The sequence below is a fragment of the Phocoena sinus genome, chromosome 14 (assembly GCF_008692025.1).
Source record: "Phocoena sinus isolate mPhoSin1 chromosome 14, mPhoSin1.pri, whole genome shotgun sequence".
Taxonomy (NCBI): domain Eukaryota; kingdom Metazoa; phylum Chordata; class Mammalia; order Artiodactyla; family Phocoenidae; genus Phocoena; species Phocoena sinus.
In genome coordinates this window covers 33,696,866-33,768,954 of record NC_045776.1, presented here as the reverse complement: position 1 = coordinate 33,768,954, position 72,089 = coordinate 33,696,866, and positions in this window count along the sequence as shown.

Genomic DNA, 72,089 nt, shown 5'->3' with positions numbered 1-72,089 from the left:
AAGATTTTAAGTATTTTAGGAATCAGTTTTATACTGCTATTGTCCATCACTTTAGAAGAGTGTAGGTCTGAACTCAATTCAAATCAGATGCACAAAGTGAAGAAAAATCACAGACTACTGGTGCTGGGAGATTCCTCATATCCAGACCGTTAACCCCTTTGCAGACTGAGAACAGATCATATCATTGCATTGATTGTCAGCCACAGGTTTCTTAATCTCTCATTATCTGGCTTTTTCCCCCACTATTCAAATCATACACTACTTGTTTTGAACATTACAATACTCCTGTATGTATACATGTAAAATATATTTTTTCGCTTTTCTCTAATTCTCCATCATCCTCAATCTTTGTGTCCTTCAATACCTGTCAACTTATATATTTTCACTTCTTTCTCTGGCATTACACTTTCTTGTTTCTAGTTCTTTTTTTTTTCCTATGCTTTAATATGCATGTTTTCCAAAGATCTGCCCCCCTCCATTTTTGTCCTTCTTCACTAACTTTGAAAAATATAATCCACTCATAAATTTAAAATCACCTCTATGAGAAATGCTGCACACCTAAGCTCTCTCTTGAACTACATTTCTAATATTCTGCAAGAACTCTCATCTGGGGTATTCTGCAGACTTTTTCAACTCAGTGTGTTTAAATATGAATATATAATTTTGCTTACAAAACTTTTCTTGCTTGTGCATTCTCTTTCTATATAATGACACAACACTCCTCCCAGGATCTCAGGTTTAAGCTCTCACCCTTGCATCATTTTGATTTTTTTCCTTTTCCTTGCCCATAACACTGCCCTTGTTTCCAATTCAGTAGTTCCAACCCTCCTAAAATAGCTCCCATTCATTGTCTGCTTTCCATATTAACTGTCTGAGTAGCCTTTATCACCTGTTTTTTACATGTATCTTTTCAGTGGTTTCCTGGCTGGTATCCCTACTTCCAGTCACTGCCCAGTTCTATTCATCTTAAGCTTTGCTCCAATATTAGTCTTCCTGATGGGGAACTTTGTGTTCTTCCTTCTGGCTCAAAAATGTCATGGGCTCCTTTTACCTTTGCTCTTGCTTTACCCTTAGTGTATCCTTTGCTTTAACCAAACTAACCTCTTTTCTGTGCCCTGTAAGTTCTCCAGAGTTGTGGCCATCCTGTGCCTTTCACTTGGTGCTCTACCTGCTTAGAGTTTTCTATCCTCTTTGCTCTGCTTGCTCAATTCTTATTCTTTCTTCACAGTCCTGTTCAAGAGCCACCTCCCCTGAAAATTAACCTATCTACTCATTGAGAAATAATGACTCTTTCCTCTAAAAAGCCTGCTAGGTGGCCTAGGCTGTATTAACAGCCAGAGCAGCAAACTCCCTTTGTTTTCTTTCTGGATTTTTTTCTCCTATGAGTATGGAGTGCACAAACCTTTCTTCAAATGAAGTTGTACAATTTCAAATGCAGGTCTAGGTTTTGTTGACAGTGTGAAGTGTAGACTTTCAAGCTTGTTTAGCGCTGGGTTTTGAAATCTAGACCTAGCCAAAAAGGGGGTGTAATCTTGAGTAAACAATGGAGGCCAAATTCTCAGAGAGCAATGCGCATTTGTTTGGTTATACTTGTTCTCTCTGTGCATGTATCTTTCCAAGTGTTCTTGCCAAGAAAGGGTGATGGTGGTAGTAGTGTTGGTATGGAGGGGACAGGGAAGAAAAAAATAGGTGAGAGAAGTCAAGTTATTTGGTTCAAGGTAAACTTCATTTTTCTTCTTGGCTTTCTGCATTCACAGTATTATCCCCAGCACTGGCTCTGCTGTTTTTTTCACGATGACCTCAAGTGACAAGCATGCTGTAGTAGGAAAAGACATGACTGGTGTGAATTAAAATGCTCGGTAAATAATTGCCCAAAAAAATGAATAAACGTCCCTATTTATTTTTCCACTTAGGCTAGGGCAAAAACAAATAGAACCTGGAGGATGAAAGCATATTACTGTAAACTTAATCAGCTGGTTACTCCAACAATGTCTACTATTTTATATGAGGTCTCCTTTTTGGAATAGGTCAATGTAGATTGGTTTTAAACTATTAATTCTTTTAGTGCACTTTTTCTTGGTTTCTCATTGGTTCCTGACCACCAGAGACCCTTTGCCTCCTTCAGTTGGCATGAGTAGCTCTCTTGCCTCCAGGACTCTGCAAATCTTAAATTAGTTCTGCATTATAATCTGATCCTCCTTACCCTAGAGTAATACATCCTTCCACAGGACATCAAGATGCATAACTCCATAAAATATAGATAGATAGATAGATAGATAGATAGATATTCTCTTTATTTTGGAAAATGTATTGGCCTATTAAAATTTCACAAAATTTTGTGTCTGAAATACCTAAGGCAGTAGAAGTGGGTCAGTGGGTGGCTGGGCTGTTTCTTCTACCGCTATTAGAAGGACATAATACCACACAGGTGGCAGGATGAATTTTGAAGGCCACTGAACATTCAGTATTTGTTCAATTTATCACAATTACAAAAACACCTGGGTCCAATGATCATATGCTCACCCACAGAATCTGCTGGGGGAAAAATGCTTCTGTCATTTTTTGGAGGACTTGTCACTGAAATTACAAGATTTTATAGAACTTATATCAACTCCCTCGTTTTACAGATAAGGAAACAGAGGTCCTAATATGTAAATCGACTCTCCTAAAGTCACACAGCCAATTAATGGCAAATCAGGGATATAAAACTGGATATTATCTTGATATGCAGGTCTGTTCTCTTCTCAAGATCGTTTGATCAAATGGAGTAAATAAATAGGATTGACTATGGTCATATTTTTCTAGACACTAATATCACTGAACTCTTTCTAATCAGGAGAGATGACCTGGGTAATGGTCATGTACCTGTGCCTTTCTTTCATACACTGTTAATGACCCCTACCTTTCTTTACATCCCTTTTCTGCATGGTGAATTACATGTAATCCCTCTCCTCTCTGAAGGCTCCCTAGATTTCTAAGACAGAACCCATTGTTCATCCCTAGCAGTTTCATAGCCCTCTTGACACCTCTATTAAAATATTGTGTCAGTGTGATTTGTATCTGTATCTATTTTACTCATGGACTTTCAAATCTTTGAGATCAGAGGCCATGACCATCATATCTATTCATATCTGCAACTAAACTCTGGTTAGTACAGAAAAATTGCTCAAAGTATATTTGCTAATGAAGGCATCAAAATTTAAAATGAGAAGAATTAATAGAGATTTTTATTGTTTTATTATTCTGCCACATGGTTTGCCTTTCACACCCATGTACACACACTGTAAATCTCAACCAGTAATTGGAAGTTACTGATGGAGGGGGAAGGGAGAGAAATGGCCTTTTTTCCTTTCATTCTTTGTGGGTTTTTTTGGTGTATTTCTCATAAGTGGAGCAGAATAAATGTTAAGAGAATAGAGCGAGTCATCAAGAGATTTGGACCGTATCTTCATTAGCTTTGACAAAAAGTCCTTTACTCTTTCTGTGTCTCGGTTTCCTGTTGTCTCAAATGGGAATAATACTAAATGTCGCAAAGGTATCCAGTGAAAGAGAAATTAGATATTGTACATGTGGTTATTTGAAAATATATAAAAAGCAATGTTCATTAGGTTATTATTAAGAAGACAATGTCTGTAATGGTGATAATGGTGCTCCAGAAGATTAGGAAAAAGGCATGGGTCTGAATCTCTAATGGAAGCCTTTTAATTCATCATCAAATTATTATCAAGTTGTCTTATTGAATGTCATTGCCCCAAAACTTCTGTATTTCTTTAGTCATCAATAATCTCAACTACCATTCAATAGTTCATCCTCTTCAATCTTTGTCTTTTGAACATACAGAGGTTGTCATTTTCTATAGGAGGCACTTTGTAAAGAATCTGGGCTCTCAAGAGTACTGAAAATTCCACCTTTATCATTTGCTGGCTCTGTAATTGAATGTAGGCTTCAAAAAACTCATTAAACCTTAGATACTTTATCTGTCAAATGGGAATAATAATCAAAGATGCCTTGTAGGGTTCTTGTTATAATAAAATGAAATATTGATGATTTTATGTACTGCTTGGCCCCAGAGTAAGTAATTAAAAGAAATCAATAAAAAGTAAAATATATTATCAGTTATCTAAAATCTTACTAGTTATCTAAGATATTTTCTGTCATCTGTCATCATGACAGGTATTTTAATATTGTAACTTAACTTCTTTATAATTGAAATATTTGCATAGTGAGGAAAGCACAGTATTTGAAAACAGACCAACACAAATTCAAATATTGGCTCTGCCTCTTATTAACGTGTAAACTGGATGATAAGTGAAATACATACCACATGATATTTTTCAGATAAAATAAGCAACATATATAAACATTACACAGTACCTTTACAGTAAAAATCACACAATGATAATAACAATGCTGGAGCAAACAATAATAAAATATTACACCCATGTAGTGAGACTTTTAAGATTCTGGCTCTTAACACTGAATGATCTAAGCAATCAACATGTCAACTAATTCTCCGCAACAATCCATTTGACAGATAAGGGAACTGAAAGTCTGGGAGGTTTAGCGCAACAAAGTGGGAGATATACATTCAGACTCAGGCTCTCAGATCCCAGAGTCCAGGTAGACAGTGAACACTGTGCTATGTTATCCTGCCAATAAATGATAGCTGTCATTGGGTTAAATTTGCTGTAATACCCAAATATTCATAGGAAGGCTAGGACCAACATTTTCCTGCTCACATGGAGCATTCTGGGGAGTCTCTTAGCAATAAGAATAGTCTGCATCTGAAGTAAAAGGTTACTCCAAAGCTCCAAAGTTAGGAAGAGATGAATGAAGGTACAAGGATCCAAAAGTGAATTGTGAGTTGGGACTCATTTCTATCACTCTTTACAGCTATTTACCCCCACACACTGGAAAGTGAGAGCTTCACAGAATGGGACAAAATCATTCTCTGGTAGAACTGGTCTTAAGGAGCCAGGCACCAATCCCCGAGCAGCCTGGGTGGTCCATGGCCTTGACTGCACCCCTGAGATGTGGCCTTGGGTGCAGTGAGACCACACCGTGGCCTTGCCTTCTCCATTCACCCAGTCTCTGTGTGAACAGCCTGTGGAAGAGAAGTGGTGGGATGCAGGAATGAAAAGGCAAGGTTAAGATGAGGGCCACAGACCGTTTAGAATAGAACATTCTCTGTCGCAGAAATTATGGTTTTTATATTCCCCTTTTCCTGTAATAGATATATCGTTCCTACAATGAAGAGCCAAGAGCAGGGTGCTCTGCCAGCCCCCCCAGGCAGCAGACGGGAAAGCGTAAGCTTGGTCCTGTGTTGAGCCCGGGGCCCCTGCCTGGTGGAGGTGGTGGTGGCGGGTGGCGGTCCTTGGTCCTCCTGGTCAGTCCAGCATCTCCCTGTGTCCAGGAAGAAGCAGCAGCACGAGAATTAAGGTGACTGCGACAATAGGCTGCCCACGAATAAATGCAAACACCAGTCTCGATGACTAACATGGATTTTCAAAATACTCAGTTCTTGAAAGGAAATACATTATTAGTGGTAGGAGAGCCAGAGGAATAATAAACTACTTAATCTGATTTGCTTTTAGGTGTGCAGCGCCAGCACTAACGCCACATAATACTTATGTTTCTCGCTCAGGTTTTCACTTCTTTGGCAGTGACCTGCTATTCAGTTTATTAAATCTCCTTCCTAAATCCCCAAATTCATTCGAGGCCTCCGACACTTTCTCCCTTCCTCTCTTGCCTTCAAAGCTACCTTTTTAAAGCCTTTTTCCTTCCATTTGTTCTCTAAACAATACTCTGCAGCCCTTGCCACACTTCCTTTCCAGATGCTGCTAACAACAAATTATTCCCCATGGGTTTTAGCTAGGATTTCACCCTTGTTCCATTTGGCTCTCAGGACACATTTGTTGAACTCAAAAGCCTTTTAACTGCCTTTTTATTTTCCCCTCCTCGATAAAACTCATAAGAGCACAGTTCTCTCCCCAGAGCAACTGACAGGCCCCAGAAAAAATGAAACACAGAAAAAAAAAAAGAAATCTATCAAGCAAAACTTTGATAGTTGACCTATTTGGTCACTATCTTTAACCACAACTCCATATTTTTTCTTTTCTACTTTTTGTTCCATTTAAAGATCTGTATTTATATTCATTTGGTAAATAATAGGACACCATCAGATTAATTCTGAATATATAGTGACCCTGAATTTAAATTCAACTGAAGAGTTATACATGTTTTAGAATCTGAATAACCCTGTTTTTAATTTTTTAATTAAAATTTAAATAATATTTAAATTCAAAGACACAGACCTACTAGAGAATGGACTTGAGGATATGGGGAGGGGGAAGGGTAAGCTGGGACAAAGTGAGAGAGTGGCAAGGACATATATACACTACCAAATGTAAAATAGATAACTAGTGGGAAGCAGCCGCATAGCACAGGGAGATCAGCTCAGCACTTTGTGACCACCTGGATGGGTGGGATAGGGAGGGTGGGAGGCGCAAGAGGGAGGAAATATGGGAACATATGTATATGTATAACTGATTCACTTTGTTATAAAGCAGAAACTAACATACCATTGTAAAGCAATTTTACTCCAATAAAGATGTAAAAAAAATTAAAATAATTAAATTTAATTAATTAAAATTAAATTTAAAAATTAAATTAATTTTTTTCCAGCATTCTCACAGTATTGTAAATAGCTCCACAAAAAATGTGTTGCTGCTGTTGTTATGTTATGTATTCATTTTGTTTTGTTGTTCTGCATTTTAGGTACAGAGTAAAAGGGTGAAGCCACAATAAGGACAGAACTAGTTACTTGAATAAACAGTTACTGGTAATAGAGAAGGTGCTGTCTGTTTGTCATGGTTCTGTGCAGCTTCTATTACCGAGCATGCATTTTCGGATGGAAGTCATGAACATCCTCAGACTCAGAAATTTGGCATGCATGTTAATTTGCATACAATTTTGGGGAGGGTTAAAGCATGGAGCCCAGTTGTCAATATATGATATAATATGTATCTGTGGCCCTTGGTTTAAGGACTCTGATATGGCCAGGTATGATCCCCACTCAGTGACAAATTCAGTATGTGAGGTCAACATGGTCAGAAACTGGCTCTTTCTCTATACAGTTGGACATTCTAAATAAATAAAAAATATGCTTATAGTTTAAAGAATATTTAATTAAATATCCATAACCTAAGCCCCAGGGATTCCCGGAAGAGATATGTTGTTAACCTCAGTAGGATGCTCCAAGAAGTTCTTAGAAAGAAGACTGAGAATGATAAATTGAGTGTTGTGTTCTATGTTTTTCTTCCCTTTCTGTTTAATGAGAGCCCCTGGGGAAAAAGAAAAGAGTCATGACTGCCATGGCCGCTGTTGGGTAATGTTTCTACTGAGCCTAGAACAGAGTCCTGTCACAGCAGGCACTCTGTAAGTGTTGATTAACTGACACAAACTAGAAAAGTAAAATGTGTCACTGGCCAAGATCCAACAGGCAAGTTAATTACCCAGAAGTGGTGAGTTGGAGCTTCTAGTGATGCAACAGAGCAGGAACTTGCAAAAAGAGTCCTTGATTGCTTTACGGACTATCAGCACTTGCCCCTTACTTTGGGTCACAGAAGTAAATATAGGGTAGGGTCTCAGCCTGGAACAGTGGCACACTGACTCTGAAGTTTACCTCAACAACATTTTTCTAAAATGAGAGTTAGGATTTTCCTAAAAGATTTTGTGAATTGTTAACATGTTAATTATTATTTATTCTAATGACTTTTTAGCACCAGGAAGTGATTAAAAGACTGACTTTGGATCAACATAAAAACAACAAAAACAACTTTAGAAACATTAAAATGTCTTAAGACACAGTGTGGCCTCCCTCACTGGAAGCATTCAAATGGAGCCTGGGAGCCTTATCAATGATGAATAGAAACTGTGGTAGGATGTGGGATTAAGTCACCTGCAAAATCTCTTTAAATCTACAATCCCCTAATTCTATAAACCCCAACTAATCCAACATGAAACATGGATGTCTTGTGACATGATTCACCACTCCTTATAGTCCCATAGTATGTGGAATATATGTAATCTTCAAAAGACCTTTTTTAACCTCTTATTTCTATTTTGTTTACTTGGGGAAAAAGAAAATGGTTTACAATGGCTGAATCCTAAGGAAATTACATAGAGGACAAGAAAAGAGCAAGGAAAAAAAAAAAAAAAGAAAAGAGCAAGGTTTTATGAGGAAAGGAGAGAATAATGGAAAGGTCTGGATTATCAGCTCAAAATTTATTAGATAAGTGAATGATTTTACAAACTCTCTGAAACATAAAGTACATAAAAGGACAGTAGTTAGACAACAACAGATGCAAATGATATTAATATGATCAGAATCAGGAGCCTATAAAAATATACTTATTCAATCAATTATTAAATCAGATAACTACTGAGGACTTTATTACATAACAGGGAACCTGCTAGGTACTTAGGACATAAAGATGATTAGAATAGGGTCCATCATCAAGATATCCATAGTCTAGGGGAGAAGTAGCAATATGGAAAAAAAAAAAATCAATGGAGCATTACACACTCACTGTGGTATCCTGAGTGGTAGTAATAGTTGCTCAACAAATATTTGTTAAATGAATGAAGTGCTAAAATTGAGCACAAACATGGTCTTGTGGAAGCAGAGGTGCAAAACCTAATTGAGAGAGTGAAGTGTTCTTTAAAATGAAAGCAGTGTTTGAAATGAGTCCTAAAGATAAGCTGGAATTTGATAACAGAAGAGAAGAAAAATAAAATAAATAAATAAGTCTGAGTGAAGGGCACACCATATACAAGGGCATGGAAGTTTGAAAGTACATGTGAGTTAAAACAACATCAAAGATTTTATCAGAAATGGATGTTCATATACAGTAGAGGCAAAGGCTGTAGCTGAGGTTAAAGGAATAGAGTGGGGTTACCTGGTGAGAGGTCTTAAACAGAATAAAAATTGGATTTATAGGTGAAATGAAGTGTTGAGTGGTTTGCAAATGATTAGGAGGGGTTAAGTCTGTCTAATGCAGCAAGATGGTAGCCATTGCAACTATATTTGCTGTCATTTGAGTTTCCTCCAGGTCATCTGGTCTACTCTGAAATTCCAATCAGCATAAGGATCTCATTCATATACTAACAACAGGAAGTGTGCTCAGATTCATGTTACTGGATTTCGCCTCAGATCCTATTGCTGTTATTTTACGAAAGTGAAGGCTGGAATATGGCCATCTCTTGGTCAAAATGTAAATGGGTCTCTATAACTTGGTAAGTACACTGCAAACCTCTTCACACAGCTAATCCCAACCAAACCTTTCTGTCTCATTCTCACCTCTAACTCCCAGGTCTCTTAAATCTCTACATTGCTTCTTTCTTAAATGATGGAAAAACAAGTGGCAAGGGAAAATATATTTCTCAGGTAGAAATCCTTTTGTAAACCCCTCAAAACCCACAAAAATAAGTAAGCATTTTTTTTTTCTAACCCGGTTTATATAAACAGGTATTTCTATTACAATTATTCTATTAAGCAATCTAGAGGCCTTTTATTACAAACCCAGCCACACCAGTAAGGACAGATAAATATGCCCACTATTTCTTGGACAGTTATAAAACAAGGTATAAATAAAACAAGGTGAATATGGAGAGCCAGATTCAGACATAGGGGTGAGTCATTTTAAAGAAGCAAATTCTGCCCCTGCACAAGGCATAGACACCCAGAACTCCCCTGAGCCCTCAGTCTTCTCTTTTTTTAGGAGAAAAGTACTTTCCTAGTTTAATCTCTCTAATTAAATAGCAATACTTCCATAGCTCTGGAGGTGGTTACATCCGAAATCAATGAAACCCAGGATTCCTTCACTCAAAGAATCCCCCTAGTTATCTGTCTTCTAGGTCACATATCACAGGAGAGACCCTTAGGGCTGAATTTTTAAAAGGCAACTGGGCCTTTTCCTGTGAAGATGACAGGTGTGTTATGTATTACATTGGACAATGACATAAGAATTTCCAGCATGAAAGACTCCTCCTATCCTGTCCTACCCTCTTGAAATGATCAAAGGGTTAAAGAATATTCATGTCCAATTCCTTAATGGTGCAGAAGCTGAAATATATGTGGAGATACCCAGGAGATATTTTTAAAAGTGCTGTGGGTAAAGTTTTCACTGTCAAAAGCTTGGTAAAGCTTGCATCTTGGTGGTTCTCAAAATGAAGATGAAATTTCAAGATTGATTGGCTCAACTGCTAGGAAGTTGAAACTTTTCCCAACTAAGTTCTCAGGCATTGTTCACTGACTTTTCCTTCAGATCTCCCCAAAAACATTGCTTTTCAGAGTTTTTCCTGGCTTCTGAGAGCAGGCTAGTGTTCCCTTTTATATGCTCTTATATGCCTTAGTTTCCACGCAGAGTATTCAAATTAGAAACTTCATGAGGGCATAAACTATGTCTATCTTGTATATTAGCATCAAGAACTGGACATGACATATAATAAATAGTTAAATTTTCTTTGATAAGTGAATTATGAAATTAACAGTTTCTTCAATGATCTAGGTAGGTTTTTCAGTTAAATATAGCTGTTTCTAGCTTGCAGTAAGAGGGAAAATAAACATTTTTTTTTTTCCTAATAAGAATGCTGACATGACTTTTTGCTCCTTCTGTAACATGAACATAAAATTACATTACCACCAAGGATGTTGAGAGGACCTATGGACATAAGCTACATAGCAATTGAGATGTTTGCATTTCAGAATGACCACATGTTTACATAAAGCTTTACCAACATGTTTTATCTTCTCCACATCATTTTTTTTTTAAATGGTTTGTTCTAGCCAAGGATTTCTTATAATCTGTATACTATCTTCATCTTTGTATATATCCAACTGGGGATCAGACATAAATCATCACTGATCAGAACTCAGCTCTACTCCACACATACAGAATTCAAAGGGCTGGCTGTTGTACATGGAAGCCAGGCTGGAATTTTCCTTCTAGGATCTTGAGTAGTCCTAGCTTCCCTGTCTGCCTACAATTCTGCAGTTGCTTTGGGTTTTTTTTTTTTAAAATGCTTGAGAAGAAATACTCAATATTTGGAATTTCTCTATTCCTATATTTTAAGAAATTGTATGGATTTGCTTATCTAAGGATAAAGCCTCTGCTGAAATCTAGATACTTCTCTGCTCTCATTAATAACTACATTTTATGGCTACAGCAAGGTCTACTTACTGCTGTTTTATTGAGTCAAATGACAGAATTATTAATTGCTAGTATGTATTTAGAAGACAAAAACAAAAAACAGAAAGGTAAATTTTGTGGTATATTCTTGGATTATCTCCCAGATGAATCATTTGACCCTTTTGAATCTCTGTCAATAACCTTGATAATCAGAATTGTTGAGCTAGAAACAATTTAGAGAAAATGTATTTAAAAATCTGAGTTTAGAGAGGAGGAAACAGTAACAAGAATGTTATGTGGTTGATCAAAATTTAAAAAGTTGCTTTATAGGGCTTCCCTGGTGGTGCAGTGCTTGAGAGTCTGCCTGCTGATGGAGGTGACATGGGTTCATGCCCCGGTCCGGGAAGATCCCACATGCCGCGAAGCGGCTGGGCCCGTGAGCAATGGCCGCTGAGCCTGAACGTCCGGAGCCTGTGGTCCGCAACGGGAGAGACCATAACAGTGAGAGGCCCGCGTACTGCAAAAAAAAAAAAAAGAAGTTGCTTTATAACTGAGCTAGTATCGAGACCCAGGTAATGTCCCACAGTGTTCAATGATTATGAGACTGTGGAAAGTTCCATGAGTCTTTACCTTTGTTTAAAATTCTTACCCTTGCCCTGAGGCCAAGGTCTCCAAAGTGTCCTCCACAGGCCCTGCATCCTCAGGCCTCCACCTCTTCTCACGCCCCTTCCATTCCTGCTACCTTTAACTTGGCATTCCTGTCATGCTGGCTTTCCACAGTCCCTGAAGAAGCCCTAATCACTTGGCTTCCAGACCAGCAAACATGTTCTTCTTAGATTGCACCCTGAGCTGGTCAATGCTGAGTCATCACTTAGATTTTAGCATGATAATCAATCTGTCAGGGAAGTTTTCCTTCACTCTATAGTCTCCAAACTTTTTCACAGGATGGTATTCCCAGATAATGATAACAAACAAACAAAAACACTGAAGAAAAATGAGGAGTCTACTCGAAAGAGAAGCAATTGTCTCCGGGTCTCCATCCAGCCGGAGTTCTACCCAGTCACTCTGAGAGCAAAGTCTTGGCACCTGTAACCCATTTATACCCTCAGCCCAGATGTGGGAAATATTGCTAAGACTCACCTTTCTTCAGTAGGTCAAGACCAAAATATCCTGTCTTATGGCATCTTATACCTCTTAGCACTTTATAGAGTTAGGATTTTACTTTTAGCCTCATGGATGTACAGCCACTGTCCATTTTTGTTCACTGTGTTAGTTCTAGAAACTCTTAACTATTTCTCAAATAAACTCATAAAAGCTCAAAATACCTAGGGTTCCACAGTGAGGTAGGTATAAATCCAGTATGTCTAGATTTAGAGATGATATTCTTAAAACTATATTACATTTCCTCTCCAAAATATTTTATAAACATTAGTAAGGAAACTATTCAATACACAGTTTCAATATGAATTTTTAAAATCTGGTTACTCTTCAGTTACTTTGGAATTTTGGATAACCTGGAAATTCTGTCTGTGAATATGTCTAGCCCTCAATACACACTTGTGCAAGTTAGTTTTGCTTTCTCCTGTGTCCCAGGCAATGTGTCATGTCATGCAGGTACAAAAATGTGTGTCATGAATATCAGTAATTGAACTTTATTAATAGCAGTGATCACTAAGCAAGTGTGATTTATACCCTCCTCCCTTCCCCAACTCTGGAGACTGGCTTTACTGGGACTTACTCCCAGAGTTTTTCCTTAGCCCTGGTATGAATTATGGAAAGTGTACCCTTTTGGCCCCCCTCTCCCTTCCTGCTTTTCTTCACTATTTCTCTGTTTGAGGACAGGTCCTCTTGGAGACCTACCCACTTCCTCCCCGTTCATTCTATCAGTCCTCCCCCGCCTCAATCCTACTATGACTTCAGAGAAATCTTTAAGTTAAGGTATAGATGACTGATTAACATAAAATATACATTATTTTTAAAGGACACATGAAAAAGAGGATGCTTAATACAAATATGTAATCAGACTGAAATCCATTATAGATTTGTGCTTATTATGGAGACCAGTTTAGGGATTCATTTTGGGTCCCAGGGTTGCCTCCCTAATGCCTTCCAAATCAAACTGTACCAATGGCTGGCCACCAGGGGCCAAGTCGGTGCTGTGCGTGTCCTAGAGATGATTAAAAAAAAAATTTAAAAAGTATCTCACAGTGCATTCCCCAGACTCTTTGACAGAGCTCAGATCCATTGTATTTATTCTTTGTCTATTACTTAATTTCAAATTCCCTTTTACTCTTTAATTAAGCTCTTTTGGACTCTGAGGAGTTAAAGAGCTTTTCTGAAGAGCAATGACAGAAAGGAGGAGGAGAGGAAGAACTCCTTTTGAAGATAACTTTTTCTGTCTTTTTTAAATTGCATAGGAATCCCAGCTGTATCCATATTCTCTCTCTAAATATACACGTGTGGGAAAAGGGCAAAGATAGATGTTAGCGTGGGCAGAAAATGATGCTCCCTGGGACAGTGAGGTTACTTTAATAAAAGGCCATTATATTTGGGAATGAGCATATGTGTGTGTAAGAAAGAGAAATAGAGACAGAAGGATTGTGAAAAGGGAGATGAAAAAGATGAAGACAAAGAAAGAAAAGAGGGGAAAGAGGAAAGAGAAAGGAGGGAGGGAGGGAAGAAAGGATAGAGGAGAAGAGACAGAGAGCTAGGTTAGCACTAGGTCACCTGGGACGCCCCTAATGTCAAATTTATAATAAGGAGATGAGGCTGCTGAATGATTTACTGCTAATCCCATAGCAAGAGCAGGAGGAGGTGAAGGAACAAAGGTTTACAGTCCCTTTGGAGATTGGTTTCATCTGCACATCAGCCCACAATTAATGGCCATTTAGCTGCTGTTCTCCTGCTGGACACTGGTGGATTGATTCAGTAAATAAAAGTGACAGAGCCATGTCCCGTGGAGGCAGGCGGCAGAGTCTCTGCACCTGTTATTTGTGAATCTCCGCTTGCCAGGTCGTTGACCTTTAGAAGCTGGCGAAAATTAATAAGTGGAAGCACAAAGCTGCTTGCTTTTAAAAAGTGGGACCAGAGGACCCAGGCAGCAGTTAGGCTGCCTTTCTTAGGAACTGACCGGTAACCTCTGAAGAGTTATCACCTCTCAGCCTACAGACCAGCAGCATCCATGGAGGTGAGACTGCTGGCAAGCGCTTCTCAGCCAGTCTCACCATGTGTCCAAGAAGGCCAAGGAAGTGGAAAAGTTGAGATCATCTGGAAGTGAAAAACCACAATTCACCCTGCCAACTTGGGGTTCAGCCTGCCCCGTTCTTCCTGAGGCAGTTTGGGGGCCGTCGGGGGTGGGTGGTGAGTGGCCCAGCCAAACTGGGCTGGCGCATCTGAGCAGCTGTGCTTGGCATGGTGATCTGGTGAGCAAACAGCTGCAGTGGGTAACTGATCATTTGCAAATAGTTAATGACAGATTTGTCCTTTGTGTTTCCTGCCATAGGAGGGGAGGAAAATAAAAGGGAGGGAGAGTCAGGCCAGGGGATTTTATGGCTGCTACTACTGCGGCTGCTGTTGTTTTGTGTTTATTTGAAAGTGATAGGAAGGTCAACCAAAGTTAACGGAGTTTACTTCTTTCCTGGGCAAGCTGCCTCCTGACCACAGGCTGTGGGCAGATCATTGTGGTCAAGGAACGTGAGACCTGTTAGGGCCTAAATCAGGATGCACCAATCTGGTGGACTTTGATTTTCTTCTTTATTTTTCTCTACCCCCATTTTTTATTTGTTTGTTTGTTTTGTAACTTAGCTTTTTGTTATTTATTTCTCAGTGAATTGCAGTCATTTAGCAAGAGTAATTAGCCTTTGTCATGCAGATGAGGAAAATGCTGGATATGGTCAAGTGAGTTACTGAGCATTAAATAGTGCATTCAATCCAGCTATGGGTGATATTTGAGAGATTGTAAAAGACACCTGCCCTAAAATGCCCCTAAATAGTATTGCACCATTAACAATGTATTCATCTTGGTTAAAGCATTTCAGGTTTAAATAGTTTTCCTTTAAATGGCTAATTCCGCTGGGATGTAACTCACTTGTCTTGTTGTTGTGCATCTAATTTAACAGCAGGGTCTAGAAACCGTGTCACCAAAATGTGTGTTGGATCTGGCCACTTCCATTTCCACTGCTGTCAATCTAGCCAAGCCATCATTGTGTCTTGTCTGTTTTCTTGTATTATGTTCCTAACTGGTCTCATGTTTTCCTTAGTTGCCCCTTTGCCACCTTCCTCCACCAGTAATCTGACTGATCCTTTAAATCACATCATGCCACCTGCTGAAACTCTCCAGCAGTTTTTCCAAGTACATAGAATAACATCCAAACTACTTACCTTGACCTGCTGCATTGAACCTGAACTCTTACCTTCCCTCATCTCTACCCACTTGCCCACTTGCAGGCCTTTCCTTTAACATGAGAAGCTTGTTCCTGCCTCAACAGCTTTGACTTTGCTGTTTCCTCTCCCTGGAGTTCTGTTCCCAAAATCTCCATTTGGCTGACTCCTTCTCAACATTCAGGTCTCATCTCAAATGCCATCCTAAAGAAAGGACCTTTCCTGACCCCTGTGTAAAGTAGGCTTCTCCCTGAAATCACTCTACCAATGCCCTGATTCTCTGAGAATCCCAATCATCAGAAAATACTCTGCATGAAGTAGGGTTCAATGTGTCCTACTTGAATGAAGAAATTAATAAAATTAGGAAAATTATTAGAGTTTAACAAAATTGGTGCTGATGGATGGAGAAAAAGAACTAATCCTTCTGAAAGCAAGCAGGGGAGAAGGAAAAAGAAAAATCTAGGATATGGAATTTACCAGAAGGAGTTGGGTATGATTCAAGCCTGGCCGTGCACTACAGTGAGAAGAGGGAGACCTAGGAGTCCAGGGGCCTTCAGGACAAGTGATGTGCAAGAAGGAAAAAATATGAGAAGCAGAAAGAACAACACATGAGAGAGAACCAAGCATCATCTTCTTAACTTCATTTTTTGGGGCATAAAAGTAATTTAATGTATACTTAACATTAAGCGTTGAATGACTAGTCAGTCCTTACTAAGCCAGGATGAACAACCTCTAGGTTGTGTAAAATTATAAAAGTATCCAAGTTGTTTTCCAGACTTCTTCAATCCCTAATTTCCTACATTCTTTCATGCCATTAGCAACCAATGATCTAAGTGGGAACAGGTTCATAAAACCTGTCCCAAGCCAAGAAGAACGCAGCTATTTCATGGCCTACAAGTAGCTCAACCATATCACCTACCCCAAAGTGCCATTAGAGGTAGTCATGAGATTCTGGCTCCCTAGTTCAGTGATGCCAGATGGTTTATAGAACCCCAGAGAAAGTGAGAAGTATCTCTGAGCCTCAGAGCCTCATACCTCGTAATTATCAAGGTTAACTCGAGAATATGGATAGGTGGAAAAGTAATTTTTTAAGATCCAAATCAGTTGAAGGTTGAACTTATAAGAAAACAGAGTAGGCAATTGTTTATTCTACGTACTATACTCTGTGTGATAAATTCTTCAATTTTACCGTCACCATAGGCACACTGACATGCTAAGCACTCACACACCCAGACATATCCACATCCAATAACCTTTATTACCATAGCATGGCTCCCCTAGGAATCTCAAGGTTTTGTTTGGCTCGAGCAATGTTTAAAGTCTTTATCAACCACAGATCATCAGGGAGTTATTTTGAAAGTAGTTAAGGTGTAGGCATAATGAGCTGACACAGGAAGATGAGATTCAGTGTTTTTCCAGATGGAAAATGGGTTCCAAAATATGGTGGGAAATAAGGATTCAAAATGTTTCTGTTTTAATATATCTGGGGTGGAACCTGAGATTGGGCATTTCTAACAAGTTTCCAGATGCTTCTGCTGCTGTTGTCTTCTGGGTTCCAGACTTTAAGAATCTTTGGTCCTAATCCATTTTCTGTCAAAATAAATAACTAAAGCCTGGAAACATTCAGAGTTTCTGGAGTGATACTTTTATTTTCAGGATAAAAGTATATATCAACCACTCAGTGCCAAGGAAATGTTCTTCCCACTAACAGAATACAGCACAGTGACTGTCCAACATGTTGAGGAGGATATTATACTTTTTCAAATGCACTGTATGGACACTTTCAGAGGACTTCTGCACATCTTTCAGGTTAAGGAGGATGATCTGGCACCAAGTGACTGCCCTAGTGGTCTGCCCTCCCACCCATGATCCATCTGTCGGTGGACATGGCTGGGTCCTGTAACCTGTACATTCTCCTTTCTTGGAGGCCTCCACCTCAACGAGGGAATTTCATTGACAAAGGGAATTTATTTAACTTTCTCTTTGAAAATACAGTATTTTTTTTATTACAGAAAACTTAGTCAGAAATGTAGGTTAAGAGTAGAGAATGTGACCCAGATCCCCATATATGTGATCATTTCCCTCCATAGAAAACTGTGGGATGATTTGCCAAGCAGCCAGACAGCTTGGGGGCATGAGTTGGCCCCCAGTGAAGAGAACATTAAGGCAAGGTTTTGGTCAGAAGAGCTTATGCTCAACTGGGGAAATATCTTCCAAGAAGGCTTCACTGTGGGGTTTCATGTTAGGATGGTTCCAGACAACAGGTCAATTATTTCTCACTCATATACTGAAAATAGTGGAAGGAGGAGATCAAACGGTTACAGCAAGAGGTTAATGAGTGAAATAAGTTTAACAAATAAAGGGAAAACATTGTTCTCTGCACACAGCGTGGAGTCAACCCCTAAGAGTCACTTTAAGAATAGGTCACAGAGTCAAATACCACAAGGCTGTGCTGTAGAAGGGCTAGGCAGTTTTATAATGAATAATGATATTTATGTAATATGATGGGTTTGAGCTGAAAGTTGAGGGCTACTGAGATCAACAGTAAGTACTGACCCTACCACCCGTGAGTCTTAATGCTTTTAGACCATGGAAGCTCAGTGTCCATACATGCAGATCTCCAGATCTGCATTAATCTGCTCTCATTATCCAGGCTTCCTTTCTGATTAGCCAGAGGTCAAAGAATCTGGACATGTATATGCTGACTATCTGGCCTACTTGACATGGTGGCAGGGCAGGGCAGCCTTCAGACCTAAGTTAGAGAAAGTCCCTCTCAATGTCCTCATGAACTTTGACCTTAGTGACAAATTTCAGGGTTCAGATCTACTAATTGGAGTGAGGTGGGATTCTTTAAAAAAGTCTCCCAGAGGGCTTCCCTGGTGGCGCAGTGGTTGAGAGTCCGCCTGCCGATGCAGGGGACACGGGTTCGTGCTCCGGTCTGGGAGGATCCCACATGCCGCGGAGCGGCTGGGCCCGTGGGCCATGGCTGCTGAGCCTGCGCGTCCGGAGCCTGTGCTCCGCAACGGGAGAGGCCACCACAGTGAGAGGCCTGCATACCTCAAAAAAAAAAAAAAAAAAAAAAAAAAAAAAAAAAAAAAAGTCTCCCAGAGCAAATGAGTTTGCAGGAGAATCTGACACAACCACTCACATACAGAAAGACACAGAGAGATGGACTGGAGTGGAGTGTGTGTGTGTGTGTGTGTGTGTGTATGTGTGTGTTGGGATTGGAGGGATAGCCTGGTGAAAGATACTTTCTCAGAGAAAGAAACATTTGTACAAGCATCAGAGGGATGACAAAGATGATGCAGCTTTTGTTTCTGAAAGATAAATGAGTCCTATGCATCCATAGGAGTGTTGTTCTTAAAAAAAAAAATGTGAAACTGAGAGGATATAAACTTCTAAATATCTGACATTGTTCCAAACATAGTTTGAATGCTCTTTTGAATGTTTCATTCTGAGCTGATGATGTATTCTTTTCAAATAGTCCTTATTATAACCAAGTTACAAGTTTTTTTAAAAGGAAAAATTAGATGCAAAAGCCTATGCTTGTCCTGTTTCTGTCTCTTAAGATTGGGATGAATTTGAGCAAGTCACTTCCTTCTGTGTGCTTCAATTTCCCCATCTGTAAAGTTAGAATAAAATAGTATCAACCTCCTAGAGTCACTGGAAGAATTAAATAAATTAATATATTTAAAACTTTAAAGGCTTCAAACAGTGCTCATGATATAGTAAAATCAACAAACAAACCTCTGTAAAAAGTTAGCTAATATTAGAATTGAGATGGGGACTGCTGAAAAAATATGGGTAATTAAATTGAGCAGTACATTTTTTTGGTGCAAAACAATTAATGAGACATATGTCAGGAGTCACAGGCTGTTAGCATTTATGTGGCTGGGATTATCATCTACCACTTTCCCCACTATTTTCATCCAGAGCCTCTTCTCTTGCCAGACTTATAACATCATCTCAAGGGGTGAAAAAAGTTCTTGGGGGAAAGCACCTCCCAACTTTGTGAACTTACACTGAATACCCTTTTCAGAGTCATTCAGGAAACAGCGTTATGAGGTGTCCAGACATTTTTCCATTCTCCATAGATAATTAAATGATAACCTTAAAACTTAGCAGAAAACAAAATGTTTTTGTTTGTTTGTTTTTGTTTTTTTTTTTTTTTTGCTTTTCTTTAAAAGCTACTGCCAGTTAAATGACCCAATATTTTAAAGCCTATTTACTATGTAAAGAGGAGCCAAAGTCACAGTGCTCATTTTGTGTAGGGAAGGCAACAGAGTGTCTCTAAATTTAACAATGCTTTGCTAGGACAAGGACTAATTCACAGATTTTTGGCTATCCAGGCTACTAAACACTCTTAGCAAATAAGAGCAATTTAAAACCAATGTAAAATCTCATATGCAGTCAGCTATTTTGTATATATGTACATACATATTTTAAAGAGAGAAGTAAAAATAAACAACTTAGATGAAATTTGGCTGGCGTTATAGTATACTCTAACTCAATCTCCTGCAGTAACAACTTCAAATCCAACCTATTAGAATAACATAAACAACAGCATTTTAACCCAATCAACTCAACTTGTCAATGAATGAGCTTGAGTCTCTTCTAGAAAATTTTAAGTACTTTCTCTTGCCCACCTGTACACATTCCCATGATTTGCATTTATTTGATTTTAATGTTTTTGTTTTGTTTCACTTCACTTTATATTTTTACTTTCTAATAGAGAAAGATGAGAAGTATGGAATGGGAAATTGCTCCAAATATGGCCCAAATCTCACTCCTTTTGCATAGCTCTACTCATAGATATACACAGTGGGAGAAACAATTGTTGAGGTCTACAGAAATTGATTCATGTTTTTGCTAAACCTTCCTCTTCCCTTCTTAAAAACTAATATGCAAAAATTTGGCCAAACAGTCTCTCACAAAATTTTTTTAAAATGCAATTTGGGCTCAAAACTACTGGGATCCAGATCGCTAAATTTAATGGTCTGTAGTATCCTTCATGAGAAGCGAAGTCAGTATCCTAGAGCCAAGCAAGGAAACAAACTGTATAAATCAACACAGAAAGTAATTGCACTAATGACTTTTTCCAATTTAAAGGAATGTCAAAGGCAAACATATAAATGGGATGCAATCAATATGAATAATAATAAATAACTATCATGGGTACTGAACTTTTCATCAAGATTTTATTTTCATGTTCTGGCATATTCTAACATTTAAATAACTCTAAAACTTTTAAAATGTGTAAATATGGATGAATTAAAGTGCTTCTTTTTTGAAGGGGCAGGTGTTTAAAAGCTGAAAGAATCACACACACACAAAGCACTAATTTGTCATGGCAGTTGATAAATTTTCCAAAAATAATTTCTTTAACAGTACTTGAAGATTGCACTTGTTTAATAAAGATATTAACCCTTGGGAAACTGATTCATTGAATTCGTATCTAGCCTGTCACTGTTTGAAGGAAGATGATAAAAAAGAAAAAAAAAATCCAGTATGCTATTAAGATGATGTCTTTCCGAAGTTTTATTATATTAACAAATAATATTTACAGAGAGTTATCAAAGACCGAAGATGCCACCTAAACACAGCATTTACATATCTGATGTTTACATTTACCCTTGTAAAATTCTAGGAGTTTACTATTGTTTCTGTGAGTTAGTTTCTTATAGAGTAGCTCAACATGGAGAAAATAGGAAAATAAATAGAGAACAAAGAATAAAATACTCTATTGCCTCCATGTTTCTTTCTTCCCTATGAAAATAAAGCAATGGAATTCAGTGCAAAAGAAGTAAACATAAGGAGGCCTGAATCTAAGTCTTGACTCTGCATTAATTGGTTATATAATTCTGAATGAGTAATGTAGTTTCTCTGGGTCTTATTTTAATTCTGTTCAATATGTGGGTTTGGAACATAACAATTATCTTTTCACGTTTTAATTATGAAATATTGTAAGAATATAGAAAAGTGTACCAAATGATATTACAATCATATATCTACTACATATATTTAACAAATGCTAATATTTTGTCATATGATTTGTACATCATAAAATTGATTTTTACCTTTACAATGTAAAGATTTTTAATAAATTTACAGAGTTGTATAACCATCACCAAAATCTGAGTTTCAAGTTCAGAGCGTTAAATCACCCCCTGACCCAAAATCTCTTAAATGACTTTCACAGCCAATCCCCCTTCCGAGATGTGCCAATTCTGGACATCTCATATAAGGAATCATACAGTAAGCAGTCTTTTGCATCTGTTTTTTTCCCCTTAGCACAGAAATCAGAAAACTGCAGCCCACAGGACAATCCTGCCTAACCCCCTTTTTTTATAAATAAAGTTGTGTTGACTACAGCCTTACCCATTCATTTATATAATATCTATGGCTATTTTCCCACTACAAGGTCAGAGTTGAAGAGTTGTACCAGAAATTTTATGGACTCCAAAATTTAAAGACTTTATGATCTGTCCTTTTAGAGAAAAAGTCTATCCTAGGCTTAGCATGTCTTCAAGGTTCATCACTTTGTATCATATTTCAGTACTCCCTACCGTTTTGGTACTGAATAGCATTCCGTTGTATGCAAATAACACGTTTCCTTTATCCAGTCACCAGTTGATAGAATTGTTTCCAGTTCTTGGCTATTATAAATAATGCTGCTGTAAATATTTGAATATAAGGGGGTTTTTTTGGTGGATGTATGTTTTCACTTCCTTGAAAGATACCTAGGAGTGGAACTGATAGTCATATGATAAGTTTATATTTAACTTTTAGAGAAAAATCTCATACTGTCTTCCAAAGTAGGTAAACACTATTTTACTTCCTACCAGGGATATCTGAGGGTTACAATTTCTCCAGACCCTCACCAATACATGATGCTCCCTGTCTTTTTGATTTCAGCTATTCCAGTGAGTGTGAAGCGTTATATCATTGTAATTTTAATTTGTACTTCCTAATGACAAATAATGTGTAACATTTATTCATCAGCTTATTGACCTTTTGTCTATCTTCCTCTGTGAAGTATTTACTCAATTGCCTATTCAAATTCAAATTCTGGACACAGTCTTTTATTGGATTAATGATTTGTAAATACTTTTTCCAGGTCTGGCTTATCTTTTTAACTCCTTAATGATGTCTTTTGAAGTGCAATTTTGAATTTTCATAGAGTTTAATTAATCTTTTTTTTAACGGATTGTGTTTAGGTCTTGTAGTTAAGAAATTTTTGCCTAACCCAAGGTCATGAAGATATTTTTCCAATATATTCTTCTAAGGTATTCATAGTGCTAGCTCTTGCATTAATTCTATTATTCACTATAATTTATATTTTGTGTATTATGTATTATATGTGTGTATTTTAGCATGCAAATATATAATTTACTCAGCAAAACTTGTTGAAAAGACTATCCTTTCTCCATTGAATTGCCTTGGTATCTATGTCAAGTCAACTGTTAGTGTAAGAATTAATTTCTAGACTTTCTAGAATTCTAGACAAATAGAGGCTTTGTAGACATATAGAGAGGGATCTGCATATATATATATATATATATATATATATGTATATGCAGATGACACACTATCATGATTACTGTACCTTTATAGTAAGTTTTGAAATTGAGAAGTATAAGTCCTTCAAATCTGTTCTGTATGGTTTTAGCTACTTGGGGTCCTTTGTATTTACATGTAAATTTTAGGATCAACTTATCTATATATAAAGATAGCTAGATTAATTTTGGAAGACTCCTTATCTTGATAATAAGTCTTCAAATACATGAATATATTTGAAATCCATTCAAATCCATGAATGTGTTTCCATCCATTTAGACTTTAATTTCAATCAGCAAAGATTTATAGTTTTCAGAGTACAAGTCATACACTTCTTTCATTAAATTTATTCCTAAAGTTTTTAGTCTGATGTAATTGAAAATGGAATAACTTACTTTTGTTTTCTGATTGTTAATTGATTGAATATAGAAATACAATGTTGTATCATGTATTATGCATCCTTGCTAAACTTGGTTACTAGTTCTAATAGTTTTTTTTTTTTTTTTTTTGGCAGGGGGGGTGATTGTTTCTGTGGATTGTCTAGGATTCTCAACATACTGAATAATGTCATCTGCATATAAAGACAGTTTTACTCCTTTCTGATCTAAATGCTCTTTATTTCTTTTTGTCTCCTGACTTTACAGCTAGAATTCTAGTACTGTGTTGAATAGAAGTGTCAAAAGTGAACATCTTTGCCTTGTTCCTATGTCACATGGAAAACATTCAGTCTTTCATTATTAACTGTGATGTTAGGTCTCCTATAGATGTCCTTTACCATGTTGAGAAAGTTCACTTCTATTTCTAATTCGTTGAGTTTTTTTATGACATTGTCAAATACTTTTCCTCTATCTATTGAGGTGATCATGTTATTTTTTTTTCTTTTTCTGTTAATATAATTCATTACATTAAATGATTTCCAGATGTTAAAAAAAAAAAACCTTTGTATTTGAATAAATTCTTCTTGGCCATGGTATATAATCTTTTAGTATGTTGCTGCACTCAGTTTTCTATTATCATGTTGAAGATTTTCATGCCTGTATTGATGAGAGATATAGATCTGAGGTTCTTTTTTTAATACTTTGCCTGACTTTAGTATCAGTGTAATACTGACCTCATAGAATGAGATGTGAAGTGTTTTCTCATATTCTATTTCTGGAAGAGTTTGAGAAAGGTTGTTATTATTTCATTTAAAAATATTTGGCAGAACTCATTACTGAAGCCAGCTGGGCCTGAGCTTTTATTTCTGAGAACATTTTAAATTATTATTTTATTTTATTTAATTACTTCAGACCATTCAGATTTTCTAATTCTTTTTCAGTTTTTGTTAATCTGTTTCTTTCTAGGAATTTGTTCATTTCATCTAAACTGTCTACTGTGTTGACATAAAACTGTCCATAGTATTCCTTTATAACCCTTTTAGTTTCTGTAGGGTTTGTAGCGATGTCCTCTTTTCATTCCTAATTTGGCAGTTTATTTTTTTTCCTTGTTCTGTCTGCTTAAATGTTATCACAATTTGTTTGATCTTCTCAAAAAACCAATATACAAAGTGTCCATTTTCCTACAGCCTTGTAAATAAGGATTGTTTCCCAATCTTTTAGATTTTGATATTTTAGATAATGTGAAAGTATTATCAATATGATTCAATATGCTTTTTTCTTACTATACATGAGGTTGAATATTTCACATGATTAAGACATTTTCTTTCTTGTTCAGTGAACGGATTATATTGATATGTTTTCTCCACTTTATATTAGATTGTTGGCCACATTTTCCTTAATGTGTAGAAGTTTTGACATATAAAGATATAAGGCCTTTATTTGTAATAAACGTTGCAAATATTTTCTGCTTGTTTGTCCTTTTTCTTTGGACTTTGCATGTAGTGTTTTTCCATACAAAAGTTTTCCATTTAAAATATAAACAAATCTCTCTTTTTTATCTTCCTGTTTGACTCCTGTTTTCCTCTGTCTCAGATAATGATGTAATTCTCTCATTTTTTTTTCTAAAACTCCTATATTTTCATTTTTACATTTAAACTTCCAATTTATTTGAAATTTACATTGGTATATGGTGTGATATTTGACCATGATTTTACATATTATTCTAGGTAAGTATTCAATTTCCTTTTTTTATTTTTTTGGCTTTTTATTAGAGTATAATGACAGAATATTATATGTTTCAGATATACAACATAGTGATTTGATATTACTATGCATTACAAAATGATCACTATGATAACTTTAGTTACATCTGTCACCATACAAGGTTGATACATTATTATTGACTATATTCCCTATGCTGGACATTATATTCCCATGACTTATTTTATAACTGGAAGTTTGTACCTCTTAATCTCTCTCACCTATCATACTAAACTCCCCCATCCCTCCCCACCCCCGGCAACCATCAGTTTGTCCTCTGTACCTATGAGTATGTGTATGCTTCTATTTTGTTAGGTTTGCTCATTTGTTTTGTTTATTGTTTCCACATATAAGTGAAATAATATGGTATTTGTCTTTCTCTGTCTGTCTTATATCATTTAGTGTAATAACCTCTAGTTTCATTCATGTTGTCACAAATGGCAAGATTTCATTTTTTATGGGTAATATTCCATTGTGTGTGTGTGTGTGTGTGTGTGTCTGTGTGTGTGTGTGTATCTCACATCTTTATTCACTTACCTAGTGATGGGCACTTAGGTTTCTTCCATATCTTAGCTATTATAAATAATGTACTATGAACATTGGGGTGCACATAACTTTTTGGATTCATGTTTCTGTTTTCTTCATAAAAATACTCCCCAGTGGAATTGCTGTATCACAAAGTAGTTTTATTTTTAATTTTCTGAGGAAATGTCATACTATTTTTCACAGTGACCATACCAATTTACATTCCCACTAACAGCACATGACTGTCTCCTTTCCCCCACATCCTTACTAACACATGTTATAGTTTTCTTTTTGGTAATAGCCACCCTGACAGGTGTGAGGTGATATAGCATTGTGATTTTGACTTGCATTTCTTTGATGATTAGCAATGTGGAATGTCTTTTCACATGTCTGTGGTCTCTGTGTGTCTTCTATGGAAAAATGTCTATTTAGGTCCTATGCCCACTTTTTTATCAGGTTGTATTTTTTTTAGATGTCAGTTTGTTGTATATTTTGGATATTAACCCCTTATGGGATAGATCATTGCAAACATTTTCTCCCTTTCAGTAGGCTGCTTCTGCATTTGTTAAGTTTCTTTTGCTATTCAAAGTTTTTACTTTGCTATGGTTCCATTTGTTTATTTTTGCTTGTTTTCCTTGCTTAAGGAGACAGATCCAAAAAAAAAACTGCTAAGATTTTTGTCAGACAGTGTACTGCATAAGATTTCTTCTAGTTTTATGATTTCACATTATACAGTTAAGTCTTTAATCCATTTTGAATTTATTTTTGTATATAGTGTGAGAAAATAGTCCAGATTGATTACTTTTCATGAAGATGTCTAGTTTTCCCAACGCCATTTATTGAAGAAGCTGTCTTTTACCCTTTGTATATTCTTGCCCTGTTTGTCATAGGTTAACTGGACATATAAGTGTGGGTTTATTTCTGAGATTACTATTTGGTTCCATTGATCTATGTGTCGGTATCATACTGCATTTATTACTATAGTTTCGTGGTTTATTTTGAAATCAGACCACATGATACCCCCAGCTTTTTTCTTATTTCTTGAGATAGTTTTAATTATTCAGTGTCTTTTGTGTTTCATACAAATTTTATGTTTATTTGTTCTAGGTCTCAAAAAAATTCCAGTAGTATTTTGATATAGATTGCCTTAGGTGGAATGGTCATTTTAACATTATTAATTTTTCCAGTCCATGAATATAGTATCTTTTCATCTGTGTCATCTTCTATTTTTTTTTATCAGTGTCTTACAGTTTCAGAGTCTTTTATTTAGTTAGGTTTATTTCTAGGTATTTTATTCTTTTTGCTGTGATTGTAACTGGGATTGTTTCCTTAATTTCTCTTTCTGATAGCTTGTTGTTAATGTATAGAAGTGCAGATTTCTGTGTATTAATTTTGAACCCTGCATTGATGAGTTCTAATAGTTTTTTAGTTACGTCTTTAAGATACACTCTTATCATGTCATCTGCAAATAGAGACAGATTTATTTCTTCCTTTCCAATATGGGTTTCTCTTACTGTTTTTCTTGTCTATTTGCTGTGACTAGGGCTTCCAATACTGTGTTGAATAAAAATGATGAAAGTGGGCATCTTTGTCTTGTTCCTGATCTTAAAAGAATTGCTTTCAACTTTTTACTGTTGAGTATACTGTTGGCTCTGGGTTTGTCATATATGGCCTATATTATATTGAAGGATATTCCCTCTATACCCACTTTATTGAAAATTTGTTATAAACGGATGTTGCATTTTGTTGAAGAATTTTTTTCTGCATCTGTTAAGATGAGCATATGATTTTTATTCTTCAATTTGTTAATGTGGGGTATCACACTGATTGACCTGTGGATATTAAATGATCCTTGCATCCCTGAAACAAATCCCACTTTGATAATGGTGTATGATGCCTTCAATATATTGTTGAATTCAGTTTGCTAATATTATGTTGAAGATTTTTGTATATTTTATCATCAGTGATATTGACCTGTAATTTTTGTGTGTGTGATATCTTTGTCTGATGGTTTCACAGAATGAATTTGGAAGAGTTTCTTTCTTTTCATTTTATTTAAATTGTTTGAGAAGTATAGGAGTTAAATCTTCTTTAAATATTTTGTATAATTCACCAGCAAAGACACATGATCTTGGACGTTTATTGTTTTTTTGTTTTTATTACTGATTTTGTTTTTTTTTCTTTTTTTTTGCGGTATGCAGGCCTCTCACTGTTGTGGCCTCTCCTGTTGCAGAGCACAGGCTCTGGACGCGCAGGCCCTGCGGCCATGGCTCACGGGCCCAGCTGCTCCGCGGCATGTGGGATCTTCCCGGACCGGGGCATGAACCCATGTCCCCTGCATCGGCAGGTGGACTCTCAACAACTGTGCCACCAGGGAAGCCCTTATTACCGATTATTTTAAAAATTTTCCTGAGGTAGGCTTGTATTGCTATAAAGTTTCCTTTTAGAACTGCTTTTGCTGCATCCCATAGAGTTTGGATAGATGTGTTTTCATTTTAATTTGTCTCCAGGGTTTTTTTTTTTTAATTTCCTCTTTGATTTCTTTGGTAACTAGTTGGTTGTTTGGTACTATTTTGTTTAGCTTTCACATAATTGTGTTTTTTGTACATTTTTCCTTGAAGTTGACTTCTCAGCATTGTGGTCAGAAACAATGGTTGATATGACATTAATTTTCTTAAATTTATTGAGACTTGTTTTGTGACCTAACATGTGACCTATTCCTGAAGAATGTGTATGGTGCTTCTTTTGGATGGAATGTTCCATATACGTAATCCATTAAGTTCATCCTAATGTGTGAAATATGTCCTTTAAGCCCAGTATTTCCTTGTTGATTTTCTGTCTAAATGATTTGTCCGTTAATGTAAATGGGATGTTAAAATCTTCTAGTATGATTGTATTACTATTGAGTTGATAATTTCTCCCTTTCTGTTTGTTAATATTTGTTTTATGTATCTAGATCTCCTATGTTTGGTGCATATGTATTTACAATTGTTATATCTTCTTGTTGGAGTGATCCTTTGATCCTTATGTAATTTTTTTTGGAGGTTTTTGTCATTTGCTATAGTCTTTGTTTTAAAGTCTATCTTGTCTAAGTATTTCTACCCCAGCTCTCTTTTCATTTGCATCTGCATGGAATACCAATTTCCATTCCTTTAATTTCAGTCTGTGTGTGTATTTAGATTTGAAATGAGTCTCTTGTAGGCAGCATTAATATGGGTCTTTTTTTTTTTTTAATCCATTTAGCCACTCTCTGTTTTTTGATTGTAGCATTCAGTCCATTTACATTTAAATTAGTTATTGACAGGGATGTACTTACTGACATTTTGTTAATTTTTCTGGGTTTGTTTTTGTATTTCTTTTTTGTTTCTTTCTTTTTCTTTTGCTATCTTCCCTTATGACTTGATGACTATCTTTAATATGATAATTGGATTTCCTTCTCTTTTTACATAAGTATCTATTATAGATTTTCGGTTTGTGGTTAACATGAAGTTCATATAGAACAACCTATATACTTATGTGATTGTTTTAATTTGATTATCTCTTAAGTTCAAACATATTCTAACAACCCTGCATATTTACTCTCCCTGCCCACATTTATTTTTTTTTGATATCATATTTTATAATGTTTTGTTTATAACCTAGCTACTTATTGTGGATATAGATGATTTTGCTACTTAAAAAAATCTTCCTACTAGTATTATAAGTAGTTGATCTACATTTAAAGTATATTTGCATTTACCAATGAGATATATTCTTATATTTCTAGTTGTGGCCTTTTCTTTTCTACTTTGAGAAGTCCCCTCATCATTTCTTGCAAAGCCAGTTTAGCAGTGCTGAAAACTTTTATCTTTTGCTTCTCTGTAGGACTCTTCATCTCTCCTTTAAATCTGAATGATAACCTTGCTGGGTAGAATATTCTTGGTTGTAGATGTTTTTCTTTTATCACTTTGAATATATCCTGCCACCCTGTCTGGCTTGCATAGTTTCTGCTGAAAAATCAGCTGATAGTTTAATGGGAGTTCCCTTGGTTGTAAGCAGTTGCTTTTCTCTTGCTGTTTCTAAGATTCTCTCTTTATAATTAACTTTTGCCAGTTTAATTATAATCTGTCTTGGTGTGGGTTCATCTTGTTTGAGACTCTCTGTGCTTCCTGAAACTAGATGTCTGTTTCCTTCCCAGGCTAATGAAGTTTTAAGCTATTTTTTTTCAAATAAACCATCTACCTCTTTCTCTCTCTCTCTCTCTTTTCTCCTTGTGGGACCCCTCTAATATCAATGTTCATATTCTTGATGTTGTCCCAGATGTCTCTTAAATTGTTCTCATTTTTAATTTTTTTTTTCTTTTTTTCTCTTCAGCCTGGGTGATTTCTACTACTCTGTCTTCCAGTTCGCTCATGCATTCTTCTGTACCATCTAATCTACTGTTGATTCATTCTAGTGTTTTTATTTTTTATTTTTATTTTTTTGCGGTACGCGGGCCTCTCACTGTTGTGTCCTCTCCCGTTGTGGAGCACAGGCTCCGGATGCTCAGGCTCAGCAGCCATAGCTCATGGGCCCAGCTGCTCTGCAGCATGTGGGATCTTCCCAGACCAGGGCACGAACCTGTGTTCCCTGCATCGACAAGTGGACTTTCAACCACTGCGCCACCAGGGAAGCCCATTCTAGTATTTTTTTTAAATTTAATTTATTGTATTCTTCAGCCCTGTTTGGTTCTTCTTTATATTTTCTCTTTGTTAAAAATTTCACTGTGGGCTTCCCTGGTGGCTCAGTGGTTGGGAGTCTGCCTGCCGATGCAAGGGACACAGGTTCGTGCCCCGGTCCGGGAGGATCCCACGTGCCACGGAGTGGCTCGGCCCATGAGCCATGGCCGCAGGGCCTGCGCATCCAGAGCCTGTGCTCTGCAACAGGAGTGCGGCAGTGAGAGGCCCATGTACTGCAAAAAAAAAAAAAAAAAAAAAATTCACTGTGTTAATCTATTCTTCTGTATCTTCATTGAACATCTTTATAATCACTACCTTGAATTCTTTATTGGGTAGATTGCTTATCTCCATGTTGCTTAGTTTTTCTTCTGGGTTTTGTCTTATTTCTTTATTTGGAACATATTCCTCTGTGTCCTAATTTTGCCTAATTTTCTGTGTTTATTTCTGTGTACTAGGTATGTTGGTTACATGTCCTGACTGTGAGGAAGCCGCCTCATGTAGGACATGTCCTGTTGAGCCCAGTTGCACACACTCCACCATGGTCACCAGAGCTCTATATTCCCCCTATGTGTGGACCCTCTGTTGAGGCAGCACCAATCCTATGGGGAAGCTGGTAGGTGGGGCTAACCCCCTGCTTAGTTGAAACTTCATCACATACAAAATTATTAAATTCACTCAAGTCTATTTCTATACATGGACTTTTTCTACTTCGCTGGCCTGGCTAATGATAGATGCATAATATTGCATCTTTGTGTATAATAGGGGCTCTATAATATATTTTAATTTCTAGCTGAACATATTGCTTTTTTAAGGAATTTTCTGACTATTCTGAGATTTATATCTATGAAGATAAATACAAATTTATATATGACCTTTATAATCAAGTTCTCTAATTGCAAAATAAATATTGGTGTTTTTGTAGAGCTCAATCAAGGTTAACTCAAAAAGTAATTCAAAAAGAATTGACTTTTTGTGGTACTGTTGAGTCACAATATACAAAAACAAGCTTTTTTTCCATTTTTCTTAAATATAGTTTTGTTCGTTTCAACAGTGGTTTAAATTTTCCTTATATAAATTATGCACATTTTTTGTTAACTTTTTTTCCTAAATATTTTACTAAAATACTTTGGTGCTAAAATCTATAAGTGTATTGAACTTTGTCAAGTACTTTGTAAGAATTTATGGTAATCATTGATACTTTTTCTTCATAGATCTATTAATATGACACATTGTATTTTGGGGTTTCATAATATTTTAAAAATCTTAATATTTTTAATATTTAAAATATATTAATTTTTATTTTAATATATTAATATTAAATTAATATTTTAATATTTAAAATTAATATTTAAAAATCTTAATATTAAAAATCATAATATTTAAAAATATTTTAAAAATCTCTATAATCAATATCAGTCTGTTAAAGTATATTATTTTTGTTGCATTATCTTTGCTTCTATTTTATTTAATATTTAAGAGAAAATATTGATATTTGAGATTTTTCATCAATTTTATTTTGTGTTCATTCTCAATGATATTTTTGTAACCATAGTATATTTGCTGTATATGAGAATTTTGAAGTTTTTATTATTTTTCTCCTCTTTGGATTATGTGACATTTATGGAATTGACAGAACTTCCCTGTAAAACTTTATATGCATCTTATTTATAGAAATACCATTCATAATATAGTTTCTCAAATCCTTTTCTGGTGTTTTTTTTCCATTTAGATTATCTCCACTGATGTTAATTTTGGTTAATTACATATTCCTAAAAAGTAATTCATTTCATACAGATTTTCAAATGTATAAGTTGAATTGTGCAAAAGAGCTACAGAATTTTTTTGTAAAGAGTTCCCCTTTTGTATTTTATTCAAAATTTCTCTACTTTAATTTCAGTATTTTCTTTTTTATAACTTAAAGTAAAATTTTGTATTTTGTTGATTTTTAGCAGTCAGCTTTTTATTTACTTATTAAATTTAAGTTTATATTTTTTTAGCTCATAATTTCTGCTTTTTTTTTTTTTTTTTGCGGTATGCGGGCCTCTCACTGTTGTGGCCTCTCCCGGTGCAGAGGAACAGGCTCTGGACGTGCAGGCTCAACAGCCATGGCTCATAGGTGCAGCCGCTCTGCAGCATGTGGGATCTTCCTGGACTGGGGCACAAACCCGTGTCCCCTGCATTGGCAGGTAGACTCTCAACCACTGCACCACCAGGGAAACCCTCTGCTTTTGTTTTGTTTTTTTTTTTTTTTTTTTGCCATACGCGGGCCTCTCACTGTTGTGGCCTCTCCCATTGCGGAGCACAGGCTCCGGACACACAGGCTCAGCGGCCATGGCTCACGGGCCCAGCCGCTCCGCGGCACGTGGGATCTTCCCGGACCGGGTCATGAACCCGTGTCCCCTGCATTGGCAGGCGGACTCTCAACCACTGCGCCACCAGGGAAGCCCTCTGCTTTTGTTTTTATTGGCATATTTTTATTCTGCTTCCTTTGGTTATTTTGTTTCTTTTTTCCAGATATTTGAATTGGATATTTAATTTTCTTTTATTCATTGATACAGATATTTAATGTGAGGAATTTTCTTCTAAGCATTTTTTTAAGCAATATCCTGTAGATTGTAACATGGCCATTTTATTATCATTAGTTTCTAGAAATTCTGATCTGTTTTTATTTTCATTTTTATATAGTTCTAGAAAAAGATTGCTATCAATTACTATTTTTTTCTGATTACTATTTTTATTGTTTCAATTTTTCTGCTTTTTTGATGTTTTCCTTGTGCTCAAATATGTGGAGAAAAGTATTTGTGAATGTTTTTATACATAACACAACAGAGGTGTACTTTCTATTTTGGGATTTCTATGTTTGATATATATTTAAAAGTTAACAGAGGATTTAATTAAATGGAAAATGATTTACTATAAGAAAAAAGATTGATATAATCCAAAACACTAAACAATTAGAGGCAAATAATCATAAAATGGTTTCAAGAGATACAGAAAATCCATTTGATAAAATTCAAATACTTTCATGTAAAGCAACACGTATCCCCCAACATAGCAGAAAACAAATTCTTGACATGGGAAACTATATTTACTGTTTTCAACCATTCCAGATAAAACTTGTTTAATCACTCCCATTTTTCTTTGTAATAAAAGAAAGCTGTAATAAAAGAAGCTGCACTCTATATTTTTGCATTTAATAGTATATATTTGATATAATGCCTTCATTAGTAAAAATGCTTAATGTCACTCTTACCTTTTACTTTGATCATTTAGATATAAAATTCATAATGGGAAGGTCACACAATTTTGAAGATTGATTCTAATGCAAATTATCTTGTCATTTAATTGTTATTCCTTTGTAAATAGTATATTTCTCTATCTGATACATAATACATTTTCAGGATTTCTTTTTTGTTTCTTGCTGTTTTTTTTTTCCTTTGCAATTTTTATTTTATAATACCAATAATGGTGCATGAGGCAAAAACCCTTGGTATCTACCAAAATCTATTCTTCCTACTTTTAGAGAAATAATATGATAGCCAGGTACATGGATAGTCCATATTTCACAGCCATCCTTGTGGTTAAGTATGGCCAAGGGACAAATTTCTCTAGAATGGAGCAGATTTTAATAAAGTAGTCATGGTAGTGTACTTCATGGTGGTCATAGTTAATAATACTGTGTTGCATATTTGAAAGTTGCTAAAAAAATAGATCATAAAAATCCTCATCACAAGAGGAAAAAAATGTAATTATGTATGGGGACAGATGTTAACTAGACATTGTTGTAGGAAAAAAGAAAGAAAGAAAGAAAGGAAGGAAGGAAGGAAGGAAGGAAAGAAGGAAGAAAGGAAGGAAGGAAGAAAAAGAAAGAGAAGAAAAGAGAATACATATGTATTCATTACCTTTCCCATTCTACTATCTAGCTTTGGATGACAACAAGTTCAAGCAAACGTAGATCTACAGAATGGTAGGATTAAGAGTACATAAACTGCCACATAGAAGAGAGCCACTCATAAACCAAGATCACTCCCCTGGATGACTTTGTGAGGAAGAAATAAGTCTCAAAGAGTTTGAGCCATTGTATTTTAGGATATATTTATTGAACAATTTAATGTACCCTAACTAATAAATCATACTTTAAAGGAATTGTTTTCATTCATCCTAGTCAGAATTCAGTGTAATCCTTAATCTGCAATTCATGTTGTTCTACAATTTTCAAAAGTTGTAAACTACTATATTTTCAAATACCTCTCCATTATTCTCTCTAGTCTAATAAGCAAACATTTTTCGATAGTGCTGTGACAGTCTTAGCTTGACCATGTAGGGACAAGAAAACTCCCCTGCCCAACCTGGAGGAGGAGCTGATGATGGAAGTATGATGTCTATTCAAGAATGAGGAAGAAAGTGGTCTTTTCCTCCTTCAGTTATAAAGCAGTCAACCACTAAGTTCTTGGGGCTCAGCACCCTCCTGACAGCCTGCTTTTAAACCTCACAAGCATCCTATTCTAATAAGTCAATTATCTATCACTTTGTTTCTCACTGAATGTTTTCTGCACTGAGACATAAAGGACTGGGCTCCTCAGAGCCCCCCTGAAATGACACCTATCAGTTTCAAACGTTCTGTGGACAGAATTGTCTCCCCTCAAATTTCTCTGTTGAAGTCCTGAACCTAGTACCTCAGAATGTGACTTTATTTGGAGATACAGCCTTTAAAGAGGTAATTAAGGTAAAATGAGGTCATATAGATGGCCCTAATCCAATATGGGACTGATGTCATTATAAGAAGAAGGATCAGGACACAGTCACTGTACTATATTTTTACTAAAGCTGTCATAACAAAATACTGCCAACTAGGGGGCTTAAACAATAAAAATTTATTTTTTTACAATTCTGGGGGTTAGAATTCCAAGATCAAGTTGTGGGCAGGTTTGGTTTATCCAGAGACCTCTCTTTTAGGCTTTCAGATAACCTCCTCTTTATGTCTGCATATGGTCTTCCCTCTGTGTACAAGGATCCTTGGTGTCCAAATTACCTCTTCTTAAAGGGACACCTCAGATTGGATTAGGACACTCTAATGGCCATATTTTAACTTAATAATCTTTTAAGCAATCTATCTTAAAAATGTCATCACATTCTAAGGTACTGGAGATTAGGACTTCACATATGGATTTTGGGGGGCTGCAATTCAACCAATAACAGTCATACACAGAGAGAAGACCATGTGAAAAAAATGAAGTAGATGGCCGCCTACACGCCAAAGAGAGAGACCTTAGATAAAACCAGCCCTAGCAACACCTTGATATTGGACTTCTAGCCTCCATACTGAGAAAATAAATATCTGTTGTCTAAGCCACCTAGTCTGTGTCACATTGTTATGGGAGCCACGACAGACTAATACAGGAAGGAAGTCAATACTGAGTGAAATCATAAGCAGATTACCATTATGAACAACTAGAGTTCAATATTACTGGGACCTCCCACCAACTGCCATAAAACATTTATTGAAGCTGCTCCCATGTACTTTAGTCTCTTCATATATGTAGTATTTTCTGTGTGTGGTCTAGAGTCTGGATGCTGGAGTCAGGGAATGCCCTCAGGCAAAGAGCCACAAAGATTGCAATAAAAAATCATTCACATACAAATGAGTAGGAGGAGTGACTGGAGAAGTGACAATGTAGGATTCACCACTCTCCAAAAGTTTCATTAGTTTACCTGTCTGATGCACTGAGGTAAATAGTTAACAATTGCAAATCTGTCCTATAATTCTCACTTTAGCTGTTTTTTTTTTTTATTTTGTTCATTACAAAAATAATGCAACTGACAAAGAAATTTGCTTCTTTCTGTGCCATGTAGAACTTTTATTAAAGTCAATAAAAAAAAAAAATATATATATATATATAATGTAAATATAATGATTAACCTTATTTTCATAAAAGAATGGATATGGTATCTAAATTTTAAAAATGGATAAACAAATTTACAATAAAAAAAATTCAAATATAACATAAAATAATCATGAGACATAGTATACCATGCATAGTATACTATGCATACCAATATACCAAGAATACACCTAGAATATATACAAAATATTAAAGGGGCTCATTTTTTTTTTAACATCTTTAATGGGGTATAATTGCTTTACAATGGTGTGTTAGTTTCTGCTTTATAACAAAGTGAATCAGTTATACATATACATATGTTCCCATATGTCTTCCCTCTTGCATCTCCCTCCCTCGCACTCTCCCTATCCCACCTCTCCAGACTGTCACAAAGCACCAAGCTAATATCCCTGTGCCATGCGGATGCTTCCCACTAGCTATCTACCTTACTATGTTTGTTAGTGTGTATATGTCCATAACTCTCTCTCTCCCTGTCAAAGCTCACCCTTCCCCCTCTCCATATCCTCAAGTCCGTTCTCCAGTAGGTCTGCGTCTTTATTCCTGTCTTACCCCTAGTTTCTTCATGACATTTTTTTTCTCTTAAATTCTATATATATGTGTTAGCATACGGTATTTGTCTTTCTCTTTCTGACTTACTTCACTCTGTATGACAGACTCTAGGTCTATCCATCTCATTAAAAATAGCTCAATTCCGTTTCTTTTTAAGGCTGAGTAATATTCCATTGTATATATGTGCCACACCTTCTTTATCCATTCATCCGATGATGGGCACTTAGGTTGTTTCCATCTCCAGGCTATTGTAAATAGAGCTGCAATGAATATTTTGGTACATGACTCTTCTTGAATTTTGGTTTTCTCAGGGTATATGCCCAGTAGTGGGATTGCTGGGTCATAATGGTAATTCTATTTGTAGTTTTTTAAGGAACCTCCATACTGTTCTCCATAGTGGCTGAACCAATTCACATTCCCACCAGCATTGCAAGTGTCCCCTTTTCTCCACACCCTCTCCAGCATTTATTGTTTCTAGATTTTTTGATGATGGCCATTCTGACTGGTGTGAGATGATATCTCATTGTAGTTTTGATTTGCATTTCTCTAATGATTAATGATGTTGAGCATTCTTTCATGTGTTTGTTGGCATTCTGTATATCTTCTTTGGAGAAATGTCTATTTAGGTATTCTGCTCATTTTTGGATTGGGCTATTTGTTTTTTTGTTATTGAGCTGCATGAGCTGCTTGTAAATTTTGAAAATTAATCCTTTGTCAGTTGCTTCATTTGAAAATATTTTCTCCCATTCTGAGAGGTGTCTTTTGGTCTTGTTTATGGTTTCCTTTGCTGTGCAAAAGCTTTGAAGTTTCATTAGGTCCCATTTGTTTATTTTTGTTTTTATTTCCATTACTCTAGGAGGTGGGTCAGAAAGGATCTTGCTGTGATTTATGTCATAGAGTGTTCTGCCTATGTTTTCCTCTAAGAGTTTGATAGTTTCTGGCCTTACATTTAGGTCTTTAATCCATTTTGAGCTTATTTTTGTGTATGGTGTTAGGGAGTGATCTAATCTCATACTTTCACAGGTACCTGTCCAGTTTTCCCAGCACCATTTATTGAAGAGGCTGTCCTTTCTCCACTGTACATTCCTGCCACCTTTATCAAAGATAAGGTGTCCATATGTGCGTGGGTTTATCTCTGGGCTTTCTATCCTGTTCCATTGATCTGTCTTTCTGTTTTTGTGCCAGTACCATACTGTCTTGATTACTGTTGCTTTGTAGTATAGTCTGAAGTCAGGGAGCCTGATTCCTCCAGCTCCTTTTTTCGTTCTCAACATTGCTTTGGCTATTCGGGGTCTTTTGTGTTTCCTTACAAATTGTGAAAATTTTTGTTCTAGTTCTGTGAAAAATGACAGTGGTAGTTTGATAGGGATTGCATTGAATCTGTAGATTGCTTTGGATAGTAGAGTCATTTTCACAATGTTGATTCTTCCCATCCAAGAACATGGTATATCTCTCCATCTATTTGTATCATCTTTAATTTCTTTTATCAGTGTCTTATAATTTTCTGCATATAGGTCTTTCGTCTCCTTAGGCAGGTTTATTCCTAGATATTTTATTCTTTTTGTTGCAATGGTAAATGGGAGTGTTTTCTTGATTTCACTTTCAGATTTTTCATCATTAGTATATAGGAATGCCAGAGATTTCTGTGCATTAATTTTGTATCCTGCTACTTTACCAAATTCATTGATTAGCTCTAGTAGTTTTCTGGTAGCATCTTTAGGATTCTCTATGTATAGTATCATGTCATCTGCAAACAGTGACAGCTTTACTTCATCTTTTCCGATTTGGATTCCTTTTATTTCCTTTTCTTCTCTGATTGCTGTGGCTAAAACTTCCAAAACTATGTTGAATAAGAGTGGTGAGAGTGGGCAACCTTTTCTTGTTCCTGATCTTAGTGGAAATGCTCTCAGTTTTTCAACATTGAGGGCAAAGTTGCTGTTTTTTTGTCATATATGGCCTTTATTATGTTGAGGAAAGTTCCCTCTATGCCTACTTTCTGGAGGGTTTTTTATCATAAATGGGTGTTGAATTTTGTCGAAAGCTTTCTCTGCATCTATTGAGATGATAATAAGGTTTTTATCCTTCAATTTGTTAATATGGTTTATAACATTGATAGATTTGCGTATATTGAAGAATCCTTGCATTCCTGGAATAAACCCCACTTGATCATGGTGTATGATGCTATTAATGTGCTGTTGGATTCTGTTTGCTAGTATTTTGTTGAGGATTTTTGCATCTATGTTCATCAGTGATATTGGCCTGTAGTTTTCTTTCTTTGTGACATCCTTGTCTGGTTTTGGTATCAAGATGATGGTGGCCTCGTAGAAGGAATTTGGGAGTGTTTCCTCCCTCTGCTATATTTTGGAAGAGTTCGAGAATGTTAGGTGTTAGCTCTTCTCTAAACGTTTGATAGAATTCACCTGTGAAGCCATCTGGTCCTAGGCTTTTCTTTCTTGGATGATTTTGTTTCTAGGTATTTTTTTAAATTTCCTCTTTCTTTTCTTCAGTGGTCACTTCGTTATTAAATAGCGTACTTTTTAGCCTCCATGTGTTTGTATATTTTACAGATCTTCCCCTGTAATTGATATCTAGTCTCATGGCGTTGTGGTCAGAAAAGATACTTGATACAATTTCAATTTTCTTAAATTTACCAAGGCTTGATTTGTGACCCAAGATATGATCTATCCTGGAGAATGTTCCATGAGCACTTGAGAAAAATGTGTATTCTGTTATTTTTTGATGGAGTGTCCTATAAATATCAGTTAAGTCCATCTTGTTTAATGTATCATTTAAAGCTTGTGTTTCCTTATTTATTTTCAGTTTGGATGATCTCTCCATGGGTGAAAGCGGGGTGTTAAAGTCCCCTACTATGAATGTGTTACTGTTGATCTCCCCTTTTATGGCTGTTAGTATTTGCCTTATGTATTCAGGTGCTCCTATGTTGGGTGCATAAATATTTACAATTGTTATATCTTCTTCTTGGATCGATCCCTGGATCATTATGTAGTGACCTTCTTTGTCTCTTTTAATAGTCTTTATTTTAAAGTCTATTTTGTCTGATATGAGAATTGCTACTCCAGCTTTCTTTTGGTTTCCATTTGCATGGAATATCTTTTTCCATCCCCTTACTTTCAGTCGGTATGTGTCTCTAGGTCTGAAGTGGGTCTCTTGTAGACAGCATATATAAGGGTCTTGTTTTTGTATCCATTCAGCTAATCTGTGTCTTTTGGTGGGAGCATTTAGTCCATTTACATTTAAGGTAATTATCGATATGTATGTTCCTCTTCCCATTTTCTAAATTGTTTTGGGTTCGTTATTATAGGTCTTTTCCTTCTCTTGTGTTTCTTGTCTAGAGAAGTTCCTTTAGTATTTGTTGTAAAGCTGGTTTGGTGGTGCTGAACTCTCTCAGCTTTTGCTTGTCTGTAAAGTTTTTAATTTCTCCATCAAATCTGAATGAGATCCTTGCTGGGTAGAGTAGTCTTGGTTGCAGGTTTTTCTCCTTCATCACTTTCAGTATGTCCTGCCACTCCCTTCTGGCTTGTAGGGTTCTGCTGAGAGATCAGCTGTTAACCTTATGTGTATTCCCTTGTGTGTTATTTGTTGTTTTTCCCTTGCTGCTTTTAATATGCTTTCTTTGTATTTAATTTTTGACAGTTTGATTAATATGTGTCTTGGCGTATTTCTCCTTGTATTTATCCTGTATGGGACTCTCTGTGCTTCCTGGACTTGATTAACTATTTCCTTTCCCATATTAGGGAAGTTTTCAACTATAATCTCTTCAAATATTTTCTCAGTCCCTTTCTTTTGCTCTTCTTCTTCTGGAACCCCTATAATTCGAATGTTGGTGCATTTAATGTTGTCCCAGAGCTCTCTGAGACTGTCCTCAGTTCTTTTCATTCTTTTTTCTTTATTCTGCTCTGCAGTAGTTATTTCCACTATTTTATCTTCCAGGTCACTTATCCGTTCTTCTGTCTCAGTTATTCTGCTATTGATCCCATCTAGAGTACTTTTAATTTCATTTATTGCATTGTTCATCGTTGCTTGTTTCATCTTTATTTCTTCTAGGTCCTTGTTAACTGATTCTTGCATTTTGTCCATTCTATTTCCAAGATTTCGGATCATCCTTACTATTATTATTCTGAATTCTTTTTCAGGTAGACTGCCTATTTCCTCTTCATTTGTTAGGTCTCGTGCATTTTTATATTGCTCCTTCATCTGCTGTGTGTTTTTCTGTCTTCTCATTTTGCTTATCTTACTGTGTTTGGGGTCTCCTTTTTTCAGGCTGCAGGTTCGTAGCTCCCATTGTTTTTGATGTCTGTCTCCAGTGGCTAAGGTTGTTTCAACGGGTTGTGTAGGCTTCCTGGTGGAGGGGACTAGTGCCTGTGTTGTGCTGGATGAGGCTGGATCTTGTCTCTCTAGTGGGCAGGTTCACATCTGGTGGTGTGTTTTGGGGTGTCTGTGGCCTTATTATGATTTTAGGCAGCCTCTCTGCTAATGGGTGGGGTTGTGTTCCTGTTTTGCTAGTTGTTTGGCATAGGTTGTCCAGCACTGTGGCTTGCTGGTCGTTGAGTGAAGCTGGGTGCTGGTGTTAAGATGGAGGTCTCTGGGAGATTTCGGCCGTTTAATATTATGCGGAGCTGGAAGGTCTCTTGTTGACCAGTGTCCTGAAGTTGGCTCTCCTACCTCAGAGGCAGAGCTCTGACTCCTGGCTGGAGCACGAAGAGCCTTTCATCCACACGGCTCAGAGTAAAAGGGAGAAAAAGTAGAGAGAATTAGTAGAAATATGAGGAAACAAAGAAGGAAAGGAGGAAAGGAAGGAAGGAAGAAAGAAGCAAAGAAGGAAAGAAAGGAGGGAGGGAGGGAGGAAGGAAGGAAGGAGGGAGGGAAAGAAGGAAAAAAGACAGAAAGAAAGAAGATACAGTAAAAATAAAATATAATATAATTATTGAATTAAAAAATATTTAGAAAAAAAAAAGGGTGGATAGAACCTTAGGAGAAATGCTGGAAACAAAGCTATACAGAGAAAATCTTACACAGAAGCATACACATACACCCTCAGAAAAAGAGGTAAGGGGGAAAAATCATAAATCTTGCTCTCGGAGACCACCTCCTCAATTTGGGGTGATTCGTTGTCTAAAGGAGGGAAGGAAGGAAGGAAGGAAAGAAAGAAAGAAAGAACGAAGGTAAAGTATAATAAAGTTATTACAATTAAAATTAATTTTTAAGAAAAAAATTATAAAAAAAAAAAACCCATGGATGGATAGAGCCCTAGGACAAATGGTGGAAGCAAGACTCCAGACAAGATCTCACACAGAAGCATACACGTACACATTCACAAAAAGAGGAAAAGGGAAAAAAATCATAGATCTCTTTCCTAAAGTCCACCTCTTCAATTTGGGATCATTCTTTGTCTATTCAGCTATTCCACAGATGCAGGGTATATCAAGTTGATTGTGGAGCTTTAATCCGCTGCGTCTGAGGCTGCTGGGAGAGATTTCCCTTTCTCTTCTTTGTTCTCACAGCTCACAGGAGCTCAGCTTTGGATTTGGCCCTGCCTCTGCGTGTAGGTCGCTGGAGGGCGTCTGTTTTTTGCTCAGACAGGACGGGGTTAAAGGAGCCGCTGATTCGGGGGCTCCGGCTCACTGAGGCCGGGGGTGGGGGTGGGGGTGAGGGAGGGGCACTGTGTGCGGGGCGGGCCTGTGGCGGCAGAGGCCAGCGTGACGTTGCTCCAGCCTGAGGCCCACCGTGCGTTCTCCCGGGGAAGTTGTCCCTGGATCCCAGGAACCTGGCAGTGGCGGGCTGCACAGGCTCCGCGGAAGAGGGGTGTGGAGAGTGACCTGTGCTCGGACACAGGCCCCTTGGTGGCGGCAGCAGCAGCCTTAGCGTCTCCCGCCCGTCTCTGGGGTCCGCGCTTTTAGCCGCGGCTCGCGCCCGTCTCTGGAGTTCCTTTAAGCAGCGCTCTTAAACCCCTCTCCTCGCGCACCAGGAAACAAAGAGGGAAGAAAAAGTCTCTTGCCTCTTCGGCAGGTGCAGACTTTTCCCCAGACTCCCTCCCGGCTCACCTTGGTGCACTAGTGCACTAACCCCTTCAGGCTATGTTCAAGCCGCCAACCCCAGTCCTCTCCCTGCGCTCCGTCCAAAATCGAAACCCGAGCCTCAGCTCGCAGCCCCTCCTCTCGGGCTGGTGAGTGTCGGTCGGCACCGATCCTCTGTGCGGGAATCTCCCCGGTTTGCCCTCCGCACCCGTCGCTGTGCACTCCTCTGTGGTCCCGAATCTCCCCTCTCCACCTCCCGCAGTCTCCGCCCGCAAAGGGGCTTCCTAGTGTGTGTGGAAACTTTTCCTCCTTCACAGCTCCCTCCCGCTGGTGCAGGTGCCGTCCTTATTCTTTTGTCTCTGTTTTTTCTTTTTTTCTTTTTCCCTACCCAGGTACGTGGGGAGTTTCTTGCCTTTTGGGAGGTCTGAGGTCTTCTGCCAGCCTTCGGTAGGTGTTCTGTAGGAGTTGTTCCACGTGTAGATGTATTTCTGGTGTATCTGTGGGGAGGAATATGATCTCCGCGTCTTACTCTTCCGCCATCTTCAAGGTCCCCCCTGTGAGGGGCTCATTTAAAAGTAACTGAACCCCTAAACATCTATTTAATAATAAAATTAAAAAAAAAATAGGTGACTGATGTGAATCCTCAATTGTAAGATTATAAGTATCTAGAAGATACTAGATTCATATTAATAAAATATATGACTAGAAACAGAATAGATACATGTATATATATAACTGGGTCACTTAGCTGTACACTTGAAACTAAGACAACATTGTTAATCAACTATATATTAATATAAAATAAAAAGTTAAAAAAGATATGACTAACCACATTTTTAAAAATAACTGAAGTTATGACTGACAATTTATACAGTTGTTGTCCAATATCAGGCAACATAACATCACAAATGATAAATAGAGACTGGTAAGGGCATTGACAAATCTCTAGGTACTTCCCATACAGTATACAATTTATGAACTATTTGTATTAATGTCATTTTACCCATGTAAATTTAACCTAGGGAAGGTTAAGCATATCTTTTAATTTGACAAATCCTTCTACTTAATTCATTAATAGTAACATATCAAATATTATTATTTTTAACACCTCACTTTTTTTTAAGATGCAAGAACATATTTTGTGATTATCCAGGAATACTCTGGAATCTCTAAAGGACAGTTTCAGATGCAAAGATATCTTTTAGGATTTTATTTGCAGGAGACAAAGTACCAAACATTGTCATGAGATTTGAACACTTGATTAATATAGGATCATGGGTTGCTGTGCAATACTACCCATTTAACCAAAGAGATAAGAAAATACTTACAAAAAAAAAAAAAAAAAGATGTAACTTTATTTTTAAAGAACCTTAATATTTCCTAAGTGAGAAAACTCTGTTTACTTAAATAATCAAGGATATAATAAAATAATTATAAAGCATAGAAAATTATTCTGTTAAGGCAGAGTCTTTGTTATCTAGGCAGATTACACAGAAGGTAAAGTACATCTTTTCAGTCTCTTTAAAGGGCAGACCAATATCCAAAATTATTTATTTATTTTAACAGAGAGAAAACCAAATTCTAGTTTTACTTAGTATAATATTTAATACTAATGGTCTTTTGCAAAGACTTATAAATAAACCCAGCAAATCCTAGCCAGTTTTGACCATAATAAGTAAAATTGTCTTTTCACAAACATGTATGCCTTTCTGTGTCTCTATACCTCCCTTACAATACAAAATTTCAAGGTGGCAAAACGTACATATTCTTCATCAAATAAAAATGTGCCCAAAATATATGTAAATTTCAACTTATGCTTAGCAATTAATGTTTCATTATTCTATTTTATCATACTTCTAAGTATTAACTGAATATCCATTAACTAACTCAATTTAGTATAAGTTCTTCAGTTGCCTAAAGATCTTCAAAACTATATTCAAGCTGACATATTATAAAACGTATTTGCTATTGAAATAAAATTTATCAGAATAATGATTCAATTTGCTCTCCAAATTTACAGCTTCAGTAATCTTAAACGTTTAATAGAAGTAATATTAGCTTATTCAATCAGTAAACCTATATAAGTTTAGAGAGAATAAGCCAAAGCAGAAGAAATATCTTCTTGTATATTATACTGACAAATCAGAAAAGATACAGCTGCTTTTATTAAACCAAACATATTGGAGTAGTATCATTTGTCAAAAATTTGCCTAAATTATATAAACTTGAATTCTTAAACTAATATTTAGATATAAGAATAATTTCCATTTTTTACCTTAAAAGTAGTAGAGATTTAAGTTTTTCTGAAAAGTTTACAAATATTCAGTTATCATTAGTGCATATTTATTTCTACACTAATTACAATAGAACTCCTATAAAAAGTTATATAATTAAATTTGAGAAGACCTTTACAGGTAGGAAAAATATTATATACTCACATGACAGGTAGAGGCCTTTCTGAGTTACAGACATAAATATACAGAGATATAAAAAGAAAGACCTATTATTTCTTTATTTTTTTATTTATTTTTATACAGTGGGTTCTTATTAGTCATCCATTTTATACACATCAGTGCATACATGTCAATCCCAATCACACCAACCCTCCCACCTCCCACTGCTTTCCCGCCTTGGTGTCCATGCGTTTGTTCTCTACATCTCTGTCTCAATTTCTGCCTGTCAATCTGGTTCATCTGTACCATTTTTCTACATTCTACATATATGCATTAATATATATTTGTTTTTCTTTTTCTGACTTATTTCACTCTGTATGACAGTCTCTAGATCCATCCATGTCTCTACAAATGAACAAATTTCATTCCTTTTTATGGCTGAGTAACACTCCATTATATATATGTACCACAACTTCTTTATCCATTCGACTGTTGATGGACATTTAGGTTGTTTCCATGAGCTGGCTATTGTAAATAGTGCTGCAATGAACATTACGGTGCATGTGACTTTTTGAATTATGGTTTTCTCTGGGTATATGCCCAGTAGTGGGATTGCTGGGCCATGTGGTAATTATATTTTTAGTTTTTTAAGGAACCTCCATACTATTCTCTATAGTGGCTGTAACAATTTACATTCCCACCAACAGTGCTAGAGGGTTCCCTTTTCTCCACATCCTCTCCAACATTTGTTGTTTGTATATTTTCTGATGATGCCCATTCTAACTGGTATGAGGTAATATCTCATTGTAGTTTTGATTTGCATTTCTCTAATAATTAGTGATGTTGAGCAGCTTTTCATGTGCTTCTTGTCCATCTGCATGTCTTCTGTGAAGAAAAGTCTATTTAGGTCTTTTGCCCATTTTTTGCTTGGGTTGTTTGTTTTTTTGATATTGAGCTGCATGAGCTGTTTATATATTTTGGAGATTAATTTTTTGTCCACTGATTCATTAGCAAATATTTTCTCCCATTCTGAGGGATGTCTTTTCAACTTCTTTATAGATTCCTTTGCTGTGCAAAAGCTTTTAAGTTTCATTAAGTCCTATTTGTTTATTTTTGTTTTTATTTCCATTACTATAGGAGGAGGGTCATAAAAGATATTGCTGTGATTTATGTCAAAGAGTGTTCTTCCTATGTTTTCCCCTAAGAGTTTGATAATGTCCTGTCTTACATTTAGGTCTCTAGTCTATTTTGAGTTTATTTTTTGTGTATGGTGTTAGGGAGTGTTCTAATTTCATTATTTTACATGTAGCTGTCCAGTTTTCCCAGCACCACTATTGAAGAGACTGTCTTTTCTCCATTGTATATCTTGTCTCCTTTGTCAAAGATTAGTTGACAATAGGTGTGTGGGTTTATATCTGGGCTCTCTATCTCGTTCCATTGATCTATAGATCTGTTTTTGTGCCAGTACCATATTGCCTTGATTACTGTAGCTTTGTAGTACAGTCTGAAGTTGGGGATTCTGATTCCTCCAGCTCCATTTTTTTCCCTTAAGGCTGCTTTGGCTATCCGGGGTCTTTTGTGTCTCCATACAGATTTTGAGATTTTTTGTACTAGTTCTGTAAAAGATGCCATTGGTAATTTGATAGGGATTGCATTGAATCTGTAGATTGCTTTGGGTAGTATAGCCATTTTCACAATATTGATTCTTACAATCCAAGAACATGGTATATCTCTCCATCTGTTGGTATCATCTTTAATTTCTTTCATCAGTATCTTATAGTTTGCTGCATAAAGGTCTTTTGTCTCCTGAGGTAGGTTTATTCCTAGGTATTTTCTTCTTTTTGTTGCAGTGGTAAATGCAAGTGTTTCCTTAATTTCTCTATCAGAATTTTCATTATTAATGTATAGGAATGCAAGAGATTTCTGTGCATTAATTTTGTATCCTGCAACTTTGCCAAATTCATTGAGTAGCTCTAGTAGTTTTGGTGTGGCATCTTTAGGATTATCTATGTATAGTATCATGTCATCTGCAGACAGTGACAGTTTTACTTATTCTTTTCCAATTTGTAGTACTTTTATTTCTTTTTCTTCTCTGATTGCTGTGGCTAGGACTTCCAAAACTATGTTGAATAATAGTGGTGAAAGTGGACATCCTTGTCTTGTTCCTGATCTTAGAGGAAATGCTTTCAGTTTTTCACCATTGAGAATGATGTCTGCTCTGGGTTTGTTGTATATGGCCTTTATTATGTTGAGGTACATTCGCTCTGTGTCCACTTTCTGGAGAGTATTTGCCATAAATGTTGAATTTTATCAGCAGCTTTTTCTGCACCTACTGAGATGATCACATGGTTTTTATTCTTCAGTTTGTTAATATGGTGTATCACATTGATTGATTTGCCTATATTGAAGAATCTTTGCATCCTTGGGATAAATCCCACTTGAGTATGGCGTATGATCCTTTTAGTGTGCTGTTGGATTCTGTTTGCTAGCATTTTGTTGAGGATTTTTGCATCTATATTCATCAGTGATATTGGTCTGTAATATTCTTTTTTTGTAGTATCTTTGTGTGGTTTTGGTATAAGGGTGATGGTGGCTTCATAGAATGAATTTGGGAGTGTTCCTTCCTCTGCAATTTTTTGGAGGAGTTTGAGAAGGATGGGTGTTAGCTCTTGAAGTGTTTCATAGAATTCACCTGTAAAGCCAACTGGTCCTGAACTTTCTTTGTTGGAAGATTTTTAATCACAGTTTTAATTTCATTAATTGTGATTGATATGTTAATATTTTCTATTTATTCCTGGTTCAGTCTTGGAAGGTTATACCTCTCTAAGAATTTGTCTATTTCTTCCAGGTTGTCCATTTTATTGGCATAGAGTTGCTTGTAGTCATCTGTTAGGACGCTTTGTATTTCTGCAGTATCTGTTGTAACTTCTCCTTTTTCATTTCTAATTTTATGATTTGAGTCCTCTCCCTCTTTTTCTTGATGAGTGTGGCCAACGGTTTATCAATTTTGTGTATCTTCTCAAAGAACCAGCTTTTAGTTTTATTGATCTTTCCTATTGCTTTCTTTGTTTGTATTTCATTTATTTCTTCTCTGACCTTTATGATTTCTTTCTTTCTGCTAACTTTGGGTTTTGTTAGTTCTTCTTCTCTAATTGCTTTAGGTGCAAGTTTAAGTTGTTGATTTGAGATTTTTCTTGTTTCTTGAGGTAGACTTGCATAGCTAAAAACTTCCCTCTTAGAACTGCTTTTTCTGCATCACATATGTTTTGAATCATCGTGTTTTCATTGTCATTTTTCTCTAGGTATTTTTTTGATTTCCTCTTTGATTTCTTCAGTGATCTCTTGGTTATTTAGTATTGTTTAGCCTCCATATGTTTATGTTTTTACTTTTTTTTTTTCCCTGTAATTGATTTCTAATCTCATAGTGCTGTGGTCAGAGAAGATGCTTGATATGATTTCAATTTTCTTAAACTTATTGAGGTCACAAATCATTTGTGACCCAAGATGTGAACTATCCTGGAGAATGTCCCATGCACAGTTGAGAAGAAAGTGTAATCTGCTGCTTTTGGATGGATGTCCTATAAATATCAATTAAATCTATCTGGTCTATTGTGTCATCAAAAGCTTGTGTTTCCTTTTTACTTTTGTTTGGATGATCTGTCCATTGGTGCAAACAAAGTGTTAAAGTCCCCCACTATTATTGTGTTACTGTCGTTTTCCTCTTTTATAGCTGTTAGTAGTTGCCTTATGTATTGTTGTGCTCCTATGCTTGTTGCATATATATTTATAATTGTTATATCTTCTTCTTCGATTGATCCTTTGATCATTATGTAGTGTCCTTCCTTATCTCTTGTAACATTCTTTATTTTAAAGTCTATTTTATCTGATATGAATATCACTATTCCAGCTTTCTTTTGATTTCCATTTTCATGGAATATCTTTTTCCATCCCCTCCATTTCAGTCTGTATGTGTCCTTAGGTCTGAAGTTGACCTCTTGTAGACAGCATATATATGGCTTTGTTTTTGTATCCATTCAGCAAGCCTGTCTCTTTTGGTTGGGCATTAAATCCGTTCATGTTTAAGGAAAGTATTGATATGAATGTTCCTATAACCATTTTCTTAATTGTTTTGGGTTTGGTTTTTAGAACCTTTTCTTCTCTTGTTTTTCCCACTTAGAGAAGTTCCTTTAGCATTTGTTGTAGAGCTGGTTCAGTGATGCTGAATTTTCTTAGCTTTTGCTTGTCTGTAATGCTTTTGATTTCTCTATTGTATCTGAATGAGATCCTTGCTGGGTAGAGTAATCTTGGTTGTAGATTCTTCCTTTTCATTACCTTAAGTATATCATGCCACTCGCTTCTGGCTTGTACATTTCCTGCTGAGAAATCAGCTGTCAACCTTATGAGAGTTCCTTGTATGTTATTTGTCATTTTTTCCTTGCTGCTTTCAACAATTTTTCTTTGTCTTTAATTTTTGCCAGTTTGATTGTGTCTTGGTGTGTTTCTCCTTGGGTTTATCCTGTATGGGACTCTCTGTGCTTCCTGGACTTGGGTGGCTATTTCCTTTCCCATGTTAGGGAAGTTTTCATCTATAATCTCTTCAAATATTTCCTCGGGACCTTCTCTCTCTTTTCTCCTTCTGGGACCCCTATAATGCAAATGTTGTTGCATTTAATGTTGTCCCAGTGGTCTCTTAGGCTGTCTTCATTTATTTTCATTATTTTTTCTTTATTCCGTTCCACAGAAGTGAATTCCACCATTCTACTTCCTAGGTCACTTATCCTTTCTTCTGCCTCAGTTATTCTGCTACTGATTCCTTCTAGTGTAGTTTTGATTTCAGTCTTTGTATTGTTCATCTCTCTTTGTTTTTTGTTTAATTCTTCTAGATTTTTATTATACATTTCTTGTGTCTTCTCAGTCTTTGCCTCTATTCGTTTTCAAGGTCCTGGATCATCTTCACTATCATTATTCTGAATACTTTTTCTGGAAAGTTGCCTATCTCCACTTCCTTTAGTTGTTTCTCTGGGGGTTTATCTTGTTCCTTCATCTGGTACCTAGCCCTCTGTCTTTTCATCTTGTCTATCCTTCTGTGAATGTGGTTATTGTTCCACAAACTGCAGGATTGTAGTTCTTGTTTCTGCTGTCTGCCCTCTGGTGGATGAGGCTGTCTAAGAGCTTTGTGAAAGTTTCCTGGTGGGAGGGACTGGTGGTGGGTAGAACTGGCTGTTTCTCTTGTGAGCAGAGTTCAGTAAAACTTTAATCTGCTTGTCTGCTGATGGGTGCGGCTGTGTTCCCTCCCTGTTGCTTGTTTGGCTTGATCCAACACTGGAGCCTACATGGACTCTTTGGTAGGGCTAATTGAGGACTCTAGGAGGGCTCACACCAAGGAGTACTTCCCAGAACTTCTACAGCCAGTGTCCTTGTCCTCACAGTGACACACACCCACCCCCCACCTCTGCAGGAGATCCTCCAACACCAGCAGGTAGGTCTGGTTCAGTCTCCTATGGGATCTCTGCTCCTTCCCCTGTGTCCCAATGAGCACACTACTTTGTGTGTGTCCTCCAAGAGAGGAGTCTCTGTTTCTCCCAGTCCTGTTGAAATCCTGTAATCAAACCCTGCTATCCTTCAAGGTCTGATTCTCTAGGAATTCCTCCTCCTGTTGCTGGACCCCCAGGTTCAGTAGTCTGACATGGGGCTCAGAACCTTCACTTCAGTAGGTGGATTTCTGTGGTATAAGTGTTCTCCAGTTTGTGAGTCACCCACCCAGAAGTTATGGGATTTCATTTTATTGTGATTGTGCCCCTCCTACCATACCATTGTGGCTTCTCCTTTGTCTTTGGAGGTGGGGTATCTTTTTTGTTGAGTTCCAGTGTCTTCCTGTCGATGATTGTTCAGCAGTTAGTTGTGATTCTGGTGTTCTCACAAGTAGGAGTGAGAGCTCGCCATTCTACTCCACCATCTTGAACCAGTCTCCAAAGGCCTATTATTTTAATTCTAAAATTTAGCCATGGCTCAAACCTAAACACACAAAATCAATTTTATCCATCCATATATACACTTCCGGATGGACATGAAATTCTTCATTTGTTTTAGCTCAAAATAAATATATAAACAAAAATATAACACTAAGAAACCAGATTCTCTGTCTTTCTCCCAACAAGTAGAATAATCTCTATAAACCAACAATCTATTTACAGATAGTGCAAAATGATTAGACAACAACAAGAAAAAGTACTGGTACTTGAAGGCAAGTGAGTAGTCGGAATCAAAATCAATTCCTCAATATGAAGCAGATGAAAGAAAATGTGAGGAACACAGGGTGCACAGCTGGGTTCACAGTTGGATTCCCAGATCACCAGTCAAGAGACAAAGTAAAGGGACTCCAAGATGGCTCCTTACATGTGCTGAGTAAATAGTGATCTGAAGCCAAGTATCAAGGCTACCTGAATCATGCCACCAAATCAATGAGAGACAGATTACAGCAGACAATTAAGGAGATAATTTTATTCAGGCTATTACAATAGAGAGGATATTCATTCATTAGAAACTTTTCAAAGCAAAAGAAAATGGTCTTTATGAGATTCAGGAGGAAGAATAGAGATAGGTCTGATCTCTGAACATGTAAGAACAGGGCAGTCCTTTGCAGTTAGCCATTTCTTAGAGCACAAAATAGTGGAAGTACTCCTTAACTATTTTGCAGGTGTTTTCTCCTGGGGAAAAAAAATGTTTATTAAGGAGTGCTCTTGAAATCAGCACCAGTTGCAGGGAAGAGAAGAATTCAGGATTAAGCGGAAAACTTGGCTCCTCCAATGAGAAGTTCTGAGGGTGTGATGCCCCCACAGATTTGTCTTGAGCTGGGTTGAGAAGCCAGGTCTATATGGCCCTATGTCCAGCCACTGGACATGGATCAGCCCAGGAAGGGAACATGAGTTCCCTTCCCAGAAGGATCTCAATAGTGCAGTGCAGTGTCAACAAGTATTTTCTCAAAATAACAGGTAGAATTTGGAGTCCTAGGATTTATTCAAGAGGTTCTAATGTAATCACTCTGTTCAGGTTCAAACTCTTATTTCCTTTGCCTGGTTTCTGAGTGTTGGAAACTGTAACTCTGAAGACTTGTCTATAGCTTATTATAAATATTAGGCGTTCAGCTACTCTTTAATGTTTTTGCCTTGATTTCTCTCTTGAATTTTATCACCTTGGTATTTCTCTTTCTTTAGAGTTCAGCTTTAAGTTTGTGTTTCATTCATATTTATTTTATAGTGTCTTTCAGATCATTTTATTATGTTCCATTTATAGGGTTCTAAAACTCCTGGTTTCTGTACAGGTGCCATTAACACTTTTTGTATAGATGTGTATTTGTTGCCTGTGACTCATTTCCTGTATGGTCAGGAAGGTCTTTTCTTCATCAGTTCAGTCTACCAGGGTGATCAGTATTTCCTTAATTCAATAATTATCTTTGATATGTTATGATTTTAATTGTGAAATGCTGCTCAGATTTCCTTTTTTCAAAGGATTTCTTCAGAAGCAATGTGCCCTATAAATTTTAGGAGACACAATATTTTTAGAGATTTTATTGATAAAGCCAGTATTAGAAACTGGTATGTTTGACCTTGACACATGCCTTTACTGCTAAATAGGAAATCTCTATAACATCAAAATCAATTTTAAGTAAAAATCAGGGCAATATTTATCTCAAAACTTAGTCCCAAGTCATAATCACATTTATTATAATTTATTCTCTGTGTATACTGTTATGTGTGACACCTGTCTTTGCCAATAAAATCCATAATCCTGGAGAGCAGATAATGTACTTTCAATCTTCTTTGGCCTCAGCAAAACCCAAAAATATATGAGTATTTAGTCCTTATACAGTTACAGAAAGATATAGAGAGGAGAGTGGGAGAATGCCAGAGTAAGAGGTTGCCAGATTCATTGGCAAGCATCTTGGCAATGTCTTATCTGGGAAGGCAGCATGACACAGTATATTTTTAATCAAAGGGACGTGGGTTTTCATCTCAGCTCTCTTGTGTACTAGCTGTGTAACCTTGGGCAAGTACTTAAATTTCCTTAACATTACTTTTTTTTTTTTTCACCTGATACATACAGTTAATAATAACACAACTCACAGAGGTTTTGTGAGTATTAAATGAGGTAATGAATATAAGTCATTTTATACCATCCTGACAAAATTAAACTTTGTAAAAAATATTTTAAAAATGTTTCCTTCCCTTAAAGCATTTTTGCTCCATATCTGAATCAACTCAAATAATTTTTAAAATGCAGATTCTTTGACACTTCCCCATTTTGTATCAAAGTCTTTGTGGATTCAGCCTGGGGAATGTGCCACCCACCCAGCAAAGTTAAACCCCAGTTGTTTCAAAAACAGTGAGATCTAGAATAAAAGTTTTTCTTTTTCGGTTAAAAAGAAGAAAAAATAAAAAGCTGAAGAGAGAGACACAGAGAGAGAGAGAGAGAGAGATTGTGAGACAGTGTAAGCAGACACAGCAGAGGTCAGCAGGAAGCCCTTGACCAGTGATCATCCCCTGGGACCTGAAAGGATGATTAGCCTGATGAGCCCCTGCTGTTGCACGGCCCACTTGTTCAACAGCCCTGCCCAAGGCTGATGTGAGACCTCCAACAATCCCAGGATCAATTTGGAAATTAATATGATGGGTGTTCCAATGGACTTTAAACAATTGTGTTCCATTGTGCTATTTGGCCTTTTTAAAGAAATTATTTAGTGGGAAAAAAATATCTATGGATGAAAGACAGGAATAAATGACAGAAACTGCTTCAGAAAGAAAACCTAATTCTTTTCTGGAAGAAAAGAGAAGGAAGTTTTTATTTTTTTTTCTCCTTTGCAAATAATGGGAAACTGTCCAACACATTCTGTCTGGAAGTGATGTTGCTCTATGTGTCTGGCTTTTATAATATCCAGGGCAACATTTTCCATTATAGAATATCATCCTTTCTGAGCTCACCTCTTCCACAACTACTGCTTTCTAAAAACTTGAGGCTACAATATACCTAGCCCCATGGCTTTCCTTCAGGCTATAGTTGGTCAAAAAAATACAATACTTATATTAGGGTGCTACAGTCAAGCTGGGTCCCCAACCGTGTCTCTACAACAAAGGATAATGATTCCTAAAATCCAACATGAAAAGAAAAAGATTTCCAATTTCTAACACGTTAATGGCTGGTTCATAGATATTAAATAATTAAGTAACAAAGAATCGGATAACTTACTCAACACAAGGTTGCATCCAATGTTATTAAAAACTAGCTGACCTTCTTACTCTGAACAGAACTCAAGACAGGTGCAAATGAAAACTCAAAATGAACACAAAGAACCAGCTCTGTTCCTCGGGGCTCTGTCTTGCCTGATTAATCAGTGGGGGTCTGGCTTTCACTGACAGCTGCCAACAACCAGATAGCAGCACAAATCAGCCCGTTGCAAAGCAGAACAAGGGACAATGAGACTTCGGAGGCCAATTTCTTCTGAGCCAGTGGGCAGTGACAGTAAGTGTAGTTTTGCCGCGCTGAGAGAAAAACAATTGTTTGCCCACCACCTACTCTACTCTCCAAATGTGTTTAGATAACTAATGAAAATGAGTCCAGAGGCTTCCCAAGGGCCAACATTTTGCACATCAGAGAAACACTATACAATTCAGATTGAAGTGACAAGTCCCCTCAGATGCACACAGCACTGCTGGAATAGGAGTAGAAGCTTACAGGTCAAGAGTAGCATGAATTCTTAATGCCCCAGGAGTCCAAGGACAGAATAACAGGGGCAGTTACATATTCAATTATTTATCAAGTTCATTTATAAAAATAAACCAAATATCTAGACTAGTTGGTGTATATGAGAGAGTAGCATGTATATCAATAAATAATATGAACAATTTAGCTCTCCACAAAGTTTTCCTCCCCTTATATCTTACAAATAAATCCTGACTCATCTGGCAACATACAATATCTGGTACCATATATTTCTTTTTTATGAATAGTGCCCTAAGACACAAATATAAGTAGAACAAAAACTCACCACCTATGAAGAAAACTTCTTTATTCTTCTAAATAAATTTTTAAATAACAATAACATGATAGCAGCTGCAATTTAATAGGTTCCCATCGACTATATTTCAAGTAATATAAAGAGAAAATATACCAATTCTATTATTTGCACATAATACACCCTTTCACACCCACTCACATATATTTTTAATCCTGATGATAATATTGTAAAGTAGGATTTAGTATCCTCATTTTACAGGTGGGGATTAAGAGATAAAATATTATGTCTAAAATCAAACATTAAGTAAGTAGCAAAGCTGAGATTAGATCCTACTTTATATTATTTAACCCAGTTTGGTTATCTTCAAATGTATGGGTCAAGAGAAGTGGGTCTTATAAAATTCTCTTAAATGTCCAATTTCTGAATCAAACATTATTCATCTTCTTTATTTAAAAATTATATATAAAAAATAATCTCTTTGCCTTTGGTTATGCAATCTATGAGATTTAACACTTGATCTGTTTTCTATTTTTGTTTGGCCTTTTCCAGAACATGATAGAAATAGAATCATGCAGTATGTAACATTTTGATACTGGATTCTTTTAGTCAACATAATGCCTTTGAGATTCACTCATGTTGTTACATGTATCAATGTCTCATTCCTTTTTTTTTTTTTATGGAACAGATTTATTGAGTTTCAAATACTATAAATTCCTTCATTTAACATATACAATTCAATGATTTTTTATACAAGTTTTTGCATGAACATGAGTTTTAATTTCAGTTGGATATACACCTAAGTGTAGAATCCTGGGTCAAATCGTAAATGTTAAGTAAAACATTAAAAGAAACAACCAAACTGTTTTCCAAAGTGAATACACCATTTTTTTATTCCCACCAGCAATGTATGAGAATCCCAGTTACTTCTCATCCTTGTCAACATTTATATTGTCAGGGTTTCTTAAAGCCATTCTAAAAGTGGCACAACATTGTGTTTCTTATTTGCAATTCCATAATGATAAATGTTGACCAACTTTTCATAGGTCCACTTGCCATTTTTATATATTTTTGGGTAAATGTCTTTCCAAACACTTTGCCCATTATTTTTACTTGGGCTGTTTAATTTTGTATTGTTGAGCTTTTTAAATATTTTGTATATTCTGAGTACAAGTCCATTGTCTGATATGAGATTTGCAAATATTTTCATCCGGTGTGTAGATGGTCTTTTCGTTCTCTTAACAAGATATTTGGCAAATGAAATTTTGTCTACTTTTAGTTTTAGAGAAGTTATTTTTTTCATTAATTTTTAATGAATATTTATTCCTGTTTCATTGAGAGCTATTTATCTAACCCAAAGTTAGAAAGATTTTCTTGTTTCCTTAGAGTTTTATGTTTTATCTTTATATGTTTTTTCTATTATGACCTATTTTGAGCTGATTTTTTCATGAGTTTTGCATTATAATTTTTTTTTTATTTTTTGTATGGATGTCTGATTGTCCCAAAACAGACATTGTCTGTTTTTAAGATTGTCTTAAAAAGTCTTTCCTTCTCCATCAAATTGCCTCTGTGTTTGTCAAAAAAAAATTGACCATATTTGTGTGGGTGTAATTTTAGACGCCATTCTGTTTCATTGATTTATGTGTCTTGTTGCCAAAATGTTGCACTGTCTTGATTATAGAAGCTTTACAGAATAAGAATAGATAGTGTGAGTGCTCCTATTTTTTTTTTAATATTTGGACTATTCTAATTCTTTTGCTTTACATAAAAAAATTTAATATGAGTTATGTATATCTGCAAAAAAAGTCCTTATTATCTTCTTATCATCACCCACACCATCCTTTTAGATAACAGAATTAGAAACATCTGGAAACAACACTTTTCCTATTTTCTTTACTTATCAGTTGTAATATATCAGAAAAATATAATGTCCACTTTACTGTATTTCCCTCACTTAAACTACCTCATTCTTCCCTAGATCTAAATACTGTTGTCAATTTTCTATATATAATTTAGATTATTAATTGTCTATGCATTTATATACAGATGTATGTAGCATACACACACATACATAATCACACACTATCACATATATAAGTGTATTGTATTCTTCAGTACATTCTATGACATGGAGATCAAACCACATGAATAGACACACACATACACACCCACATATATACACTATATATATATGTGTGTGTGTGTAAGTAGTATTTCTAAGTGTTTTAATCTGTTCTTTTTTGGTATTAAATAGAGAACATATTAAAAGAGAACATACTGGAGTTTCTATCTTCAGCCCCAGTAGGTAGAGACAGGAAAGAGAGTGACTCCCACCCTTACAGCAGAATGGAACCACAGTAAGTTCAAATTAAGACTTTTCCCCAAACCACTGAAAAACAACCATCCGTGTCCAAGATAAAAGGAGAGATCCTTCCTGAGGGTACTGAAGAGAGTCGAGGACTTCCTCATTTAGAGTAGATGTAACCTAACACTAGTAAGAAAATTTTAGATAATAGATTTGAAAACTTGTGAAAGCACAATGTGGGTGAGCAGGAGAATGTAAAATATCTGGGGCCTATAAAGTGGGAGGGTCACACTGTCTTGCAGGCTTTTTCTGTAGGAACCCAACAGGGTCTGCAAAGAAAGGATCACAAAGAGCCCTAATGTGTTTATATGTCACAGACCTGGGGAAAGCAAAAGGCAATCAGGCTATAGGAGCAAGAAACTACACTTGGATTATTCTCAATATGCCCTACAGAACACAAGTTGCCATGTGCAGAGGAAAGGACACTGCTGTGATTAAGGCATTGGTAAATATTCTTTGCAGCTTGGAAAAGGCAACAGATGGAATATTTTCACTCCATTTGGGAGAAGGAAGGTTTTATACACTGTGTTCACTAGAAATATTCCTGCTAAAGCAGGCAACATGCTCACAATACCCACTATTCTTTAAAATTTTAGTAGATGCATTAATCAAATATAAAATAATTATAAACTAATAAATTGAGAAGGAAGAAATATAACCAGTTGGTATATGGGAGCTTGACCATACCAAGTCATACTGGTTGGTTAGAACCAAAGGTTAAATTTTTGGGAATTGTCTGAGCTGGTTGTTAAACACATGGGTAGCATGAAATTAACTGTGATGAGAATTGCATCATGGAATTTGACAAATCCTACAAATCAGGATTCTGTGTTTTCTTTTTTTTTTAATTTTCCTTACAGTCAATTGATAAAGTTTTGCCAGCATACCATGAGTAGAACTATCTTCATTTACAGATAATATAATAGTATAGTTAGAAAATCTAAGAAAATAAATGATAAATATACAGATGATAAGTGAATTAAGTTAGATAGCAAGATATAGAATTACCCTACAAAAATCAATAGCCTTAATATGTAAGAACAATAATGAACTTAAAAATATGATGGAAGACAAAATGCCATTTACACCTACAAGAGTAAATGAAATATTTAGGAATAATAAAAACTGAAAAGTGAAGTAAAGTCTATATGAGGAAAACAAAACTACAGAAAGATGGAAATACAAACTTGAACAGAAGAAACCCATGCTCTTTCCTTGGATAGATTTTTCATTCTCCCAACCTTAATATCTACATTTAACACAAATTTAATAAAAATATCAAAACATTGTTTGTGTTTGGAGCTAGACAGAATGATTCTAGAGATTATATCAAAACATAAATCTGGAAGAATATCTAGGAAAGACCTGAAAAAGTACAGCAAGGAATAGAGGCTAACCTTGTTATATATTAACATATATTAAAAATTTCCTATAATTAAACCAGTGTGTTCCTGGAACATGAATTGACAGGCCAGTGGAACAGAACTACCAGTAGGTTCAAATATATATAAATTATTTGGTATGTACTAAAGTTTCAAATAAATTGGAGAAACATGTTTTTAGATAGTAGTATTGGAACAATTCTATAACCATTAAAAATTAATAAAATAAGATCCACACCTCACACCGTACACAAGAATAAACTACACATGTATGTATAATTAAGGTTAAAAATAAAATGTGTAAATACCAGGAGAAAACATAGGGGAACTGTTTATAACCAAGATGTGGGGAAAGGCCTTTTAATTAAAAATCCACATTTAATTATTTTAATCATGAATTTAAGTACAAATCATTAAAAAATAATTTACCTGGAAATAAAACAATGTGAGTAAAGTGAAAAGATAAATGATAAACTGAGAGAAAATATTTACAATTTATATAATGAGTAAAGGGATAATATCTATAATACATAAAGAGTTAATAAAACCACAAGCCCTATAAAATAATGAGAAACAGGCATGCATATTTCACAGAAAAAAGATATACAAATTACCCTTAAACTTAGGAAAATACTGCACTCAAAAATAAAAGAAATATATACATATTATTAATAACATATGTAATATATAATGTAAAATATAATACGTATTATTAATTATTTCATTTATTGAATTGGCAGAAAGTAAAGAGCTTCAGAATATACTTTATCAAAAAGCTTATGGAGGGACTTCCCTGGTGGCACAGCAGTTAAGAATCTGCCTGCTAATGCAGGGGACATGGGTTTGAGCACTGGTCGGGGAACATCCCACATGCCGTGGAGCAACTAAGCCTGTGTGCCACACTACTGAGCCTGCACTATAGAGTCTGCGAGCCACAACTACTGAAGCCCAAGTGCCTGGAGCCCGTGATCTACAACAAGAGAAGCCACCACAGTGAGAAGCCTGCACACCGCAATGAAAGGTAGTCCCCATAGCCGCAACTAGAGAAAGACAGCGCATAGCAACAAAAACCAACGCAGCCAAAAAAAAAAAAAAAAAAGCTTATGGAAAAAGAATCAGGCACTCAAATATTATTGGTAGAAGTACAAAATACTACAACTTTTATGGAGGGGGATTTTCAATATTTTAAAAAAACAACCTACGCATTTATATACTTATTTACCATTTGCCCCTACAAACTCATTTCTAGGAAATTATCTTGAGTATATAACTTAACAAATACAAAACAATGTAAGCACAAGTTTACTCATTGCTTAATATTATAACTTTTTCTATACTATAAATGTCCATTAATAAGTGTCCATTTAAATAAACTTTCATAATGGATACTAAAGAACTGTAACGTAGAATGGGAATGTTCCCTATGAAGTGATATGAAGTGATTTCCAGGTACATATGAATATATATAGAGAATACTACCTTCTTGTGTAAGAAAGAAAGGGAATTACATCAACAAAGATTATTTGGAGATAATATTGTATACTTGGTTATTTTTTGAAAAATAAATACAAAAAGAACAAAAAGTAGTTACCTATAAGAGGTAAGTAGTAACACAGTGGAAATAACATAGATGAAAGTAAATTTTTCTGAACATACATTTTTGTAAAATTATGAATTTTACATAGTTATTTTATAGTTTTAAAAATATTATATAAAAAGGAAAAGAAATGCAAATTAAAACTAAATATAAACAGAACAAATGAAGAAAACAGTATTTCAGTTTCATAATATCTCCATACAGAAATAAAAATAATTCAAGTAATTAGTGAACACTGTCCTGTGATTATATGATTTCCTTTATATATTTTAAGGACAAAGAAATCTATGAAGAAATCTTCAATTTTACAAAAGTGCTTACTCTTGGTATTGGTAGTAAATTGAAACTATTTTGTGATTATTGTAGAAAAGATCAAATGAAAAAATAATATTATGAGGGATGATATTTTCACTATGATTGAAAAGAGAACTATGGCAAGAGGTAAGTGAGGAAGAGATCTGTGCTGATAGATTTGAATCAGTGATCTTGATATGAAATTACGATTTCAAAAATATCTACTTCTATTCACTAAAAGAGTCTACCAAGAGCAAGCCTAGCATCTATAGGTTCATTTCTAAGTGCCATTCTTCCCTAGAAGAAACCAGGGCTTCTTGGAAAAATGTCTGCTTCTATGTAAGAACTGGAAAAGTGTCAGAAAGCAGGGAAGTGCTCAGAAAATAGTGGGGACTTATCAAGAGAGGCAAACACTTCCTACATTTGTGACACTTGAACATTAAAAATAGTAATATTTATAACACAAAAAATATATCTAAAAAGGGATGTATGCATATGTATAACATCAAAAAGAAGGGATAAAAATAAGGAAAAATAAAGGAGGAGAGCTCTAATTTTCAAAAACTGACAATTAATATAAAGCAAAGGACCAACCAGAAAAATAATTGGGCAACACTTACCATCCCCTTGACCCATAAAATAATTGTTTCAGGCCTGACATATAGATACACACTAAAAACCAGTGGTTGTTTGGGAAGAGAACTTTAACACAGTCTCAAAGTATGACTCCACAGACCACTTTTAAATGACAAAGAACAATGGTATCATTACTCTAAGGTTGTCTGCCAGAAGCCACATTATAAGAACAGTCAATTTAAGTATCATCAGTATTTGGAAAAAACTGACATTACAGGCCTCCTAATGAGAAGGAAAGGGAAGTGTGTAACATCTATAAGGACTTTGTTTTAAAAATGTTTAACCTGATGTCAGCATGAAGAAACAATCATTTCAAACAAGTTAAGAATGTAGGACATTTTACTAGATAGTGGTCAGAATTCTTCAATAGATAGCAATATTTTGAAAAACAAAAATGGTTGGGGTACTGGTTGAGATATTGTGCACCTGGCAAATATATTCACCTTCCTAAATATACCAATCTCCCTAAGTAATCTATAAATTTAACTTAATCCCAACTAAAACCAAATAACACAGAAACTATCAGGAAAAGTAGATAAAAATAAAAGAAAAACAATACAGAATATATTAAAGGATTAACACCCAGGGAAAAAAATCTGAAAGTAGAGAATAATGAGTAGTGACTCTCTCATGTAATATTATAACATCTTAAAAATTAATTATTGTAACATAATTAAAATCAGTTGGTATTAGCAGAATAGGTAACAAAGAAAGAGATTAGAACACCTGAAAATATATAGACAACTATACACATACCTTCAAATACATATACACTTATCTGGTGGTACTGAATTCTCTTAACTTTTGCTTGTCTGTTAAGGTCTTAATTTCTCTGTCAAATCTGAATGAGATCCTTGCTGCATAGAATAATCTTGGTTGTAGGTGTTTCCCTTTCATCACTTTAAACCTGTCCTGCCACTCCCTTCTGGTTTGCAGAGTTTCTGCTGAAAGATCAGCTGTTAACCTTATAGGGATTCCCTTGTATGTTTTTTGTTGCTTTTCCCTTGCTGCTTTTAATAGTTTTTCTTTGTATTTAATTTTTGATAGTTTGATTAATATGTGTCTTGTTCTGTTTATCCTTGGATTTATCCTGTATGGGACTCTCTGTGCTTCCTGGACTTCATTGAATATTTCCTTTCGCATGTTAGGGGAGTTTTCAATTATAATCTCTTCAAATATTTTCTCACACTCTTTCTTTTTCTCTTCTTCTGGGACCCCTATAATTCGAATGTTGGTATGTTTAATGTTGTCCCAGAGTTTACTGAGATTTTACTCAATTCTTTTCAATCTCTATCTGCTCTGTGGTAGTTATTTCCACTATTTTATCTTACAGGTCACTTATCCATTTTTCTGCATCAGTTATTCTGCTACTGATGCATTCTAGAGAATTTTTAGTTTCATTTATTGTGTTGGTTATGATTGTTTGTTTGCACTTTAGTTCTTCTATGTCTTTGTTATATGTTTCCTGCATTTTCTCTCTTCTGTTTCCAAGATTTTAGATCATCTTTACTATCATTACTCTGAATTATTTTTCAGGTAGACTGCCTATTTCCTCTTCATTTGTTTGGTCTGGTGTGTTTTTACCTTGCTCCTTCATCTGCTGCATATTTCTTTGTCTTCCCATTTTACTTAACTATCTGTGTTCGGGTGTCTTCCTTTCACAGGCTGCAGGTTCATAGTTCTCATTGTTTTTGGTGTCTGCCCTCAGTGGGTAATGTTGTTTCAGTGGCTTATGCAGGCTTCTTGATTGAGGAGACTGGTGCTTGTGCTCTGGTGTGTGGGGCTGGATCTTGTCTTTCTGGTGGGCAGAAACATATTATGTGAACTTATTATGATTTTAGGCAACCTCTCTGCTAATGCGTAGGGTTGCATACCTGTCTTGCTAGTTGTTTGGCATGAGGCCTCCCGCACTGGAGTTTTCTGGCTGTTTGGTGGATCTAGGTCTTAGCTTTGAGACAGAGATCTCTGGGAGAGCTCTTGCTGATTGATATTACATAGCACCAGGAGGTCTCTGGTGGTCCAATGTCCTGAATTCTGCTTTCCTACCTCAGAGGCTCAGGCCTTACACCAGGCTGGATCCCCAAGATCCTGTCAGTCACACAGCTGCCTTGAGTCATGTGTACTCTGTCCAGATGATCTCAACCTCACACTCCTCTCTCAGGGCTGCCTCCTTGAAGTAGCACTCACTGTGGAAACTGGGCAAAATGCACAGCCCAAAGATGAAGGAGGAGCTGAGTACCTATGGAATTTTATAATGCTAATTAACCTCAATAAAATACAATTTTTTTTCTAATCTGGGTTTCAATTCCTAAGAGAGAATATTTATGCTTCACGTTCAATCTTCCCACAACCCCTCACTCCACAGTGTGAGGCACCGAGCTCTAGTTTTGAAACCTGAGCCCTTTTTGACCCATCAAAGATTGTGTTTAATTTCTCAGCCTTTCAATTTCCTTCCTTAGATATTGGACAATATTAAGAATCAGTGGTTTTAAGCACTTGTTTCTCCTTTCTAGATTTTCTTCATCTCCTAGATCTTGACCCTGTAATTCTTCACTATTTTGATAATTCTCCTGTGCCTTTAAATGTATCAATATATTTTAAAAAGCTATTTCATCATAGTTTTATGATTCTTAGTAAAAAGAGTGGTCCAGATTACTTATCCTACCATTACTGGAAACAGAATTTGACATACACAGTGTTAAAACATACATAATGTTATTTTTCTTCCTAAAGTGCTATTTGAGCATTTCATTAACTAACTTTATCCTTTATCATATAATGCAACAACTCAAGTTTATCTCTATCTTGCCCCTCTCTTCTTCCATTTTAATCTAATGTTAATATTATCAGAAATTTTAGATGCAGACTTTATGGAAAAAATAATGGCAAAAGTGCTAATACTGTGCCAATTTTTCCCTATCTTCTTATAGTCAGTGTTACTGATAGAAAAATTAGTTGTGAATCCCTGTAACTTTATGGTAATACATTTTGTTTTTACTCTGATTATATATATATATATATATATATATATATATATATATATATATATTTGTTTCTCTTTGAGCTTGAAGTTTTAAAATGTCACTATGATATAACTGTATGTGTTTTTCCTTATTATCACATGCTACTTGGAGGTCCCTGTTATTCTACTCACATCTTGATGAATTTCTTGGTAGTTTTCAGTTATTATTTCCTTCTTTTATTTCCTTGTGTATGTCTATTAGGTTAATGTTGGCATTGGAATATATATCCTTAGCCTTTTTTCATACTTTCCATTTCTCTATTTCTACTTGATTTATTTTTGTGGTGTCCTTTGATCTTGTCTTCTAGTTATTTAATTTGGACTTTGTTTTTTGTTCTTCTGTGCTACTCATTCATCAACTGAACAAACCCATTGAGGTTTGTGTGTTGTGCTCCTCAACCCATCTATTCATTTTTTTCATAAGCAATAGTATCTTTGAATTATAAGGTATTAAGCTGTTTTTTTAATTACTTATTCTTGACTTGTATATCGTTTTCCCTATTCTTCCCTTTCTTACCACTCTATATCTTGTGTATCTGCCACACCTCATACTTAATTTTAATCATTTTATCTCCTTGCATGGTTGTTCATTTAGATCTTTTTCTTGGGCATAAACTTTTCTCTTTGAATGCACTGGTTGTTTTTAGATATCTTTTGATTCCTCTACAAGAGCTCATACATACACTTAAGGAATTCTTTAAGGATGTCATCATCCTCCTTTTGTGCAGTCCACTGGGGATATGGAACAAAATCCACTGTCAGGGCAAATGGTCCTAGCTGAGTTCTAGAACATTGGGGAAGGGATTGAATATGGTATCATGTAGATGCCTCCATTGACGGTATTTTAAGGTCAACTGTTTCTCATTTCTTCCAAGGAATCCCATAACATAAGGCATAGCCCCAATGTTGTATCCCTAGCTCCTGCCAGACATCATGAAATCTTGTTGAAATTGATTTCTTTCAGGAATCAACTATACTTGGGGCCTGGTCAGCCTGATTGCAACCACTATGGGAATCCCTACCTCTGTTAATTGACCATCAGGCCAGTCATATCCATGACCTCTATTTCCTGTAGACATGAAATCTTTAGCTTTGTTCCTGTCTTTACAACTCTTACTCTCCTGAAATGGCTTCAAGTGTCTAGGCTGTTCTATTTAACCAAATCCTGCCAGCTCAGTTTCTGTGTCTCTGATATTTCCAATCTTGTTCTGTTTCGACACATGATCCTTTCTTTGCCAAAATGCTTTTTGTCTTTTCCAGTATATAGGGAAAACATATAGTAGGTATTTAGCATGCTGTCTTGTACCTGAACTCAAACACCTAGGCTTTTCTGCTATGCATAGCTTAATTTATTCCCAAAAAGTTCTACATATTGCATATAAAATCCTGCACCTTCTTATTTATTATGAAATTGTGCCATTAGGCATATTCATATTTTTATGTAGTAAATATTTGTAAAATGTCTGCCTGGTTTTCAATTTAGGGGCTGTATCCTGATTAATCTGACAAGTTCTTAATATACCAGTTAATAATTTCATTTTTCAGAAATGTAAAGAAATGATGGGAGAACTATGGTTCTAGCCCTAATTATGTATAATAAGGAGAAATAAGTTGGTGGAGTGGAGATGATAAGAACCTTGGGAGAAAGTTATGAAATCTTTTAGTCTCTGATAGCCAGACAGGAAATATAGATTTTACCCTAGACTTATGAAGATAAATTGCAAATCATTCAAATAAAAGGTAGGTAGTTTTACATGTATTTAATTTTAAAAACTCAAAAGAGTAACAAAATTCTCATAAAGAGATTTATACTTATGAGTATAAATAAAAAAAAAAACATTTTTTAAATGACACTGGTAAGAAGAATTAATTGGGAGTAGCCTATGAGGACAATGAAGTTCCCCTGGCAAAAAAAAAAAAAAAAAAAAAAAAAAAAAAAAGGCTGATTTTTAAAGAGCAAGTGTTTCACATGACAAGAAGAAAAAGAGCAAAATAACTTTATAAGCAGGTATCATGTATCTGTCTGACATGTGCTGATATATGTCTGAATGATGTCCAAAGGGTTCAGTGAATAGTGTTGGATTAAACTCAAAATGAGATAAAGTTTGGAATAAAAACTCTTGGATCTTTAAAATTTGATCTTAAAGATATGCTCAGAACAAGAACATTTAAAATGTTCAGCAATCAAGAAAACACATAAAAGTATAAAATTAGTCAGAAAGATAAATATAAACTTAATTGCATAGGGTGAGATAAAAATTTCATTGAACATTTTTCTAAACATAGCTTTCAAATCACATTTTTAAAGCATATCTTTCTAAACTATATCTTACTTTGATCTCTATCCTTGATTTGTTTTGCATTTTATTTTTCACCTGAATTAGAATTTTTTTAATCTGGTGTATTTATTGAGAGATGACCTATTCATCTCTACGTATATTATAATATATTAGTTAGTATTTGATTATTCATATGTTTTTGTTAAAGTTTTCTTTTTGGAGAGGGCTCAGTGCTGAGAGATAGCGGGTGAACTTACAGAACAAGGGTGCTTTGATGATCATCAAAACTTGATGTTTATCAATGCATTGCCTCTACCTTTCCATTTTCACCTCTTCTTAATACAATGAATACTGAGATTTTTTTTTAACATCTTTATTGGGATATAATTGCTTTAAACTTGTGTGTTACTTTCTGCTTTATAACAAAGTGAATCAGTTATACATATACATATGTTCCCATATGTCTTCCCTCTTGCATCTCCCTCCCTCCCACTCTCCCTATCCCACCCCTCCAGGCTGTCACAAAGCACCGAGCTAACATCCCTGTGCCATGGGGCTGCTTCCCACTAGCTATCTACCTTACTACGTTTGTTAGTGTGTATATGTCCATGACTCTCTCTCGCCCTGTCAAAGCTCACCCTTCCCCCCCCCCATATCCTCAAGTCTGTTCTCCAGTAGGTCTGTGTCTTTATTCCTGTCTTACCCCTAGGTTCTTCATGACATTTTTTTTTCTTAAATTCCATATATATGTGTTAGCACATGGTATTTGTCTTTTTCTTTCTGACTTACTTCACTCTGTATGACAGACTCTAGGTCTATCCATCTCATTACAAATAGCTCAATTTCGTTTCTTTTTAAGGCTGAGTAATATTCCATTGTATATATGTGCCACATCTTTTTTATCCATTCATCCGATGATGGGCACTTAGGTTGTTTCCATCTCTGGGCTATTGTAAATAGAGCTGCAATGAACATTTTGGTACATGACTCTTCTTGAATTTTGGTTTTCTCAGGGTATATGCCCAGTAGTGGGATTGCTGGGTCATAATGGTAATTCTATTTGTAGTTTTTTAAGGAACCTTCATACTGTTCTCCATAGTGGCTGAACCAATTCACATTCCCACCAGCAGTGCAAGAGTGTTCCCTTTTCTCCACACCCTCTCCAGCATTTATTGTTTCTAGATTTTTGATGATGGCCATTCTGACTGGTGTGAGATGATATCTCATTGTAGTTTTGATTTGCATTTCTCTAATGATTAATGATGTTGAGCATTCTTTCATGTGTTTGTTGGCATTCTGTATATCTTCTTTGGAGAAATGTCTATTTAGGTATTCTGCCCATTTTTGGATTGGGTTGTTTTTTTGTTATTGAGCTGCTTGTAAATTTTGGAGATAAATCCTTTGTCAGTTGCTTCATTTACAAATATTTTCTCCCATTCTGAGGGTTGTTTTTTGGTCTTGTTTATGGTTTCCTTTGCTTTGCAAAGGCTTTGAAGTTTCATTAGGTCCTATTTGTTTATTTTTGTTTTTATTTCCATTACTCCAGGAGGTGGGTCAGAAAGGATCTTGCTGTGATTTATGTCATACAGTGTTCTGCCTATGTTTTCCTCTAAGAGTTTGATAGTTTCTGGCCTTACATTTAGGTCTTTAATCCATTTTGAGCTTATTTTTGTGTATGGTGTTAGGGAGTGATCTAATCTCATACTTTTACATGTACCTGTCCAGTTTTCCCAGCACCATTTATTGAAGAGGCTGTCCTTTCTCCACTGTACATTCCTGCCACCTTTATCAAAGATAAGGTGTCCATATGTGTGTGGGTTTATCTCTGGGCTTTCTATCCTGTTCCATTGATCTATCTTTCTGTTTTTGTGCCAGTACCATACTGTCTTGATTACTGTAGCTTTGTAGTATAGTCTGAAGTCAGGGAGCCTGCTTCTTCCAGCTCCATTTTTTGTTCTCAAGATTGCTTTGGCTATTCGGGGTCTTTTGTGTTTCCGTACAAATTGCGAAATTTTTTGTTCTAGTTCTGTGAAAAATGCCAGTGGTAGTTTCATAGGGATTGCACTGAATCTGTAGATTGCTTTGGGTAGTAGAGTAATTTTCACAATGTTGATTCTTCCAATTCAAGAACATGGTATATCTCTCCATCTACTTGTATCATCTTTAATTTCTTTCATCAGTGTCTTATAATTTTCTGCATACAGGTCTTTTGTCTCCTTAGGTAGGTTTATTCCTAGATATTTTATTCTTTTTGTTGCAATGGTAAATGGGAGTGTTTTCTTGATTTCACTTTCAGATTTTTCAACAATAGTATATAGGAATGCCAGAGATTTCTGTGCATTAATTTTGTATCCTGCTACTTTACCAAATTCATTGATTAGCTCTAGTAGTTTTCTGGTAGCATCTTTAGGATTCTCTATGTATAGTATCATGTCATCTGCAAACAATGACAGCTTTATTTCTTCTTTTCTGATTTGGATTCCTTTTATTTCCTTTTCTTCTCTGATTGCTGTGGCTAAAACTTCCAAAACTATGTTGAATAAGAGTGGTGAGAGTGAACAACCTTGTCTTGTTCCTGATCTTAGTGGAAATGCTTTCAGATTTTCACCATTGAGGATGATGTTTGCTGTGGGCTTGTCCTATATGGCCTTTATTATGTTGAGGAAAGTTCCCTCTATGCCTACTTTCTGGAGGGTTTTTTATCATAAATGGGTGTTGAATTTTGTCGAAAGCTTTCTCTGCATCCTTTTAATTTGCTGTTGGATTCTGTTTGCTAGTATTTTGTTGACGATTTTTGCATGTATGCTCATCAGTGATATTGGCCTGTAGTTTTCTTTCTTTGTGACATCCTTGTCTGGTTTTGGTATCAAGGTGATGGTGGCCTCGTAGAAGGAATTTGGGAGTGTTCCTCCCTCTGCTATATTTTGGAAGAGTTGGAGAAGGATAGGTGTTAGCTCTTCTCTAAAAGTCTGATAGAATTCACCTGTGAAGCCATCTGGTCCTGGGCTTTTGTTTGTTGGAAGAATTTTAATCACAGTTTCAATTTCAGTGCTTGTGATTGGTCTGTTCATATTTTCTGTTTCTTCCTGGTTCAGTCTTGGCAGGTTGTGCATTTCTAAGAATTTGTCCATTTCTTCCAGATTGTCCCTTTTATTGGCATAGTGTTGCTTGTAGTAATCTCTCATGATTTTTTTTATTTCTGCAGTGTCAGTTGTTACTTCTGCTTTTTCATTTCTAGTTCTATTGATTTGAGTCTTCTCCCTTTTTTTCTTGATGAGTCTGGGTAGTGGTTTATCTATTTTGTTTATCTTCTCAAAGAACCAGCTTTTAGTTTTATTTATCTTTACTATCGTTTCCTTCATTTCTTTTTCATTTATTTCTGATCTGATTTTTATGATTTCTTTCCTTCTGCTAGCTTTGGGGTTTTTTTGTTCTTCTTTCTCTAATTGCTTGATGTGCAAGGTTAGGTTGTTTATTCGAGATGTTTCCTGCTTCTTAAGGTGGGCTTGTATTCCTATAAACGTCCCCCTTAGAACTGCTTTTGCTGCATCCCATAGGTTTTGGGTCGTTGTGTCTCCACTCTCATTTGTTTCTAGGTATTTTTTAATTTCCTCTTTGATTTCTTCAGTGATCACTTCATTATTAAGTAGTGTATTGTTTAGCCTCCATGTGTTTGTATTTTTTACAGATCTTTTCCTGTAACTGATATCTAGTCTCATGGCGTTGTGGTCAGAAAAGATACTTGATACAATTTCAATTCTCTTAAATTTAGAAAGGCGTGATTTGTGACCCAAGATATGATCTATCCTGGAGAATGTTCCATGAGCACTTGAGAAAAATGTGTATTCTGTTGTTTTTGGATGGAGTGTCCTATAAATATCAATTAAGTCCATCTTGTTTACTGTGTCATTTAAAGCTTGTGTTTCCTTATTTATTTTCAGTTTGGATGATCTGTCCATGGGTGAAAGCGGGGTGTTAAAGTCCCCTACTATGAATGTGTTACTGTTGATTTCCCCTTTTATGGCTGTTAGTATTTGCCTTATGTATTGAGGTGCTCCTATGTTGGGTGCATAAACATTTACAATTGTTATATCTTCTTCTTGGATCGATCCCTTGATCATTATGTATTGTCCTTGTTTGTCTCTTCTAATAGTCTTTATTTTAAAGTCTACTTTTTCTGATATGAGACTTGCTATTCCAGCTTTCTTTTGGTTTCCATTTGCATGGAATATCTTTTTCCATCCCCTTACTTTCAGTCTGTATGTGTCTCTAGGTCTGAAGTGGGTCTCTTGTAGACAGCATATATAAGGGTCTTGTTTTTGTATCCTTCATCCAATCTGTGTCTTTTGGTGGGAGCATTTATTCCATTTACATTTAAGGTAATTATCAATATGTATGTTCCTCTTCCCATTTTCTAAATTGTTTTGGGTTCGTTATTATAGGTCTTTTCCTTCTCTTGTGTTTCTTCTCTAGAGAAGTTCCTTTAGCATATGTTGTAAAGCTGGTTTGGTGGTGCTGAACTCTCTCAGCTTTAGCTTGTCTGTAAAGATTTTAATTTCTCCATCAAATATGAATGAAATCCTTGCTGGGTAGAGTAGGCTTGGTTGCAGGTTTTTCTCCTTCATCATTTTCGGTATGTCCTGCCACTCCCTTCTGGCTTGTAGTGTTTCTGCTGAGAGATCAGTTGTTAACCTTATGGGAATTCCCTTATGTGTTATTTGTTGTTTTTCCCTTGCTGCTTTTAATATGCTTTCTTTTTATTTAATTTTTGACAGTTTGATTAATATGTGTCTTGGTGTATTTCTCATTGTACTTATCCTGTATGGGACTCTCTGTGCTTCCTGGACTTGATTAACTATTTCCTTTCCCATATTAGGGAAGTTTTCAACTTCCTAATCTCTTCAAATATTTTCTCAGTCCCTTTCTTTTTGTTTTCTTCTTCTGGAACCCCTATAATTCGAATGTTGGTGCGTTTAATGTTGTCCCAGAGGTCTCTGAGACTGTCCTCAGTTCTTTTCATTCTTTTTTCTTTATTCTGCTCTGCAGTAGTTATTACCACTACTTTATCTTCCAGGTCACTTATCCGTTCTTCTGCCTCAGTTATTCTGCTATTCATCCCTTCTAGGGTATTTTAAA